Source organism: Pelobates fuscus, chromosome 7 (genome assembly GCF_036172605.1).
Source record: "Pelobates fuscus isolate aPelFus1 chromosome 7, aPelFus1.pri, whole genome shotgun sequence".
NCBI lineage: Eukaryota > Metazoa > Chordata > Amphibia > Anura > Pelobatidae > Pelobates > Pelobates fuscus.
Genome location: NC_086323.1, coordinates 118,053,375 through 118,125,463, shown reverse-complemented (window position 1 = coordinate 118,125,463; position 72,089 = coordinate 118,053,375). Strand labels below are relative to the sequence as shown.

Genomic DNA, 72,089 nt, shown 5'->3' with positions numbered 1-72,089 from the left:
GGGGGTTCCTTGTTGGTGCATGCCGACGGATCGTCCCTATCTCGGTTCCAGTTCACGAAAGTTTTTCGGTTGGGCTTGGGCAAGTTAGGGCTTCGTGCTGAACGATTTGGAACGCACTCGTTCCGTATTGGGGCGGCCACGGAGGCGGCTCGGTTGGGATTGGGGGACGAGGTGGTGAAGCGGATCGGGAGGTGGGAATCAGTAAGATTCCGTTCCTATGTCCGGTTGGGTCTGTTGGAGTAATGGACTTGGGGACCGTTTTATGCAAAAAAAAAAAAATAGACTTGTAACTGGCTATATTGAAATGGTTCACTGTGTTGTTTGGGCTGGGGTGGGGGTCTCTGTCGGACTTCCCTCATCATTTGTTTTTTCCCCCCCCAGGGCGTGAGGCATGGATCGTGGGCCATTCGTTTGTCTTCTGGGCCGAGAGGAGGGCCGCAGCTCGAGCGCGAGGCCAGCAGCTGGGTTTTCCGAGAGGCCAGTTGGCAGTTCGTTGGTTTGGGTATCGGGGATTTTGCTGGGGGGATGTTTGTGGTACGCTGTTTGGGATGCTGGCAGCAGGATACGCGCCAGACTTGCTGGTCCTACATATTGGGGGTAATGACCTGGGCCTTACGCCGCAACGCCGGCTGGTGAAGTGGATGAAGCAGGACATCAATAAGTTGAGAGGCCTGCTTCCGGGGGTCATGTTGGTCTGGTCGGAGATTGTCCCGCGGCGCCGGTGGCGGCACGCTCGGGATCCGGTGGCTATGGATAGGTGCAGAAAGAAAGTGAATAGCTTGATGGCAAGCTTTGTCCGGAAGGTAGGGGGTGTGGTGGTAAGGCACCTTGAGCTGGAGGAAGGGTTGCCAGGATACTACCGCTCAGATGGTGTTCACCTCTCGGATGTGGGTTTGGACCTGCTCAACTTGGGTTGGCAGGATGGTATACGGATGGCTCTGTTTCTTCGGGGTGGCGGAGCTCAGACAGCTTAAGGGGTCAAGGTCTGAGCTTGTGGCGGGACGGGGAGCTGAAGGAGAGGAAATAGGCTCCCCTGGATGAACGTGAGGTGGAATAAACAGATTGTGGTCATCGGTGGTTGAGAGGTTTCGAGTCCTGGAAGTGGCTCAGAACCTGGTGGGGCAGGGGTATCCGGGTATACCCCTGCCGTGGTTAATGGATGGTTGGCACTTTGGAATAATGTTGGTGTATGTTATAAATATGTATATGTGTTATTATATGGGGGTCATTGCCTTTTGTATGGTAGCCGAAGGAACAGGATGCGAGGGGGCGGAGTATGGGGGGCAATGACCCATGTTTTATCTGTTAATTTTTTATTATTATTATTATTATTATTATTATTAATACTATTATTAATTATTGGTTAATAAAGCTGTGGACAAATTTCCCCATATTACTTAGTGTCTGTGTGTTATTGGGTTAGGATATGGGGGTGGTTTGTCCTGGATTCCGACTGCCCAAATGGCGACTATACACCTGTCATGTACTTGTATGTAATGTTCGCATTTTTTGTGTTTACATGTAGTGTTCGCGTTTAAATGTGTATGTACATTTGTGTGTAGTATTGGTGTTTGAGTACAGGGATGTGTTTGTATATAATGTTGGAGTTTGACTGCAGAGGTGTATTTGTATGTAATATTTGTGCTTGAATGCAGGGGTATGTTTGCATGTTGTGCTGGTGTTTTTTATTGCTGGGATGTATGCACATATACTACCACATGGGATATACTAGGTATATTTACACAAATATACATATTAACACACAGCACAGATACACACATAAACACACACATTGACACACAGATGCACACACCTTGACACACACACACACAAAAACAGGGCCGTCTTTAATATTGATTGGACCCTGGGCAAGCATTTGCTTGGGCCACTTGAACCCGGCCCTCCTAAAATGGTACCTGTGGCAAGGTGAGTGTGCAAGGGCTAGAGGAGTGAATGACACAATGTTGGGCAGTGACACAGATACATATACACCCTAATACAAATACACAAACACATACATACAGGTACACAGACACACAGGTATGCATACACAGGTACACACACACATGTACAAGTACACATACACAGCATACACAGACACACAGGTACATATACACATAAGTACACATGCACAGACACACAGGTACACATACACTGACACACTACACACTGACACACAAGTACACATACACTGGCACAAAGGTACACAAACACAGATATACAGGTACACAGACAAAGAACACAGGTACACATACATTCTGACACATAGGTACACAGACACACAGGTATGCATACACAGACACACAGGTACACATACACAGACACACAATCTTACATACACACTGTAACGGATCGACGGGCACCCCGACTGGATACCTCCGTTGATGGATGCTCCTAGCGCTTCCTGAGGACTCCAAGCACTGCGGCAGACACCACAACCACCGAACCTTAGAAGCATAGAGAATGCTCTCAAGCATATGAATGCTGTAAACAGCTGAACAGGAAAAGCATACAATCAGCTTACACTCCTGGCAATCAGCATACAATCCAATTCCTCCAAGAACGAGACGACACTTCGTTTTGAGGTCAAGCAGAACTGACTGTACTTGCACATACATCCTCTTTTATTCACAATCCACAAACATAGTACTGCCCACAGGGTTTTGAGAAACAACCAATCAATCCGTACAATCCACACAGACACTCCCACACAAAATCCTCCCCTCTGCCTGTGATATGATTACTGAACACAATGGGTAATATAATTATCATAGGCAGATAAATACAGTTTTTACAAAATATTAATAACTTCCAAAATATACATGCCATTCACATAATCCGAATCAGCATGCTTGAAATATACACATACTCAAAAATCAGGGCAATTGGTTCAGGGGTTAAAAAGTTAAGGGAAAGTCCTATTTGACTAAATGAAGCATGGCTTTTCTGCCCAAAACCAGTTCCACAGAGTTTTCTATCCTGGAGATAATTGGGAAGTAATCCAATTATCTCCAAGGACAGAGGCAAAACTCCATTAGCCACATGGTAGCAAACTACAATAAAATACACAAAAATATATAACTGTGCAGCTATTGCATAAAACAGGTACATTCCACATATCACCAGATAGCTTAGATCTGAGCGCACATTATGACTGAATGCCGCTCAGATCACATACCTACAGTTCAATTGCCATGGAGCCAAAGTCTTTCACATAGTCTTTCGTTATACGAATGGGCTTCATGGCATAGCTATCTGGGGTAACACCGCTCACATAGGGCTTTCGGGTCTTTGCAGGGTAAAATCAAGCATTTCAACATGGGGCCATAGTCACAGGGCAGGAGGCTGGCAATCTGTCTTCTCCAATGCCCAGTGGCGAGGCTGGTTCTTCCACACACACAAACTCACTTCCTCTCAGCAGGCCAGTGGGGGAACAAAGACACAGGGGCCCGGCCGCCTGCGTTGAAACACAGAAAGAGGGGCCTGGCCATAGGGATACCTGTGACAGGGGCCCAGCAGCGTCTCTGCAGGGAAACAAAATGATAGGTGCCTGGGCGTGGCCCGCATGGAGACAAGGTTAAAGGGCCCGGTCTGGTGAAATATTAAAGGGCCGCTGTCCCCTGATTAAACTCTTGTGGGCTCAAGGGGCAGCTGCTTTGGGCCCCTTAGGAATAAAAGGGCCCAGGGGCAGCTGCCCTTTTAGCCCTGTGTTAAAGATGGCCATGCACGCCAACACAAAGATACATACATACAGATACACACACTTAAACAAACATATACATATCATTATTTTTATATTTGCAGCCACCCTCCTGTTATTATACATTTTGTCTGCTGGAGGGTGGCTTGCTTGAGGCTTATGTGTGGGGGTCATGCATTAGCTGTTCACTACTTCTATCTCTCCCCTATGCTGCCTGTGCCTCCTCCCTCCCGTGTGGCACTCTCTATAGCTTTGAGGAAGTGACAGGCTGTAACTTCCTCCCATGCTGCAGATACTACAGGAGCCCAGTCACGCTCTTAAGGACCATGGCACCTTTTCAGCAGTACCTAAGTGCATGGGCCATCTGATGACTCCCCCTGCAGCGTGTAGGCTTGGTGCATTGCACCAGCTGCACCAGCAGTAGTTCCCAGGCTATATTTTGTGCAGGTCTGATGTAAACAAAAGAACAGCTCTGTTTCCACAAAACTGTGTTTTCCAAAAAAAATTTGCAATACAGTATCCAATTAACTTTAAAGCAGCACCTCCAAGAGAAGAATAGAGGGATGGGCATCACTATAATGCTCTTTCAGCAGTAAATCTTGCAAAGCATCAAGGGAGATGAAGTCCATAATATCTGGAGTACGGAAGGTTGACTAAAGTATAATAGTGTATTTTATTGAAACACACAGCAAGCAGAAGTTAAAACCATGACTTAAAGAGATGAGCGACTCATCTCTAAGGCTCACTATCAGATACTTGGATAAGCGTTTTAAATTAATTCATATATTTTGATACATATATTTATAACGGATTTATTTTTGATATTTTAATATTTTCCAAAAACATTTTTTTTAAAGTTTATCCAAAAATGTGAAATCGTTTGAATGAAAAAGTTATCCAAAAATACTAAAATTGAGGCCCTAATTGGATACAGCGTTACTTTATTGCGAAACACTACAGTGAAACAAAGTGAATGCAAAAACCTTGTGATTTCAGCTCCTCTACAGCCTATAGTTGGTCCACGGAATGGGGGCAGGGAATTACATTAATTTTCTATATTAGTCTGGGTTAGAAGACAGTGCCCTTGACACGTATTGACGGTGCAGAGGTCATGCAGCTGCGAAGCAGCCTAGTATTGCGCTGAATGTTATCGCTCCCACTTGTTTTGACAGCATTGCATTTCTGCACAACCCTGCACAGTACCTTTTCACAGATTCTCTCATTATAGGAAAAGCCCTTCTGAAATTCTGTTAGTTCCACAATAGTGATAGAAGGCAATAGCATAAATTCTATTTATAGTGGAAAAATAAAGTATGGTTGTATATATGCTATAACTTAAATATGATGGGTGAGCAGCATTTATAAGCAAAAGGATAACATTGTCTTGCAAGATCTTGATTGAATATTTGATTCTGATGCACCAGAAACATATCTTGGAAACCAGTAAATAAAAGTATGAGGTCTGCTGGTCACTATGGAGTCACGTAGCTTGTAACGCAGTCTGTTACCGTCTTCCAAGATGCCGCTATTATCCATTTAATAAGTCAATTTCCACTGCCTAACCTTTCTTACTGGGTCTGAACCTCCTGGATTTTTGGATGGTTGGAGTTATTAAATTATACAATATTTTACTGGGAAGGATACAATGAGATTTCTCAAATGTTCCAATATGTCCTTTGGAATTAAAGTTATACTACACGTCATATAGCCTTTTATGCTCTTTTACTCAGTAATGGTGCAAGGAGCTCACAGTCTCTTCTCTTTTCATTCAATTCAATGCAACTGCAAGATGTGCAAAATATGCTGCAGCAATATACCCAGGGGCAATGTTCAATTAGCCACCCACCCGTGTGTGACCTGAGATTCAAAGGACAGCACTATTTGCTCCCTGACGTGATACTCTGCATTACCGAGCACTCATTTAACATATTCGGTTTTGCAGTATGAGGGCCGATACATAGACAGGCAGACAGGGATAAATAAAGTGGATGGGCAGTTGGACTTATCTCTAATGGGGATATTAGGCAGCGCCATGAAAATTAAAATTAGCTTCAACTCCTATTTTGTACTTAGTGTACAGGGCTGTAGTGGTTATGATGCTACTCAAAAGTAATATAATCAAGCATAGCTCGTATATCACCAGCAAAGCCCTATTTCTTTTGTTGCTTCCCAGAAATTTCTTCAGTGTCTTCAAGCATAAACTATTGCACTTACAGCATAAAAAATAAAACCCATAGTAAATCCAGGTATAGCGTATTATTGAGCATTGTACCTGCTAAATCCCTTTGCCCAATAGAGTGCAAAATCACACAGTTCACCAACCCAATGAAAAGTCCATTTCAATATACAGTTCTTCAAAATACCCATATAGGGAATACATGCATCCAATAGGTTCATTACAGTAGACTGGTGTATTTAAGGGCCACTCTGTCCAATCATCCATTAAGTCTGCCCTTAGTGTGATACAATTCCCAGATTTTACTAGTTACATGACGTAAAGTCATGATTTTATTAAAGACACGGAGGCGAGTATTATGCATAACTCTTTCTTTATTTCCTCAGCAGCAAAGATAGAGGAATATAAATATTATCAAAATGAAAGAAAAAACTGTATAGGCACAACAGGCAACCAATCACATAACAGAGGGAGTAACTATATAAGTCCTGTGTCTCCCACAATCCTCCTCTTTCTTGCGAAACCGAAGACCAGGTAAGAAGAACGATATCCCACTTGACCAGAACAGGAAAACGGGAACAAAGCGATAACTTCAAGCTAAAAAAGACAGAAAAATATGGTAATTTCCAAACTCGAAACTGTAGACTTACCAAATACAATCATTGTGAGTCATAGACAAAACTGAGCTCTGAAAAATATAAAAAACAAAATTAATAATCAGTATAAAACTGCATAAAGCCGTACTCAATGACATAAAGACAGACCAAATTGCAACATACCTGAAGAGTCCAAGAGCATCTCATATCTAAGTCCCACACCGGGAGGGTGGGAGGGAATAATACCGTGTTTCCCCGAAAATAGGACCTACCCCGAAAATAAGCCCTAGCCGAATTTTCGGGGTGGGCTGCAATATAAGCCCTACCCCGAAAATAAGACCTAGGCATTTTACCTTTGGCGGGACTTCCTTCTTCTATCAGGAGGGGGAGGAGCGTTGCGGGCCGCGGCATCGCGCAGCGTGATGACGACGTGCGCAGCGTGATGACGACGTGCGCAGCGCCGTCAGTCTGCCTTCACGGATCTTCAGCGGAAGGATCCATTCCGGGCGGTGAGGCACCCAGTGGTCGGACTCTTTGAACTGTGAGTAGATACCGGTATTTTATGCCTGGGACTTAATTAATTAAAGGGGGGGTGAATTAATTAAAGAGGGGGTGAATTAATTAAGGGGGGTGAATTAATTAAAGGGGGGGGTGAATTAATTAAAGGGGGGTGAATTAATTAAAGGGAGGGGGGATTAATTAAAGGGGTGGTGGATTAATTAAAGGGGGGTGGATTAATTAGAGGGGGTGTGGATTAATTAGAGGGGGGTGTGGATTAATTAGAGGGGGTGTGTGGATTAATTAGAGGGGGTGTGGATTAATTAGAGGGGGGTGTGGATTAGAGGGGGTGTGTGGATTAATTAGATGGGGTGGATTAATTAGATGGGGTGGATTAATTAGAGGGGTGGATTAATTAGAGGGGTGGATTAATTAAAGGGGAGTGGATTAATTAAAGGGAGGGTGGATTAATTAAAGGGGTGGTGGATTACTTAAAGGGGTGGTGGATTAATTAAAGGGGTGGTGGATTAATTAAAGGGGTGGTGGATTAATTAAAGGGGTGGTGGATTAATTAGAGGGGGTGGATTAATTAGAGGGAGGGTGAATTAATTAAAGGGGGGGTGGATTAATTAAAGGGTGGTGGATTAATTAAAGGGGTGGTGGATTAATTAAAGGGGTGGTGGATTAATTAGAGGGGGGTGTGGATTAATTAGAGGGGGTGTGGATTAATTAGAGGGGGTGTGGATTAATTAGAGGGGGTGTGGATTAATTAAAGGGGGTGGATTAATTAAAGGGGGTGGATTAATTAGAGGGGGTGGATTTATTAAAGAGGGGGGTGGATTAATTAAAGGGGGGGTGGATTAATTAAAGGGGGGTGGATTTATTAAAGGGGGGGTGGATTAATTAGAGGGGGTGGATTAATTAAAGGGGGGGTTCAATGTACATACCGGTACCGTAAATAAATAAGCCCTACCCTAAAAATAAGCCCTAGTGTGTTTTGTGTGACTAAAATTAATATAAGACCCTGTCTTATTTTCGGAGAAACACGGTACTCGCCTCCGTGTCTTTCATAAAATCATGACTTTACGTAATGTAACTAGTAAAATCTGGGAATTTTATTAAAGACACGGAGGCTCATATTATGCAAGTTTAAAGCTGTGCTATCACCCGAGATGCAATGTGTTCAATTGGTCTGAAGTAGAAGTCACGAAAGGTCGATTCTCGAGACCAATCTGCCGCTCGCATAATGTCCTCCAGACGACATCCGACTGTAGATGCTTTCGAGGCCATAGCACCGCGCACAGAATGAGGTGTAAATACAGAGGTGTCTATACCTGCTGAAGATAACAGCCAACGCACCCAACGTGCCAGGGTTGGTGTTGAAATGGGCCGGTGAGGTGATTTAAAGGAGATGAATAGGGCATGTAGATCGGACGAACGAAAGGATCGTGTAGCGTCCAGGTAAGCCTTAAGGCAGTCCACCGGACAGAGCGCCGGACACCCTGAGAATCTTGGGTACGTAAACGACTTGGATGCAGACTTAGTCCTCCTGGAAATGTTAAAAGTAACGCCTTCCGGAGTGAAGGCAATGGCATCCCAATCCAGGGCCCTGACGTCGGAGACCCTCTTACATGAAACAGAGTAACATCAGTTACACACCAGTTTGGATGACAGTTGTTTAAGAGTCAGTTCCTGGTTAGGGTACCACGATGATAGGAACTGCAACATCACGTTGACGTCCCAAAAGGCAGAAAAGTGAGGCCGAGGAGGACGAGTGAGGCGAATACCCTTAAGAAGGCGACATACGAAAGGATGCCTGCCGACAGGTGCACCGCCCAGACCCTTGTGACCGGCCGAAATAGCCGAGCGGGAAAGGTTGATTGTGCGGTATGCCTTGCCCGAGTCAAATAAAAACGTGAGGAACTCCAGGATCAGATGGAGAGGGGCAGATATGGGATCCATTGCCCGTTCCACGCACCAATCAGACCACGATCTCCATGAAGATTGATAAGCTGCTCGTGTACCCGGAGCCCAGGCGTTATCGAGAAGCAGGAGAGTTGTTCGTGGAACGTCTGGGATAACCCAGGGTCCCATGAAAGGAACCACGCTACCAGGGGCAACTGGTGCTGCAACACCAGCCCGTGCGAGTTCCCATCCGGAGATTTATCACTGGGCGGACCCCGCCCCCTTTCTTTGGCACCAGAAACAAATTGCTCATAAAGCCTCGGGCGGTGAACGGCAACTCTTCTATCGCGCCCTTGGACAACATTTCCACGACTTAAGTGGAAATCATCTCGTCCTGGTCTGGCGGGAGAGACAGCTCCCTGGGGGTATAAAACTGGACAGGCATGGAAACGAACTCCAGACGATATCCCCTTACGCATTGCAGTACCCAAGCATCTGAGGTGATATCTGCCCACCCTTGGTAAAACAAGGCTAGCCTGCCTGCTACCTGTACATGAGCGAGAGGGGAAGAAAGGGTACTCACCGTAATGACGTCTGCTGGGAGCGCCACCGCGGGGGTATCTGGAGCCCCAAGCTCGTCCCCTGGCTGGAAAGAAGGGAGGGGTTTTCGGGTCCTGAAATCCCCGGGAGGGAAAGAAGGAACCTCTGGTTGCACGGAATGCAGCTCGGAAACCACGGCCGGGTGGACGGTTCCTGCTACGCCCTGCCCCTCCGAAATCCTTGGGTGCGAACACGCGTTTCATGTTCGCCTGCGCCTTATCAATTGCCGTAAAGGTCTTGACATACGAACCCATGTCTTTAACAAAGGAGGTGCCAAATAGCAAGCCCTTATCAGTCGGAACAGGTTCCGCCACAGTCATAGCGGCCAGTTTAGGGTCGATCTTTATGAGGATCGCTTTACGCCTCTCGGCAGACATAGCCGTATTAGCGTTCCCCAGCAAGCAGATAGCCCGTTGGACCCAACCAATGGCCACGTCCACATCCAAAACTGAGTCCCCAGTTCTGGCGGCATCGAGAAGCTTGTATAGCTTCGATAGGGGCCCTAGAGTATCCAGGATCTTGTCCTGGCATCTCTTCAGGGAATGATCAAGACCCTTCTTGCGTTTCCAGCCCGACTTATTTAGGAACTGGGCAATCTGGGGATCAATGTCTGGGGTCTTACAAGCTGCGCCCGGGAGGGAAGGGCGTGGGCATTCGGCGCGCAGTTTATTGCGGCCTTCTTTAGAAAGGGGGGTGCGGATGCGCTTAGCCACATATTGGGCAATATGATCTGGAGGGACCCATTCAGCGGACCGGGGGTGACGTAGGTCGTCCGGGTCGAACAGGGGGTTACCCTGTGGGTCAAAAAGTGTTTTGGCATCCCCAGAGGGGCCTAATACTTGACCCCGGGCCTTGGCAGAAGACCCCGAGAAGGGTCATGCCCGTAAGGGGCAAATCCTCGCCAGACTCACCTTCGTCAAAGGAGTCGTACTCCATAATGTCGGATTCGACTTCCACACTCCGGTTGGTATCCGACCCATCATCTAGGGCTCTAGAACGTTTCCACGAAGTAGCCTTTTTAGCCTGGCCAGGGGCTCTTTTGCGCGTGGGGTGCGCGCTATCTGTGACCGCCTCCAGCGTGTCTGTCATGGCAGGTAACACCTGCATTGAGGAGTGGGAGCCGACATGTCTAGACTTGGCCCTTGCCTTACGGGCTCCAGGCACAGTCTGTGCAGGGGAAGGGGACCCCACACGCAGGGGGGCAGGGGTGGCCAGTGCAGGTAAAACCATAGAATGCAGGGACTGTGAAAATGAGGAAGAGACAGCTCCCATGGCTGAGGCAATAGCCTTCTGTATGGAAGAAGCCATAGTGGCCTCTAGCAGGGCCTGAAACTCTTGAGAGGCCATAGCACCCTCAGCATTATCTATGTGAAAGTCCCCAGAGGGACCTGCAGGTCCATCCTCCCTATCCTGCATATTGGGCAATAACAGTGAGGATAATGAAAAGAATAAATAACTGAAACAGAGCACTAAGGAAGCAGGGTTGATTAACCCACAGAATAACAGTGAGAGTACAAAAAAGGATCAGACCGTTAGTCTTCCCAGGAGACCCAGAGAGGCAACGAGGTGACTGACCGCACGGCAGCACAGGGAGCAGAGCGAGGTCTGTCCAAAATGGCCGCCGCACGTGAGGGAAGCGCTCGCGGCCGGGTCCCCGGCGGGGGAAGGGGCGCGTGCGGGGAGAGTAGAGCACGCAGCCGCGGCCGTGGAAGAAGAAGCGGCAGAGAGGTAGCGCCAGGTCCCGTGCGGAAGCACGTGGGAGCAGGGGAGGGCAGGGAAAGAACCTCCCGGTCGGGGAGAAAAAGACCCCCCAGGGGTCCCTGAGGCAACACTAACGATAGGGAAAACAAACAGAAGAACTACACAATAATGCACAAAAGGGCAATATAAAATCAAGTACATACAAATAAAATGCAAACAGAAAATAGAACCAAGAGCTAAGAGTAAAACACTTATCTGTCTGAGGAAGCAGCAAAGAAAGAGGGGGATTGTGGGAGACACAGAACTTATATAGTTACTCCCTCTGTTATGTGATTGGTTGCCTGTGCCTATACATTTTTTTTCTTTCATTTTGATAATATTTATATTCCTCTATCTTTGCTGCTGAGGAAATAAAGAAAGAGTTATGCATAATATGAGCCTCCGTGTCTTTAATAAAATCAAAGAGCAGATGAAGCAAATGTTAATCTCCCACCCTATAGAATCCTATATTTTTTTCAGCAAATTATACCCTATAGAACAGACATGATTGTGATATCCAGTTCTAAATAACTGCTTGGAGCTAACATTGTAATAATGTTTTTCATGAGGTTTGTTCATAAGGGATAAATGTTTACCTTTATTCCTCTAGATACCTGGTTGGGACTGGTGAGAGTAGTAGTCCCTCGTTGTTGTGATATATAATAACTTGAGGTTATTAGGAGCTCTGAGATAATCATATTACTTGGCAGAGAATTATCAATAACTCCAACAGGTTTAAATATCAATGAACTTCTGAGAGAAGGGACAGCCAGACACTGCCACCTCTAGCCAAACTAGGACTGGCCTAGGTGCCATTGATAGCATACATATAACAGTGAAACCTGGAATAGCCACCGGGCTTCTCTATCATGGACTCTTGGAGTTGGCAATGTCTTGGAGTCCATTGCTAAGATATCTTTATCTGCATCTTGACACTAATTGGACAGGATATAATATACGTTGAATGTAGCTACTGTTTATACGTGATTTAGAGTGAGCATCCTTACAGAGAAAAAAGGGACAATCCACTGCCCCAAAAAATAAATCATATATATATATATATATATATATATATATATATATATATACATATATATCACTGTTTAGTAGATTTAGCCTGAATAAAAACATGAATGAATTTATTGCTGCACTTTTCATTGGGGATATATTTATATATTTCATTAAATGGATAATAGCGTCAATACACTTATATACATACATATATAAAAAACAACTTACAAAAGCTACAGACCTCTTGTTTGCTGCCTTTGCAACCCTTCCCCCTTTCCCCTGCTGCCCCACACACCCACACTAGCCATTAGAGGTCTTAGTTACGTAACTCCATGAAACAACGCTGGATATCTTTGCATGAAGACGTCCAGATTCTTGAAAATCCCCATAGGAAAGCACTGAGTCAACACTTTCTTATGGGGAAGGCTTTATATGCGATAATGATAAAGGGAGAGTACCCCTGCAAAGAGAAAGTGGTTATAAGTGAGCTAAATCCAAGGACCATATTCCATATAAGTAAGCATTTATAAACATTCTTTTTAAATTGAGTCCACGGTTATTGTCATGAATTACTAGTACTTTCAACATTTATAACATGTATGCTAGTTTGTTCTGATAATTGCCTTCACCTTTAACATAGCACCTCCAGAGCTGAAATAAAAGAAACAAAAAACAATGCACATTTGCAGCAGCAGCAGGCATTGTGATTACTGACATTTAATTTCTTGCCTAGCCAATCTAAAATTAGAAATGATTGAAGTTTACATAATAACATCCTTCAAAATGAAGTTATCTTACTTGATGACAATCCTCCCTGGACAGTCAATCAGCAGGATGGAATACTCTCTTCCTGGCTGGTAGGATCAGTTTTGTGCAGCTTTTGCATGTGTGGTGGAATCTCGGTAAAAATAAATTTAGTAGGCCGAGGGGGGCGGAGCCTAACAGCCGAGGCAAGCAGTCGCAATATTCCGGAGCTCCGAGGCCCAAACGAGAGAAAACTGACAAAACCCCAACTTACCGACACCCGGACCAAGGCAAAAGCCCAAGACCTACATCCCAACGATATGGGACGCAAAACCGGCAAGAAAATCCCGAGGAAAAACAACCCGGGACTCACCATAGGAGACATGTGGCGGCAGGCCCGAGGCGCAAACGAAGCCAACATGGCGGCGCTCCATGGAGGCTGCTCGGACTTCTCCGATGACCTCTCAGGTGAGGAATACCTACCGACCCACACAGCAGGACGGCCCTCACCACCGACCAACGCCACTCAGGACCCCACACCAGTGACGGTAGCGATCCTTAAGCAAATGCTGGCAGACTATCACAATGGCATCCACAAAGAGATCGCTGCACTGAGGGGGATCTAAAGGGGGTGACCAGCCGACTAAATACGCTAGAAAACAGAACCGAAACGAACTCCGAAGACATAAAGGAGCTCAAACGCATGGTACAGGAGCTGCGTCTGCAACAACGCTCTCACGACTACCGCATGGCTGAAATCGAAGATGCCAGGCGGCGAAACAACCTCAAACTCAGGGGGCTCCCAGAGAGCGCCACAGATGCGGGCCTACCACAGACCATCAAACGCCTGCTCGCTATGATACTACCACCGGCGCAGGCAGAGCACATTCACCCAGAAAACAGCTTCAGAATCCCCAAGTCACCAAAAGGCACCCACTGGGTCTACCAGGGACACTATAATAGTTCTCCGGAACGGTTCCGACAAGATGGCGATACTAGATGCCCTGCGGGGCAAGACGCCTCCACAGTTTGATGGCAGGACTTTAAATTTTTACGCAGACCTCTCCAGCGGCACCTTAGCTTGGAGACGGTCCCTCCAGCCACTTACCGCCCTACTCCGCCAAAAAGGCCTCAACTACCGCTGGCGACCAGCTCACACCCTCACGGTCCAACAGGGACCTGACTCGCACCAGATCCGGGACTTAAGCGACGCAGCACCACTTCTACTATCCTTAGGCCTCTCTATGGACTCCATCCAACCAAACGGCCAGAAGAGCCAAGCTTCCCCGCAACACAGCTGGGACCCAACCAGGACCGTCCCGTTTGTCCCACAGGGCCTCACACCGGAACCCATACGCCACCATCACCACTTGAACAGTGATGGACGATCACAGGGACTATCGGTTCCAATGACAAGCACGCCTGTGGTGGTCGACTTAAACCTGTTTCTTTTTTATCCTTTACTTTTTCCTGGAAACCAACTTCAACACAGCTCACTCTCTAGATCCTTACCTATGGTTGGCATCGAGGGTACCGGGACACTTGGACAGAGCAACACCAAACCCAAGTTACGCTGGTTTAGTCACCGACCCGGTTGGACCCAATCACACAGCTCGAGCACTGTATGCTCTCACGCTGTTCCGTACGCACTTGTTTTTTCTTTTTCTTTTCCTAAGCATGCCGCACTTCGACAAATGTGACCACCCATAGACCTAAGATTCCATGCCAGATTGCTGTAAGCTACACGCATAGCCCGCCTGTACCTTTTACTCAGCCAAAATTCACAAAATGTGTTACTAATTGTTCTATTTATGTTATTCTTTGATTATTTCCCATTTACATGTAAACATCAACTCAATTCAATATCAACACGTACTAGTTTGCCTGTACTGGCATACTTTAATTATGCACCATAAATACCTTCATTAATGGAGTACTGCAAGAGTCGCCTAAACAGACTTGCTCACTTTGCTGGGTAGACTAGTGGCACTGTAACGACCAGCTCCACGGGGCTAGTGGGAACCCTGACTTACCTATCACGGCTACACTCATACCGCACTCCACCCCTACACTAGCATAATGTAGTATACACAGTCACCCCACACTTCAGTAAGCTACATCGCACCCAACAACTAACTAACCTCGGAAGATCACTCATCTCCTCTCTCAATGGCATTATACACCGTAAACCGTGCGCACCTTTATGCATTCCCACTAGGAGGGAGTACACTACAGATCTCATCTGCTCACTACCCCACTGTTGAATATAGCACACACAGGTACAGCCTCATACCCTACTTAATTTAAAGGTGTTAAGACACGCACATACCTTTATGCAGACTACAAGACGTTGAATGCCCTAGGATTGACAAGCATGTTTGGTAATGAGCATAGATATGATCTCGCAGCCGAGACGCAGTAAACGCACAGGCCGTAATTGTCTGGCAATGTAAATGTCTGTAACGTAATATGTCATAGCCCATGTATCTCTGGGCATCATACTTTATCCTACCTAACACGCACCATGAGCATTTGAACTACCTACACCTGTTCCTATATACACGTTAAACTTATAATTTAGCTAACAAATACACAACTGGGTTAACATAACCAACATATCTTGCTCAGTAACATGTTGTTATCTCTTTTGTTCGTCCGCGTATAAATGTTATAAATTTGCAATTCGTGTACCTACTAATGCTGACACTTGTGTACCGTATGACATTAGATTGGTTTTACCACGTTTAACTATGTTTAACAATATGTTTACAAGTTGTTCATAAAACAAAAAATGTGCCTGTACCTCAATGCCACGCATGTATAAATTTACGATATCGACATGATTATGTCTGCTGTTGTGGCAGCGTATATCTTTCTGTCAAACCATGCACAATAAAAAATAAAGAATTATAAAAAAAAAAATTAGTAGGCCGAGATTACCACGTGGCATGTATACGTGCATATGCTGACGTATCAATCAGTTGGTTGCACGAGGCAAGATACGATCAGTAGTGTACGGAGCATGTGCAAGAAAACAGGATATAGTATTCCCCTCCTCCATTGTGCTGGACAGGCCATGCGGTCAAGCAGGAAGTTAATTCTTATTTGTATTTGATTGGTCAAGAGAATGTGCGGGTGGAGCTTAATATGGGAGGAGTTATGTGCCTATATAAGGAGCCTGCACTATTGTCCGGGGCTCAGAACTTGCTGTATTTTGGTGACATTAGTCCCTCTGAGTCCCGATCGGTGATCCAATAAAGAATCTCTTCCTTCCTGAAGAAACCTGTGTCCATCTCTCTGTGCTTGGCTTCCGTCAGTTTCTCCGGTATCATTTGGTGCATTGGCCGGGAAGCTCATCGTTCAACGGTAGCTGAGAGGCAGAGGCGTGAGACGGCCTATCTTTGCCCACGTTCTCTACGGCTGCACCCCTGAACTTCTGCGTGGACCTCCCTTCGTCTCGGCACCACTGGTCTGTTGTCCAGGAGATCATCGGCCTCTACGTAAGAAGTGCTGGGGTGTCCCCGTCGATGAGTGTGAACTCAGGTTCAGGAACGAGGAGGTAAGACGACCGCTGTTTTAGACGGCGGACCCACTAGGGGTATACCGATTGTGCGGTAGGCCCAAAAGGGGTTTAAATCTGTGTATGGAATCTGCCCCCTCTGTCGGAGGGAAGGAGCGAAGGCGCACCGCTCAATCGAACGCTCTTTAGTAAGACCGTTTGATTTGGTTTGGAGTCAGGCGGGGTCCTGTGTAAATAGCCCTAGCCGGACACCGGTGTCTTGTCTAGACTAGCGTTCTAGGGTGTATATTACGTTCGCTAGGTCGGAGGGACCGGGAGACTAAGCGGCGCCTGTGTAAATTCGGTTCGCTAGATCTCAACCTATCTTGGCTAAGTGGGAAGGCGTGTAAATTTGGAACCCACTAGATTTTTGATAGAGTAAATAGACTAAGAGGGTTCTGTTGTAAATTCCGCCCTCTAGTTCGCTATATGTGGTGCTTGGGCAGTGTGGCTAACCAAAACGGGTGTAAATAGTTTTAGGTAGTCCATTCAAGGTACTGGCCAATAGTTTAGTTGGGATTGTATATGTGTTAAAGATTGTTAGTAAAGTGTATATCTTGTTAGATAGTGCGAGCTCAGCCGTCTAGCGAGAGTGTTAATAGTGTGTTGCTGTATCATAGTGCACGGTACCATAACCCTGTATATTTACTGACACTGTATATAAGTACTAATCATTGTCGTCTATTGCATGTTTAACACCATAACCACTAATAATTGTATTGTGACCTTAAATTGTGCTTTGACCTATGCTAACCGTACTGTAACCGCTATTTGTAAAAGACGATGTTACTGGGGTGTGTTATAGACGGGTAATTCATATATAGAGAATTATAGCGTGGGTGACTGTATAGTTTCGCCAAAGGGCATAATATTGATTATTTAGTGACTGGTGTAACAGCTGTGTGTGTACGGGAATTCCCTGAGTGTTTATTGTGTTATTGTGTACGTTTCACTTGGTAACCGTACCACGTGGTGCTGTTGCCGAAGGAAACGGGTGTGACTGTTGAATATAACGCGTGCATAGTATTCGTTGTCAACGACGTTCCATTGATAAGTATGGGCGCGTCGGAGTCAACGATTTTGGATCCCTTAGGTTGTATGGTAAAGAATTTTAAAAAGGGATTTAAAACATGTGATCTTGGGGTTAAAATGTCTCCTGTACGTTTGGTCACTTTGTGCACTAGGGAGTGGCCTACTTTGGTTGCGGCATGGCCGCCACGTGGTAGTTTGGATCCAGCTCTGGTACAGCGTGTACACGTGGCTGTATCAGGTAGGCCTGAACTTTACGGACAGTTTCCATATATTGATTGTTGGAGACAGGCCGTAAACGACTCGCCAAGATGGATTCAGATATGCCACGAGGAGCAATGTCGCCTCATGGTGGCCAGGACTTGTTTGTCCACTAGGGCTATGGTTAGGCCCATTTTGGACACGCCCCCTGAGTCCGAGATCCCTTTGCCGCCCCCTTACTTCCCTATAGGAAGAGGTGACGCGAGTGCAGGAAGTTCTATACCCCTCCCCTCATTGCCCCCATCCACTTCCGCTTCCTCCTCCAGTACAGAATCCACCCCCCCTCGTATTAAACCTTCCCTTCCGGAACCAGAACCAACCCCCGTTAGATCTGAATATCCTGATTTGGCGCCACTTCAAACTTCCGGTCAAGCTTCTTCTAGCTCGGCTGGGAGTATTCTATTTACCAACTTTTCCCAAAATCAAGCTCCCACATCCTCATGCCCTATTACCCCCCGACTGGAACCTCTAACCGACGCCTCTTTACGTAGCCCTATACTAACCCGACAACTGACCGGTACCCAACAACTCAAACATTACCAGATGCCTCTTCGTCTGAATCCTGGGTCAGCCTATCTCGATGCCGCAGGGCAAATGGCATATGCTGACCCAGTCTTCGTATATGTCCCGTTCACGACTACCGATCTCTTGAATTGGAAGACCCACAACTCCTCGTACACTGAGAAACCACAAGCTATGACCGATCTGTTCACCTCGATAGTTCAGACACATAATCCGACATGGGCTGATTGCCAGCAGTTATTAATGACATTGTTCAATAATGAGGAAAGGACTAGGATTAACCAAGCGGCCATTAAAGCGCTAGAGGATGAAGCCCGTGCTTTAAACCAAGCCAATCCAGCAGCATGGGCCGCAACACATTATCCTAATACCGTTCCCGACTGGAATGTTAATGGCGCAGATATGGTTCAACTAAAAGCCTATAGAGACGCTATAATTGCTGGCATGAAAGCCGGAGGGAAGAAAGCTATTAATATGTCGAAGACAGTTGAGGTGATTCAGAAAAGTGATGAAGCGCCCAGTGTCTTTTATGACCGATTATTGGAGGCATACCGTTTGTATACCCCCTTTAATCCGGAAGACGCTGATAATTCCCGAATGGTAAACTCCGCCTTTGTCAGCCAAGCTTACGGAGACATTAAGCGCAAGCTGCAGAAGTTAGAAGGGTTTGCAGGTATGTCTATCACCCAACTAATGGAGGTAGCGAATAAAGTGTACATGAACAGGGAAACAGAAAGTAAGAAAGAGGAAGAGCGCAAGATGCGTAGAAAGGCAGATATGCTAGCGGTAGCGATCGCAGGCGTAGATAGACGGGGAACAGATAGAGGCGATAGTAGATGGAATAGGGAGCCTTTGAGTAGGAATCAGTGTGCGTATTGTAAGGAAGAAGGGCATTGGAGAAACGAGTGTCCGCAAAGAGAGCAGTACGAGAGAGACCTACCCAGGGCAGGTTACGGAAACTTTAGAGGCAGAGCGAGAGGTAGAGGAGGCCCCGGAGGGAGCAATGGTAATAGAGGAAGTAATGGGAACAGAGGAAGTGTAAGGGAAGATAGGTACTATCCAGCAGCGCAAAGGTCCCGCGATAGAGAAGGTAGGGACTTTGTAGGATTGGCTGATACGGTCATGGAGGACTATTGATACCGACCGGGCTCCATCCCCCTTGGTCGAGCGGAGCCTATGGTCGATGTATCAATAGGGGGAAAAAGGAGTGCGTTCATGATCGACACTGGTGCTGAACATTCGGTGGTGACTAACCTAGTTGCTCCTCCATCTGGAAGAACTATTACTGTAATAGGAGCAACTGGAAGAAGTGCTGCAAAACCGGTTCTTAAAAGTCGACTCTGTACATTGGGAGGCCACGTAGTAAAACATCAATTCCTTTACATGCCTGAATGTCCAGTCCAATTGCTGGGACGTGATATGCTATCCAAATTACAAGCGCAGATTACGTTCCTACCAAATGGAACAACATCCTTAAAGTTTAGTGGACCTTCAGGTATTATGACATTATCCGTACCAAAGGAAGAAGAGTGGCGACTTTATACAGCGTTGACTAGCCAAAACCCTAGGAGTGATGAATCCTTTTTCAACATACCAGGAGTTTGGGCAGAGAACAACCCACCAGGACTAGCCCGCAATATTCCACCTATTAAAATTGAACTAAAACTTGGGGTTTATCCAGTGAGCCTAAGACAATATCACATCCCGCAGAAGGCTAAGAAGAACATCCAATCTTATCTGGATAAGTTCATACGGTATGGTATCCTAAAATTCTGTACTTCCCCCTGGAACACCCCATTGCTGCCTGTTCAAAAGCCCGGTACAGATGAGTATCGACCTGTGCAGGACTTGAGAGCAGTCAATGATGCGGTTGTTAGCATACATCCAGTTGTACCCAATCCATATAACCTGCTTGCTTTAATTCCGGGCGGGGCTACTTACTTTACAGTCTTAGACCTCAAAGATGCCTTCTTTTGCCTTCGAATTGCCGCAGAAAGCCAATGTATCTTCGCTTTCCAATGGGAAAACGCTGTGACGGGCTCAAAACGCCAAATGACCTGGACAAGACTGCCCCAAGGGTTTAAAAATTCGCCTACCCTATTTGGGTCAGCTCTAAGTCAAGACCTACTGGATTTCGAGTCCATCCCAGGAGAGTGTGTATTGTTACAATATGTAGATGACTTGTTGATAGCAGCAGTTACAAAGGAAATATGTCAGCAAGCAACGCACGATCTACTACACATTCTCTGGAAGGCAGGATACAAGGTGTCTAGAAAGAAGGCTCAGTTGTGTTTGCCAACTGTCAAATATCTGGGATTCCATATCTCTGAAGGTCAAAGAATTATGGGGCCAGAGAGAAAAGAAGCTGTATGTCAAATACCGATACCCAAGAATAGAAGACAAGTGCGAGAATTCTTGGGGGCAGCAGGCTTCTGTAGGATATGGATTCCCAGCTACGCGATACTGGCAAAACCTCTGTATGCAGCTATCAAGGGTACAGAGCACGACCCCCTTCTTATGGACTCAAGAACAGCAAACGGCATTTGAAGATGTGAAGAAGGCTTTGATGAGTGCCCCAGCATTAGGTCTGCCTGATCACACACGACCATTCTACCTGTATGTACACGAGCAAAGAAGAATGGCTGTGGGAGTATTGACACAGTACTTGGGATCATGGCAAAGACCTGTTGCCTACATGTCTAAGCAACTGGATGCAGTGGCCAGCGGACTTCCACCTTGTCTAAGAGCCGTAGCTGCTGCCGCCCTGCTAGTAGCTTAAGCCGATAAACTCACTCTGGGTCAAGAACTTTATGTACGAGTCCCACATGCGGTACAGACGTTGTTGGATTACAAAGGAAATCATTGGTTTAGTAACAGCCGTATGACCAAGTATCAAGCAATGTTGTGTGAAAACCCAAGAGTGCATTTAGAGACTGTAAATACCTTAAATCCAGCTACCCTTTTGCCACAACCTACTGAAAGTCAACATGATTGTTTGGAAGTGATGGATGAAGTATTTTCAAGTAGACCAGATCTTCGTGATTTTCCCATCCAGAACCCCGATGTTCAATATTACACCGACGGCAGTAGTTATGTGAAAGAAGGGATCCGCTATGCAGGATATGCAGTAACAACGATAGACAAGGTGATAGAAGCTCGGCCACTGGCAAAAGGAACATCAGCACAAAAGGCAGAATTGATAGCACTGACACGAGCGTTACAATTGGCTGAAGGTTTAAGAGTGAACATCTATACGGACTCCAAGTATGCGTTTTTAACCACTCATGCCCACGGAGCTTTGTATAAAGAAAGAGGACTATTGAATTCAGAAGGCAAAGAAATCAAGTACGCAGCTGAAATCCTACAACTATTGGAAGCAGTGTGGGAGCCGAAAGAAGTCGGTATTATACATTGTCGAGCGCATCTGAGAGGAGATGGTGATGTAACCAAAGGAAATCGGATGGCAGATAGTGCAGCTAAGCGTGCCGCTGAATCAGGAAGACAGGAATATGTGGAGCATATAGCTGCTCTTATACCAACTCCACTGTCTCAATGGACTCCAGTTTATACAGCTCAAGAAGAGGAGTGGTTAAAGACTGAACCTGGAAAGTATTTGGAGAACAGATGGTATCAGTTAGAAGATGGAAGAATAGTCATTCCAGCATCACTAGCGGTAGAAATTGTCCAAAACTATCACAACGGGACACATTCTGGGAGAGATAATACAGAAGAATCTCTCAGAAAACATTTCTACATACCAAGATTGTCCAACTTGAATCAGGCCATTGTACGAAGATGTGTAACGTGTGCTAAAAATAATGCAAGGCAAGGACCAGTAAAGCCACCAGGAGTCCAGTTTATGGGGGGACTCCCCATGTCCGATCTACAAATTGACTATACAGTAATGCCTAAATCTGGTGGACATCGCTACCTACTGGTAGTTGTGTGCACCTATTCAGGCTGGGTAGAAGCATGTCCTACTCGTACGGAGAAAGCAGGAGAAGTTGTGAGATTCCTGCTACGAGAAATAATATCCCGATATGGACTACCCTGCTCTATAGGATCGGACAATGGTCCAGCTTTTGTTCATCAGTGCCTACAACAACTGACTCATATGCTTGGTATAAAGTGGAGGCTTCATACGGCATATAGACCCCAGAGTTCTGGTAAGGTAGAGAGAATGAATAGAACTATTAAGAATCAGTTGGCTAAAATGTGTCAGGAAACCCAACTTAAGTGGAACGTTCTCTTGTCCATAGCTCTATTGCGAATCCGCAGTACACCTACCAGAAGGATGGGCCTCTCTCCTTTTGAAATCATGTATGGGCGACCACCTCCCGTACTTGGTAACTTAAGGGGGGATTTGAGTCAGTTGGGAGAAGGAATTACCCGGCAGCAGGTTGTAGAGTTGGGTAAGACTATGGAGGAGGTACAGAAATGGGTACAAGATAGATTACCTGTGAATATTTATCCCCCAGTTCATAGTTACCACCCAGGAGACCAAGTGTGGATTAAAGAGTGGAATAATGTACCGTTAGGGCCCAAGTGGAGAGGTCCTTATGTTGTTCTTTTGTCTACCCCTACAGCGATAAAAGTAGCCGAAGTGACTCCGTGGATACATCACTCCAGGGTTAAACCAGCAGCAGTCGATTCTTGGCAAGCTACAGCAGATCCAGAGAATCCCTGCAAGATCCGGTTAAAGCGCACGACTCAGTCGGAGTGACGAGGAACCTTGTGGATTACAAATTTTATTGTTACAGAGATTTGGTAAGTGAGTGAGAAGGCCATAATAAAGCCTGTCCGCTCACCAACGAGTGTATAAGTCAGGAAAAGTCTCGAAGGGACCCCTGTGAAGACGAGCAGAACTCCATTACCTGCAGCCCTTACATCCTGGAAGCTGAGGTGCCTTCGCACGGACGAAGACTGAGGATGACGACGAAAGATGTGTTTCTGATAATGTTTTTATATGTGTATTTTTATATTCAGGAAGGTAGAGGTACCGACATTCCTAGCTGTGAGGTATGCATTAAGACTACAAGAACAGGTAACCACATTTCCCAGACCCTAATTTGGCATTCGCAATACGAGTGTAAAGGAGATGTATCAAGATGTAGATACTTAAATATAGAATATAGTGTGTGCCATTTAGGAGTAGGAGAACCTAAGTGCTTCAGTCCAGAGTATCAACCGCGTACGATTTGGTTGACTCTCAGGAATGGAGATCCTCAGGGGACCCTAATTAATAAAACGGTATTAGAATCCGTATATTCTTCAGGTGTTCTGCTATTTGATGCGTGTAAAGCAATATCAAGTGGTAGAAAGCCGTGGAATGTATGTGGGGATCTTAGATGGGAGAGAACGTATGGGTCTAACGATAAATATATTTGTCCCAGTAGTAAAAATAAGTATGTGAGCCCTAGATGCCCAAATAGAGATTATAACTTTTGCCCATATTGGTCTTGTGTGGGGTGGGCAACTTGGGGACAGACCGCAGACAAGGACATGATTGTGACTAAGTTGCCTACCAGTCCATATTGTAAGTCTATGGAATGCAATCCAGTCCATATACTTATAAATAACCCCAACAAGTTCTTAGATAAATATGGTAATTTATTTGGGTTCCAAATATATGGGACGGGTTTAGATCCTGGGACAGTATTGCTTATAGGGATAGAGACTGATACGGTATCCTCCCAAACTCATCAGGTATACCATTCCTTTTATGAAGAGATGAGTATAGATAATAAGATCCCCCATAACGCTAAAAACCTGTTCATTGATTTAGCCGAAAGTATTGCCGGTAGTCTTAATGTTACCAACTGCTATGTGTGTGGAGGTACTAACATGGGAGACCAATGGACTTGGGAAGCAAAGGAGGTAATGTCCGGTTCTGAGGCAGTTGAACAATTGATATCTTCACAAGCCGATTATCAGATGAGTGTTAGAGGTAAATCTGAGTGGAGATTAAAGACCTCCATCATAGGTTATGTTTGCATAGCAAGGAAAGGAATGATGTATAATACTTCTGTAGGAGAGTTAACTTGTCTAGGGCAAAAAGCTTATGATGATGATACAAAGAATACAACTTGGTGGTCGGCTTCAAATGTCTCAGAACCATCTAACCCGTTTGCAAGATACGCTAATTTAAAGGATGTGTGGTTTGATCTATCCATCACATCTAACTGGAGAGCCCCAGCAAATTTGTACTGGATCTGTGGTAAGAAAGCCTATTCGGAGTTGCCACAGGACTGGGAAGGGGCATGTGTGTTGGGTATGCTCAAACCATCCTTCTTCTTGTTACCTATTGAAACAGGTGAGACTTTAGGTGTTAAAGTGTATGATGTGAATCATAGGAAGAAAAGGGGGCCCATAGAGATAGGTACCTGGGAAGATAATGAGTGGCCTCCCCAGCGTATTATAGATTACTATGGGCCAGCCACGTGGGCAGAGGATGGTACCTTTGGTTATAGAACCCCAATTTATATGCTCAACCGTATTATAAGATTACAGGCAGTGGTTGAGATCATTACTAACGAGACATCACAAGCGCTCAATCTTCTAGCGAAGCATAATACCAGGATGAGGACAGCAGTATACCAAAATAGATTAGCTTTGAATTACCTTTTGGCAGTAGAGGGAGGTGTATGTGGGAAGTTTAACCTGAGCAATTGCTGTCTTCAAATAGATGACGAAGGGCAAGCAATAGCTGAGCTTACTAGCCATATGGTTAAACTAGCGCATGTGCCTACTCAGGTATGGAAAGGGTACAATCCAAGTAGTTGGTTTGGTAGCTGGTATGAGTGGTTTGGAGGGCTTAAGGCAGTGGTAGGTGGAGTCCTACTGATTTTAATGTTGTGTCTACTCTTGCCATGTCTTATACCCTTAGTAGTTAGGTCTGTGCAAAGCCTGATAGAAAATATAGCAGAGAGGAAGGCTGCTGCACAGATAATGGCAATTTATAAATATAAGGCTCTAGATCAGGGAGAACCAATGCAGGAAGATGAGTGTTGAAGATTCACATCATAGATAAGTCTGGTCTGGTTCATGGTAACTTGCGGTGTATGCAAACCAAGGTTAAGTGATGCCTCAAGTAATTGTGAAATATCAAGAGGCATCAAAGGGGGGAATGTGGTGGAATCTCGGTAAAAATAAATTTAGTAGGCCGAGATTACCACGTGGCATGTATACGTGCATATGCTGACGTATCGATCAGTTGGTTGCACGAGGCAAGATACGATCAGTAGTGTACGGAGCATGTGCAAGAAAACAGGGTATAGTATTCCCCTCCTCCATTGTGCTGGACAGGCCATGCGGTCAAGCAGGAAGTTAATTCTTATTTGTATTTGATTGGTCAAGAGAATGTGCGGGTGGAGCTTAATATGGGAGGAGTTATGTGCCTATATAAGGAGCCTGCACTATTGTCCGGGGCTCAGAACTTGCTGTATTTTGGTGACATTAGTCCCTCTGAGTCCCGATCGGTGATCCAATAAAGAATCTCTTCCTTCCTGAAGAAACCTGTGTCCATCTCTATGTGCTTGGCTTCCGTCAGTTTCTCCGGTATCACATGTAGTGTCTACACACACAGCATCCTAACCCCAGAATCTTTGGACAGGCTACCCATGGCTACACACAATGTCAAAGTTCCTGCTGAATGGGTTGCTCCCTGATAAAGAAAAAACAAACTATTCTACTCTTTTACCTTTTCCCTTCTGAGGTTCATGGGCCAAAGAACAAATACACTCTGTTGGGAATTTAAAGTGAACCTTTTATAAATAATTTAACTTACCTTAAAGGACCACTCTAGGCACCCAGACGACTTCAGCTTAATGAAGTGGTCTGGGTGCCAGGTACCTCTAGGATTAACCCTTTTTTTTATAAACATAGCAGTTTCAGAGAAACTGCTATGTTTATAATGAGGGTTAATCCAGCCTCCAAATCCTCTAGTGGCTGTCTCACTGACAGCCGCTAGAGGCGCTTGCGTGATTCTCACTGTGAAAATCACAGTGAGAGCCCGCAAGCGTCCATAGGAAAGCATTGTAAATGCTTTCCTATGCGACCGGCTGAATGCGAGCGCGGCTCCTGCCGCGCATGCGCATTCAGCCGATGACGTCGCGATCAAGATGGAGAGGAGGAGGAAAGCTCCCCGCCCGGCGCTGGAAAAAGAGGTAAGTTTAACCCCTTCCTCTCTCCAGAGCCCGGCGGGAGGGGGTCCCTGAGGGTGGGGGCACCCTCAGGGTACTCTAGTGCCAGGAAAACGAGTATGTTTTCCTGGCACTAGAGTGGTCCTTTAAGTCGCTCTCATACACATTGAATACACCATATACCACAAAGATACATGGGGTATGCAATGTAAAATATAAACATTTTCTCACTTTTTCTCTGTTCAAAGGCCACCATGCTTTGTGGGTCTTACTCTTTGAGTAACACCCACCTCCGTACCATTTTTCACTACTCCTCCGCTCTGCCTCTGTTCATCTTCAAGCAGAGCAAATCTCATAATGCCGGCAAGTTGGTTTTGTTGCCTGTGTCGGAACGAAGTGCTGTCACGTGACTCCATTCTTGTCACGTTTAAACATTTGTTATGAAGGAACACAACTGCAGATGTCATATAGTTTGGGTATTTATTATAAAAAGTAAAAGGTATTGACTTTAAGTCCAATTTACAGGTACTGTAGCTTTAATTAGTAAACGATAACTGAAGTTTCACAATTACAGGCACTGTAGCTTTAAGTAATAAACGATAACTGAAGTCCACAATTACAGGCACTGTAGCTTTAAGTAGTAAACGATAACTGAAGTCCACAATTACAGGCACTGTAGCTTTAAGTAGTAAACGATAACTGAAGTCCACAATTATAGGCACTGTAGCTTTAAGTAGTAAACGATAACTGAAGTCCACAATTATAGGCACTGTAGCTTTAAGTAGTAAACGATAACTGAAGTCCACAATTACAGGCACTGTAGCTTTAAGTAGTAAACGATAACTGAAGTCCACAATTATAGGCACTGTAGCTTTAAGTAGTAAACGGTAGTAATTAGCAGACACTGAATCAGAAAGAGTCTCTTAGTAGTATTAATGAATTAGGTGATAAGAAGTTACAATAGCTGTTCCATAGACTTTAACTGAAGCAAGACAGATGCAGCTAACTGAGATAAAGTATGAGTTGAAGTTAGCTGTAACGGGTTTGTTTTATCGAAGGACTTTGGAGACAGGAAATAACAGCTTTGAGATGCAACGCTTATCACAGAGGTTTTACTTAGCTTCCGGCACATAGAACACTGGTTCCCGAGATCTCCTCAGAGGCGGTTATCCTGGAAGGAGAGAGTTCAGCTTTAGTCGTGGAAGAGGAGAGGTGAAGGGAACTTGAAGTCTTCTAGTCCGGTCTGGTAACAGAGGGCTTTCACAACGATGTTGCAGCCGGTTCGTGAGTACGGAACGTAGTTCAATAATCCAGCGTCGATCAGCTGGTGCAGTCGGATTAAATAGGGAGACCGTGTCATAAAGGGGTGTGGCTAAGCTCCGTGGAACCAGGAAGTAAGAGGATACCATAGTTAAGGCATGACAATTCTTATACTCCCTAGCAGGTGCTAACAGTGCTTGCTAGGGAGTTTTCATAGCAAAGTCCCTTGTGAGGTCTTTTCTGCTCTCACTCATCAGCCAATGCATTGGACTGACAGCTGAGAGAAAAATAGATTTTTATCCCAACCTATATTTTTGCTACCAAAACTTCTAGCACAATTTAGAGATAAAATCGTATGCTAAATCCAATGAGCATAGGGTGTTTGGTACATGACAGGTACCCATTAAATCCCATTTAATTGAATACAAGAGGTTACCTGTTTCTGCTGGACTACTACTCCGATCATGCTTAGTAGGATACCACCTGTGGCTGTTGACATTTAATACAAGGTCTGTCCGTAAAAAGTCCAGCCATTGTTAACCCCTTCAGGACGGAGTCAATAGTGCACGTTCTGATCAAAACAAAACGTAAACAAAAACTGGAATTTGCGCTATGTGTCTGTTCACCCGTAGTTCCCCTCTTTCAAATTATATGCACCCACACTTATTATATATCATTTTGTTCAGGAGAAACAGGGCTTTAATCTATCATTAACTATTCATATATGGAACATCATTTATTATGAATAAAAGTAAAAAAAATGTGAGAAAATAAGATTTTTTTTAAAATTTGCATTTCCGTCTGACATTTTAACTGTGAATGTCATAACACTGTTAGGTTTTACTGCAAAAAAAATGCACATATTTGTAATCAGCGATGTCTCACGAGTACAACAGTACCCCCCATTAACAGGTTTTATGTTGTTTTGGAAAGTTACAGGGTCAAATATAGAACATTACATTTTCAAATTGAAATTTGCCAGATTGGTAATGTTACCTTTGAGACGGTGTGGTAGCCCAGGAATGAGAATTACCCCCATAATGGCATACCATTTGAAAAAGTAGACAAGCCAAGGTATTGAAAGTGGGGTATGTTTAGTCTTTTTTAGTAGCCACTTAGTCACAAACACTGGCCAAAGTTAGCGTTCATATTTGTTTTTGTGTGAAAAAAGCAAAAAACGAATATTTGGCCAGTGTTTGTGACTAAGTGGCTACTAAGAAAGACTGGACATACCCCACTTGCAATACCTCGGGTTGTCTACTTTTGCAAATGGTATGCCATCATGGGGGTAATTCTCATTCCTGGGCTACCATACGCTCTCAAAGGCAACATAACCAATCTGGCAAATTTCAATGTGAAAAAAATGAAATGCAAGCCTTATATGTGACTCTCTAACGTTCCAAAACACCATAAAACCTGTACATGGGGGGTACTGTTATTCTCGGGAGACTTCACTAAACACAAATATTAGTGTTTTAAAACAGTAAAACATATTACAACAATAATATAGACCATAAAAGTGCAGTTCGCTTGTAAAAAATGCAAAAAACGTCACTTTTACTTAAAATATCATCGTTGTAATACAATTTACCAGTTTGAAACACGAATATTTGAGTTCAGCGAAGTCTCCCGGGTAAAACAGTACCCCCTATGTACAGGTTTTATGGTGTCTTGGAGAGTTACAGGGTCAAATATAGTGCTTGCAAATTAAATTCTCTGCACTTTCTCCCTGTGTTGTCATGCATGTCAATCAAATTTTAATTAATCAAATCACATAATTACGTTAAAAGATTATTTAAATATGCATGTAGAATTTTAATATATATGCATTTATAGGTATTTAAATTCTACGTGTATACTGATGTAATCTTTTATGTAATTATATGTATTTATCTATATATATATATTTGCGGTTATTTGCATTTTATATATAGATAGATATATATAGAATGTCATTCTAAGTGTATTTTGTTACCGATATATATATATTAATAACAAAATACAGTTAGAATGAAATTACATATGCATATATAATTTATATTAAATTTTGTTTCAATATTTTATTTATTTATTTTATTATTTAATTTATTTATTATTTTAATTATACGTATTTATATATAATATATATATGTACATCTATTATATATATAATATATATACATATTATATATATGTAATGTCATTCTAAGTGTATTTTAATATTAATATATATACTTATATTAATATTAAAATACACTTTGTATGACGTTACATATATATAATATGTATATATATTATATATATAATATATATACATATTATATATATATAAAAATGCATTTATTTTATTTTTACACATGTCTAATTATTTTTTTTAATTCTTCCCACCAGCAGGGGGACTGTCTGATATTTCAAACAGTCCCCCTGCTGGCATATCCACAGCCAGCTATAGGGGGCCATGTGATCGCTCTTTGAGAGCGATCACATGGCCCCCGGGGGCCTGATTTGCCGTGGGAGGGCTGCCTGGGCTGTGAGGCAGTCCTCCCGAAGCGGATCGCGGCGGAGGTAAGTATAACTTATCTCCTGGGGCTGCAAGCCGTTACGGCGTGCTATGCCGTCATAACGGCGTTAAAGCCCACTTAACCCGTGACGGCATAGCACGCCGTAACGGCGTTAAGGGGTTAATATAACGAGAACGGTTTGTGTGACATTGATGTAATCTGGCAGCCAAGGCGAGTGGAGTGGAATGCGCATGTGTGAACAATGACAACTTCACTGTACTAGTCAGTGGGGACACTAGACTCTGTTGAGTGTACATGTATTGTGGATCAAACCAAGTGTTTGTTTATTTGAGTATCTGCTCCCCTCCAAATTGGTAAAATAAAGGCGTGCACACTCTGAAGTAAATCACACTGACACACATGTATGAAAAACTTTGGAATGTTTTAATCAGGGCGGAGCCCCTTATAAAGGCAGAAATACATCATATGCAAAAATGTAGATAACAGAAAGAATACATCTTCAATTGGTTAGGTGTTAAGTGTCTTATCTAGTGCACATCCTACGAGGCGTGATGTCTCCATCATCCCGGGATTTTACTCCGGATGTGGCCGCTATCTTGTTACACAAGGTAGTTAGTCGGTGGGAGGGGGTGCTGTAGCAGCCATTTTGAGTAGATATTGAATACAGGTGTACACAGTAAATAGACATTTTACTATCACTAATTTACATCCATAACACATATGTACGGTGTGGCTGTCACATTCAAACTGACTGAGCGAGTAGAGCAGCGAATCTGCATCAATTTTTAAGTAAAACTTGAACATTCCTCCACGGACACTATTCGGATGATCCAAAAGGCTTTCGGGAATGATGCATTGAGTGCAGTGCAAAAAAAGTGTGGCACAAACGCTTCAAAGATTGTTAAGAATCTGTTGAAAGATTTGACGCCCCGAGATTTTCTGGCTATTCCCAAAACAAAAAACACCTTGAAAGGGGAAGAACTTTCAGACCGTTGATGAGATTCAGGTCATTACGATGAGGCAACTGATGGCAACTCCAACAAAGGATTTTGCAGAGTGTTTCGAATCAGTGGAAGAGATGCTGGGAGAACTGTGTGAGGCCCCAAGGTGCCTACTTTAAATGGGGACTAAGGTGTCATTGTCCCATGTGCAATGTTTCTTGTATCTTTTTCAATAAATGTCTCCATTTTTCATATTACATGGCTGGATACTGTCCAGACAGACCTCGTATATATCTGCTGTAATGGGATAGAAAACCACTTGCTAAACAGTTTTAGAATAGTACACCAATCAACCTCATCCAGTGGTTGGCTGTGCCTAATAGGTATTTATTGCTTTATATAACAGGTCACCATTTTAATGGACACAATCAATAAAGTAAATCAGTAAATCCACTCCTATGAGAAGCTTTTTCTTGTAATGCCCAGAACTAATATGCTCTTCAGTAGGTGTTACAGCAAATTCTACTGTTAATTAAAGTTGAAGGAAATATTTTATTGCAAATTTTAGAAAATGCATTTCTTTTGTTTTTTTGTTCCACAAATTATGAACGTTAAAAATATTTATAAATTGTTGGGCATAAAGTTTATCTTGGCACATTTTTATTTTTATTTTTTTTTTTAACAAACCAACACGTTTTTACAGTTTTTTACATACCGGAAAAAAAAAATACCAGAAAACATACAAAAAAATCCTCTGACAAGACTTGCATTTTAAATTTATATTAGATCTTGTACATTTTCCCTCATTTGTTCCATGACTGTGTGATGTACCAAACAGGCACGTGTTCTCTATTATAAGCCAGCGCTACTAAAGCGCTGGGGGGGGGTGTATTTAATTGCGCATGCGCGCCGCGGACTACGGAGATTCGTGCGTACCTTTAACAGAACTCTGCGCATGCGTATTATGGGACGTGGAGACAACGCATGTGTCAGTTGCTGTGTTCCGCGCATGCGCTGTGTTGTATGGCAGCTGTAACTCGGGGTTCGGCGTAAACAGGGGCAACCGTTCATTTTGCTCTAAAGCTGTGCGGTGTTATCGTATCGGGGTTTTGGACTGTCATTGCGGTAGGACCTCTCCTCCATGCTGGGCGTCCCAGGGCTGTGGTTGCTGTAGCTGCGTTGCTGGGCTGAGTGTGCTGTAGTTGCTGTGCGTTGCTAAGGAGCTATCTGCTAACATGGTGAAGCTGTCAGCCAAGTGTATAGTAGCAGGTGAGTGGGAGAGCTATCCTTCTGTGCTGACCTGCTCAGCCTGGGCAGAGACTGGGGCTGCAAAGTGTGGACTGGGGTGTATTGGCAAACTCAGCAAATACTTCCTTTAGGAGGCATCTGGAGTGTTAAAATATATATATATATATATATATATATATATTAAAAAAAAAAAAAAAAGGAATGTTTACTAAACGGTGAATTAAAAAGCAAATTTGAAATGGTTGAAATAGCCAAGCTGTGGCCATCGCTGAGCTAGCTTTGTTTTCATTCACATCTCATACTTTAACTTAAACTTTGTAACTCGGTTTTCAGTAGGTTCGAATCTGGAATCTGGCCGATAAGCCACGCTTGAGCTTTATTCATTGTACTTTGAATTATAGCAACTTTAAATAGAAAATTTTAAATGGGAAATTGCAGACACGCCTACCCAAGCTGTGTCTGTAGCTGGGTTGGAGTTGGAGAATTTATATAAATCAGCTGTTTTTGCCCAAATCTTGCTTTTCATATTTTAATTTGCTACAATTCCGAGGTTAGTGAATAAGCCTCTGTGTCCTGTGATGTCTTGCTTACCCATACAAACAGTAAGTACAAAGGGAATGATTCTGTTCATTACTAATGGCATGATTGTATATAGAATTCTCACTGACTGGGTAGATCTACAAAGCATTGTTTATGATTACCATGGACATATTTTTCATTGCCCCAAGTTTTTACGTCTTTCTAGGAGAAACAAATCTAAATATACACTAATGCCCTTTCTTTAGTAGTTTAGCGACCTATTGCACAGCAGTTTCATAGTTTATGGGTGTTACATAGAACTCACTTATTATAAGCAGATTTAGCAAAGTAAAACCGATTCCTACTGACATGAGTATGCAGTCTGTTAGATTATATTATATTTTTTTATTTGTTTTTCTTTTCTCATTATAAATATTTCCTATACAAGTATTTCCATGACAACCATAAACAGAGTTTCAGAGCACCAACCTATGGGTGTGCAGCTCTCTATAGCAAGTTTGAGTCATGGTAGTGCAAAAGACAAATATACAAAAGGATTTATTCACTAAAGCAGGACATTTGGAGAACTATGTGGGAATTTGTATGTTTAAAGGACCACTATAGTGTCAGGAAAACAAACTCGTTTTCCCAGCACTATAGTGCCCTGAGGGTGCCCCCACCCTCAGGGTCCCACTTCCGGGCTGAAGGGGGTGGAAGGGGTTAAATTCTTACCTTTCTCCAGCACTGGGCTCCCTCGGCGCTGGGGACTTTCCTCCTCCTTCGGTCGTCATTGGCTGAATGCATATGCGCGGCAAGAGCCACGCGCACATTCAGTCAATCCATAGGAAAGCATTCTCAATGCTTTCCTATGGACGCAAGCGTCTTCTCACTGAAAATCACAGTGAGAAGTGCGGAAGCGCCTCTAGCGGCTGTCAGTGAGACAGCCACTAGAGGCTGGATTAACCCATATGTAAACATAGCAGTTTCTATGAAACTGCTATGTTTACAGTAGAAAGGGTTAATCCTAGATGGACCTGGCACCCAGACCATTTTATTAAGCTGAAGTGGTCTGGGTGCCCATAGTGGTCCTTTAAGGCCTAAACAGACAAACTCAAGAATTATTTTTTTTCCCCAAGCTTGTCCATTCTGGTTTGATAATTTATTCTTCACTCTTATCAGTTTCATGAATAAATCACAATTACATAGGCAAAAGGGTCCCATGTGGTCAGAGTGGTATTACATCGACATTGTGAGAGATATTTTCCCTGATGTAGGTTGCCTCGATTTACTATTGTTCGTTAAGCTTTTGAAAGGATCAATCTGTTAGAAAAATAATTTATGTACACAAATTCCCATAGTTTTTAATAGTGGCTAATGTGGATAAATTATTTGAAAAGGTTTTTTTCTCTAACAGATCGTGATTATTTGAAAAGCTTGTCCAAAAATGTTAAATCAAGGTCATGGTTAGAAAGCAAATGTATTTCAAATTTTATGCTAAAATACCCAAATTAAAGGTCACTGTGTTTTCAGGTTGTCTTAAAATTTTAAATTCATTTTGTATGCCTGACCACTCAAACTTTGCCGAACATCACCTTTGTTAATGGTTTTTATAAACTTTAGTAATCAAATAGTTCCACATATTGCTGTATCTTTGATATTTAAGATAGATTAAGCTTTAAAATCAATAGCAAGTAAAATGATTTGCTTAATTTTTTAATTTTAATAAAACTATTTTTCCAAAATTAGCTGCAAGTGTTTTGTTTTTTGCTCTATTGTCCAGTCCACAAATCCAGTAGAAGCAGGTAACTTTATAGGATTATTCAAATGGTTTTCAGCTAATCCGTAAAAATGTTTGGAGTAATGGTAGCTTCATGTTAGGTACATTGCTGCATAGTAACACCTCTAGTGGCTGTCACTCAGACAGCCACTAAAGGTGCTGCATAATGTGCCACACTGGCGTTCAGAGTCTCCACGCTCTGTATGGAAATGCTGAACGATCCCCATAGAGATGCATTGATGCAAGGGGAAGCTGATTGGCGTAGTGCAGCGTTTTGCCATGCATGAGCAATAGCACCAAAATGATTTCCTATGGGAAAGCATTGAATTTGCTGATATCATCAAGATTGATCATTCCAGTCATGGAGGCGGAGCCAGACATGGAGAGACCAGCACTGCGTGGGAGAAAATGTGAGTAAAATCACCCTTTTTACTGCGCTCTGAAGGGGGCTGGTTTCCTAAACAGTCACTTCAGGCTACATTTTTAAGAAAACATGTTTGTATTCCTGACACTATAGTGTTATTTTAAAGTACACTACCTAACATGAAAAATGTTGAGTAAATGGTTATTTAACTAAATATTTTAAACAAATAAGTGGGTGACGGTGAGTCACAATAAATCAAAGAAAATATTTCAATAAATAAACACATTTTTAAAACTAGTTTTCCTTTAATGGGATCCTAATATACAAATATACTCTAGGCAGCATTTGATTAAGAATAGAGTATGAAAGTGCATCTAGTGGCTGTCAGGAAGACCACCACTATATATGTGTTTAACCCAGCAAAGAAAACATTGCACAGTTGAAACTATAGGGCCACTGCCCTCTGACCACTTTTTTGAGGTGATGTGGTCTGGTACGTTTAGTGGTCCTTTAACCCACAGTTTTTAAAGACACATTGCAGGCTGGACTCTTCAATACAATGTGTATATAACAATTCTCATTAGCATGGCTCAGACTTTCAAGTTCTCTGTTCTTAGCCAGTCCTAAAATCCTAGCTTCCACCTCAAAAGTTTTAAATTGAATTGATGGTGCTCGTACAGAGGCAGTGGATGAATGTATGGCTTGACCATATGCCAATAGAGATAGGAATGTATCTGCAACCCTTTCCCTCCTCATGTTACTACACTGCTGCTAATTTCACCCTATGCCATTAGCTCACCCAGTTCATTAGCCAACCCTACTTTCCTTGTTACTTCTAACCAATCACCATTTATTTAAGACTTTTCTTACTTTCAAACTTACTGAGTGTGAGCCTTCACCTTTGATGTACAGCGGAGTGAGAGACTTGCACGGAGCTGTTTTAAATTACTATTAATTAGTACAAGCCGCAAAGAAAGTGATGAGAGCAAGATGAAACATGGCATTGTGCTGCTTTAATCTATTTTTTCCTTCTTGTCTGAGCTCTGGTCCAGGAGCATTCAGGAACCAGGAAACAACTGCCTGCATCCTCTCCCTGCCAACGTAAGCCATCAATCCAGGTCTCTTCATCATGATTCATTTTCACTTGCCCATGCGAATGTCCAATTGGAAATGTTGAGACCTATCACAAGTATCGCAGATCAGAAGGGGTAGTTCCACTTAAAGACTGTACATTCCAACTTTCTGAGTTGAAAGCAGATAATACAAAGAGATGAGGTAGAGCTGCGCCAGCGGAAAAGTAAAATAGTCCAAAAGAGTCTCACTAGAGCAACAATGCTTGATGGGATATAGATGAGTAGTTGTTTCAGTAGGGGGTGCATCCTAGTGTCTCAGGCTATTCACATATGTGAAAGACAGAGATACAGGAACAACCAGTAGTGTGATACGTTTAAAATCCAAAGGGTAAAATAGTAGTAGAAGGTAGAAAACTCACATTTAACCCCTTAAGGACCAAACTTCTGGAATAAAAGGGAATCATGACATGTCACACATGTCATGTGTCCTTAAGGGGTTAAAAGAGCTATGGCCAGCTCTGGTGTGAAGAGCGTACAACGGTATAATCCCCGCTGCTGGGATGTGTAAAGGAAATGCGTCTATCAGCTCCGTCTGGTCATCCAAAGCTCCAGGGGAACCAAGAAGAGGTGACAATAGTGCTCTCAATTTGATAAAAGTAACTAGAATAATACTTGCAGGTATAGAGCAGAAAATACTGCTCCTTTAATAAAGCGTTGGTGGTATGATCCCCACCTGGGATTTCTTTAAGTGCAGGAACAATAATAAAAAGCCAGGAAAGTAAAAAATAGTAGAAGTGCATAAACATACAATAAAAAGAGAATTGGCACAGTAAAGTAACCAAAAACCTTTTAATAGATCTAAAATACACAATTTAAAATAACCATTACGCGTTTCACCAAAAATGCTTTCTCAAATGGCATAAAAGTTACTTTACTGTGCCAATTCTCTTTTTAGTGTAGCTTTATGCACTTCTACTATGTTTACTTTCCTGACTTTTTATTATTGTTCCTGCACTTAAAGAAATCCCAGGTGGGGATCATACCACCGAACCCTTATACAGAGGAATCAATATGCTGAGGTTTCTGGTACCACAAACTGTTCAGAATACCACTTCCCTGCCATATTTATCCTACCAAATTACTTTAAGGCAGACATTTCCTAATCTTATTACATCTGCAGAAATTTGTATTCTCCGTTACATCGATGGGCAACCTTTGAATTTGTTTTGGTTGTCGGACTACAACTTCCTTCATCTGAAGCTTGTGACTGTTTAATATTGTTAGAAGTTCTAGTCCCACAACAGCCACAGGTTTCTTACCCTGTGTTTATTTTTATACATATATTGACAAACTGTCGTGTTTTTAGCTCTCTTCCTGAATCACAATCATGTAGTCTTTTAGCTGAAAGATGAATTGTACCAACTCAACATGATTTGTGATCCTGAGGAGAATAGAGGCCAACTTGAGGCACTCCAATAGTCAGGGCATTCTGTTTTTTATGACAAAAAAAATCATTTACTTGTCTAAAGTGGTCATGAAAATAGCAATGTTGTGTAGCAATGCTTTGATTATACACATTATAATGTTGTGTATAAAGCACACAATACCACACCACAGGGTACGTGATTACACTGCTAGAGAAATTGCAAGTTTTGAGTGTGTGAGCTCTGAATGTCTTTAAACAGACAAGAGAGCGGCAGAATTACTCTTCATAATTGCAGACCCCCGAAGAGTTTATTGTGCTTGTATTAAGGAATGAGAGAGACCTTTATTGGCAAAGAAAATGCCGCATGGAGTTGCAGTTTCAGAGTGTAAGCTTGTAGACTGAAGCCGTTTCCAAAGCCAAACCACGCAATGATGAATTTTGTTTAAGGAAATGACATCAAATTTTATTTTTGTTTTATATTTTTTGGTGATTCTTAACATTCGTATCTGTAAAAGTAAATTTACATTTGCCTACTTTTTTTTTTTTTTTTTTTTACATTTTTTTTGTATTTTATTGAACATTACTTTGGCAGAAGTTTGCATTTTCAAATTTTTTAAATGCTTTTTTTTGTTTGTTTTTTAACATTCTTTATTTATTGTAATTTAAAAAAAAAAAAGGTCAGAAAACAAAGATACAAAGTATGGTGAATACACAATGAGTCCAATACTAGCCAAACATGATCCAGGTACAAACAAATTTCTCGTATAAGGAGCATATACAGTAATAACATTACAGCGAGCATATCTACCCATACATGGTTTTTAAGCTATGATAGCTGTTTTGGATCGAGACTAAATCATGAATGTGTGCCAATAATACTACTGTGAACAGGAGTGGGAAAGGCAAATGTTGCATGTTTTACAGTGAAAAAGCGATGTAAAATATGTTTGTAAATGTGTTTTGTTTATATATCCAAAGGTGTCTGTTAACAATGGTTACCCAGACATGGCACAGAAACATTGTCTTTGTATCAGTCAGGATAGTTTGAGATCTTTCCTTATAGCTTCCAAAGCCTGCAGCAAAAACTGCTTTCCCAGCTCCCATTACACTCCGACATGACCTCTTGATTTGTAGCACTAGGAGTATGGACTACTCCTGAAAGCAAGGGAAAATTCAAAGTTATCTCTCCCAATGAATAATACTGTTAAAGGGACATCTAATGGTGAATGGGTGTTCTGGCACAAAAGGGTCTAACCATTAACCTTGAGCAACAGTATTTCAGCCAATGATCGGGTAAGGTGATCCACACACAAAGACCCTTTTCCAGTGATGGACATCTTCCATAATATGGAAGTAGAAAGACTGACATTGGGGTGGGATGAGAGACGAGTATCGATTTTTAGGGAATAAAACCTTGCACTGACATTCTGTAAGTGGGTAATTGGACATGAGTAAGATTGATAGTCAGTGAATCATACCGTAGTAATGAAGGGGGGGGGGGGGGGGGTAATATCTGTTTGTGGATGGTATGTTTAAGAAAGTCATCAAAACAGAGGCAGAGATCGAGTGAAGAGAGGTATAGGCCCTAGAGCAGCAATCTCAAACTCAGTCCCTAGTCTGATGTTGCTGAACTACAACTTCTATGATTATCGGGCCATCTATACATCTATTGCGTTCAAAGAATTTTGCTAGTTGCAGACCATCAACATCTGGTCATTCACTAAAATGAGAATTCAAAGTGCCGTTCAAATTTAAGGACAAATTAGAAAACCTTGGCTATACTGTTAGTTTGGCAACACTGCCCTAATATTTGAAATTCCCTTAAAATGTTTACTTTAGTTAATAACCCTCCATAGAGTCCTCAGTGGTTCTTGAATTCCTGCTAATGGGAGGCATTATACAGTGAAAACAAACCTGATTGGACTACATGTACAACTATGCCATATGTTATGGCATATTTCACTAATTTGCCATCTTTACTAATTGCATCTCCAGTAATTCCATTGAATAGGCCAGATGTTGAAACTTCTTTCAAATCTATATAAGAGATAGATATGTTTATACACCATGCGCATCAAATTTGAATATTACAATACATGAACATTTTTGTTTTATACAAAGCAAACCTGTGTGCTTTTCCCATGAGCGTATGCATGTTGTGTGCTAGGGCCAGATACCATGTGTGTCCTGATGCTGATCAGTCTGCCTATCAAGAAGGGTATCTATTTCATGCTTCATTCTACACCCACAGGTGATTCTACAGTGGGCAAAAGCACTTTGGTCCAGCTGTTACGCAGCAATGGCAGCCATTTCCTGAAGAATTACAGCATGGTACGTGAAATGAAGGGTTTTTTGTTTGTTTTTAGACATTTTGTGTTGATTTCATCAGTAGAATGGGTGGGTTAGCTTTTTATACTTCTCTAAAAGGGAGCTCGGGATCCACACAGTTTATGGACAGGTCCGATGTAATCAGAATATACTGGTTTTAGTTGTGTTTCCTTTTTGATACTATTTACGTATGTTGTTAGTAATACAATTTGCACTCTTGACTTCCCATTGCTTATTATGTGGCCTTCAATGATTATAAAACCTTTCTTCTGCAGACAACAAACGTGGATGTTGTGATGAAAATGGTGCCGCTTTCTGATACTGGGGACAGTGTTGTAAGTAATCATGATATTTATGTGCTCTACAAACATTTGGCCCTTTGATACTCCTCCATCACGTGCGGAGTATTCTAAAATCTCTACTCTACTCCCACCGCTTACATTATGGAATCCTCTCATTGTACCATAATCCTTCACTCTATTTTTGCAGCTCATCCACTTCACATACCCAATTTCTTACAGGTGGATGCCTTTGTTTGCAGAGGGTGAAAATGTTTTTTTTTGTTTGTTTGTTTGTTTTTTTGAGTGCATTGAGACTCGGGTGCTGAGTTTTCATATGAAACAGTGAATGCAACAGTTTTAGAGAATATGCTCTATTTACCTCTGATACCCCTTTTCTTAAATTGTAAACTGATGCTATATAAAAATAATAATGTGATACCTTTTGCAAACTGATTCACTCACCTGTTCTGAACTTATCTTTTTTTTTTTTTTTCTCTTTATCATTCCTGAAGCTGCTGGAACATTTCAGTTTCTGCTAATGGGGGTGGGATAATCACAGAGATCTGATAAAGATTGATGTTCTGTCTGAGGCAGTTGTTTGCAAATGTGTAATATCCAATTGTACGCTTATTACAGGCAGATTTCTTCTTAAACCCCCTGCTATGGGTTACTCGAACCTCCTGGCATGAATGAAATATTACTTTTATGTCTGTACCATGGTCCTCTGTACGCCCCATCACTGATCAAATTCTAATTTTCATGGGCCAATAGAATTGGGAGTAAAGTATTAATTTAATAACCCTTACTGATATAGTACCCAATGCAGTTTTGTATCTAGAAACCCAATATTGTAAATGTCTCATATTTTTGCCTGGATATTGGACTTCCCTTGTTCACTATATGTTTTGTTTATATAGGAACTCTTCCTCTGTGACAGTCCTGGCAAAGCAGTGTTTTGTGATATGACAGAGACACTGGTAAGATTCCTTCCTCACATTCTAAGCAAGAATAATGTCAAATAAACAGTATTTTTTAAACATCAGTAATGATAATCTCAGTCAGGGGAGGAGCGGCAGCAGAGACTCCAGCATGGTGGGGGACTAAAGGTAAGTAATTAAGCTTTGTTTTAATTAAGGGGGCCCTGAATATAAATCATTATTATAACACTCAAACGGTAGGAATATTTGTTTGTCAGAGGGAAGAGTAAAATGAATTCCCTTGTAATGGTGTGATATAATTTTTTTTTATGTTAAAATAAGTACCCGTTCTATGACAAAATCATCTTCTGCTTGCCTTGGTAAGGATGGAGAGGAGAAATAGCAGATTTGTTTTGTGGTCTTCCTGAAGAATTGTGTGCAAGGAAAGCCAGCACGATGATGAATTAGAATAACTATCTCAAAGGAAATCACCAAAAAAAGCAACGTCTAATATAGTGAGAACATTTTATGGAGAAACCCCATAATAGACATTTTATGGAAAAATCTAAAAATTAACCTTCACCGCAGAGAACGCTATAAGGTCCGGCATAGACTATTATTATAGCAGGGTATATTTTCACTCCCTCTCTTTCCCTCCGTTCACTGATTAGCCACAACATTAAAACCACTGACAGGTGAAGTGAATAACATTGATTATTGTTACAATAGATTAGTGTTCAAACTCAAGGAAATCAGTCTAGATGAAAATGCTTGTTCTTGGGTAGAAAACAGAGCACAAAGAGTTATTAATGGTAAATTTTCAAGCTGGACAGAGGTGGCAAGTGGTGTCCCTCAGGGGTCTGTTCTGGGACCCCTTCTATTTAACATGTTTATAAATGATCTTGAAGACCGCATTGAAGGTCATGTTTCAGTGTTTGCAGATGACACAAAACTCTGTAAAATAATACAATGTGAGCAAGATATTACTTTGCTGCAGAGGGATTTAGATAGACTGGGGGACTGGGCACTCAAATGGCAGATGAAATGTAATGTTGAAAAATGCAAAGTTATGCACTTTGGCGTAAAGAATACACAAGCAGCGTATACCCTTAATGGAAGCGAATTAGGGATAACCACACACGAAAAGGACTTGGGAATTGTTATAGACAACAAATTATGCAACAATGTGCAATGTCAATCAGCAGTGGCCAAGGCCAGTAAGGTATTGTCGTGCATGAAAAAGGCATTCATTCTCGGAACGAGAATATCATTTTGCCTCTTTATAAATCACTGGTAAGATCACATATTGAATATGCTGTGCAATTTTGGGCACCTGTTCTAAAGAAAGATATTATGGCACTAGAAAAAGTGCAGAGGCGGGCTTCAAAATTAATAAAAGGAATGGAACATTTCAGCTATGAAGAAAGGTTAACAAATTTAAACCTATTTAGTTTAGATTTGATAACATTATACAAATCTATTCGGGCCAATACAAACCATTGTGTGGAAATCTATTCACAAACCGGACTTTACATAGGACACAAGGTCATGCGTTTAGACTGGAAGAAAGATGATTTCGTCTAAGGCAAAAGAAAGGTTTTTTTTTTTTTTACTGTAAGAACAATAAGCATGTGGAATTGTCTGCCTGAAGTGGTTTTATCAGAGTCCATACAGATGTTCAAACAGCTACTAGATGCATACTTGCAAAAACAGAATATTCAAGGATATAATCTTTCAATGTAGGGTAATAACTGCTTGAGCCAAGGATAAATCTGACTGCCATTCTGGGGTCAAGAAGGATTTTTTTTTTCCTAGCTTGTTGCAAAATTGTGCTTCAAACTGGGTTTTTGCCTTCTTTTTGGATCAACAGCAAAAAACAAATGTGAGGAAGGCTGAACTTGATGGACGCAAGTCTCTTTTCAACTATGTAACTATGTAACAATGGCACCTGTCAAGGGATGGGATATATTAGGGAGCAAGTGAACAGACAGTTCTTGAATTTCATGTGTTGGAAGCAGGAAAAATGGGCAGAAGAGATCTGAGTGACTTTGACAAGGGCCAAATATTGATGGTTGGACCACTGAGTCTTCAAAACAGCAAGTCTTGTAGAGTGTTCCCGGTATGCAGTGGTTAGTACCTACCAAAACTGGTGCAAGGAAGGACAACTGGTGAACCGGAAAAACAAATTCTCCGCATTAGGCCTCCCCATAGGAAAGCATCAGTAGCATCATTGAATCAATGCTTTCCTACAGGGAAAAATCTGACCCTGGGTGTCCTCTTGCAGAGCGTGAGGATGTCCAGCATCAGATACCGGAACAAAGGTCCGTTTCAATCCAGGAAGCCCTCTAGTTTCTCTGAACTGCAATGTTTAACATTTGCAGCAGTAAGTGCAAAAGGAACACTGCACCAAGTCCACTTCAATGAGCTGAAGTGGTCTGGGTGCCTACAATGTCCATTTAACATGTTACCTAGATGTGCAGCTTTCCCAATTTGCTCTAAAAGCTGTTTGTCCTCATCAATATTAACCTTAGGTGGTTTATAACATATCCCAACCAATATGATTTTCCTTATTTTGCCCCAAGCAGATATCTATCCGTAATGCTTCCTCGTCACATGCCACTTGCTAAAAGGGGCACTATAGTCACCAAAACAACTTTAGCATAATAAAGCAGTTTTGGTGTATAGATCAAGTCCCTGCAGTCTCATTGCTCAATTTTCTTAAATCTTTGTTTATGCAGCCCTAAGCACATATGTAACTTTTATTACGATTACATACCCTCCTCTGTTCTGATCCTCAACCTTGCTTCATCTCTACTCCCTTTGTGCTGAGCTAAAGCCCATCCATTCTGTCCTATCTTTCTCCTTTCTGTCCTATCTTCATTTTGTAGATGTATGTGTCCCTCCACCCCTACCACTAGTTTAAAATCTCCTCCAACCTTCTAGCCATCCTGGCCCCCGTTACAGCAGACACTGTTTTGGTGCAATCCATCACAGCTATAAATATTCTTCCCAAGCGCAAAATCAGCCCAGTGCTCTAAAATCCCCAAACCCTCGTTCCTACACAATGACTAGCCACACATAAATCTACCTTATCCCCCGCTGCCTTTCTACTGTTCTATTAGGGGTGGCACAGGCAATATCAGTCTTGGAGGTACCTTGAAAATACTACCTTGGAGGTCCTTTTTACGAGTTTCCTTTGAATTCCCTTAATAATCCATCCGCTCTGTCAGAGACACCCTAACGCCCGGCGGCAGAGTACAAACTGTTCGGTTGAGATGATCAGAGTGGGAGATTACCCTGTCTACTCTTAAAAATAGAGTCCCCCTACGAACAGAGACTAATAAACATGCTATACCTAGCAGCCCGTAGAGCCCTGGCTCAACAATGGATACAGCCGGAGACACCACCTTTATCCCTAGTAATGGCTAAAGTTAAAGACAACTATTTAATGGACAAAATGACAGCCCAGGTCCGCAACACCTTGACAGCCTTTAACCGGGTATGGGCACCATGGGAACAATATAACGAATGACTCCACTACAGAGCTAAGGGGTAGGGAGTAGACGCTCACCCCCACCACCGAACAACTAAAGGGCTCCTACACCCCTAAAGGAGAGGACGACTCATTCTCAAACAAGGCCAGACTGACGCAAACCAGGAATAACTCTACAAAAAAAAAGAAGAAAATAAAACCTCACTTGTACCCATCTTTGTACACATATTGTTACAATTGTAACATAATCCAATCACACATGTACATTATGTTATATCGTTAAAGTTGAAAAGAAAAAAAAAAACAGACAAACAAAAATATATAAGCTTACACCTCAGGCTTCTGCGAACACATAATTGATATGTCAATGTACTGCTATACTGTCTGTTTGACAATAAATAAAGAATTGGGGGAAAAAAAATAGAGTCCCCCTACCACCACAACCTGTCTAACTTTTCTTATCCCACCCGAACCAGTGGGCCTGTTCCCTCGGCAGTTAGAAGGAACAGCTTCCTCCAGTACAACGACTCCTGAGCTGATGCTCCAAACATCTTCACTCAAACCAGCAAATCTTTTCGGCAGCACAAAATCAAGACTGGCCAAACCTTTACCACGTGTAACTGTAACCCAGCTACGTTCCACTATTCCAGCTGTCTTATCTCCTCACCCTCCCCCCCCAACTCCACTAAACTCTAAACTCAGTGAGCAGCAGAAACTTTTCAAGATTGTCTTGTTGTGACTACTTGTTTGTTAGTCCACCTATTATATAGTGCTGATGAATTTGTTGCCGCTTTATAGATTAAAATAATGTATGTATAATATATACTGTCATAAATAGCTCAAATTACTACTTCTATTTATACATAAATGTATTCTATGTACATTCTATCTGTACATCATGCTAGCAGAATTGCCGTTAAAACGTATTGTATGGCAGAAAAACCTATTTAATAAGAGGTCTTTTTTTTATTTGTCAGTCAACTCTACGGCATAGAAGAGCCGAGTCATAGGGAGAGTAGGAGAATCTCCGTACAGGAAGTCGTTCTGCTCTTCAAGCAAAGCAAACACAGCGCATGAACTGTGGCTGCTATGGATCCTCCCTAGCCAGTGCTGCCAGCGCTGGTTAGGAAGTAAAGGTTCAAACACCAGTGTGTTGGTGGAAATGTGCTGTGCTTGGGGAAGCACACTGTTGGTGGACGGGAGTTGACTGTTATAGAAGTGGAGCACCTACAAAGCTGTGGCCCCTGTCTTTTGCAAACTTATACCAGTTTACACATAGTCACAATTTATTACCAGATAACAGTCCAGCTGGAGCATACCTGACTTGCTATGATGAGTAGGGATACGTGTCCATTAACGGGGTGTTCATGTTCCTGCTTTCTGTGATGCTCATGCTCGATTGTGCTCATGCTTGGAGGTCTTAACATTTAACAGGCAGGGGGATGTTGGAATACCAGTTTAGGTTATGGCATCCTCTGCCTGCAACATGAATAGATGTTTGTATGGGCGCTAGGGTTACATGGCGGTAACCCTGCACACCTAGCAGCTAAAACTCTTTGCCGGGTTGCATATTTTTTGCAGTGCAGAGGGAGGGGGACATAGTGGAGGTAGCGCTGTGGTAGGGGGAGGCTGGGGAGCCACTAATCGGTACTGACCCTGGACAAGAGCGACTCTCTGGTAAATTTCCAGTGGGCCAGTCTGGTTTTGCCTGTGACTTACACAGACTCCCTACACACTTCCAGTAAAGAGATTGAGTTTTTACGCTACCTTTATTGCACAATGTGTTTAATTTATAATTTACTTTGTTAATAGTCCAGAGCCTGTAGGAGCCTCATGTGTGATTTATAGTTCAATTAACAGGGCAGGAGATAAGAACTTTTAAAGTAAGCAAACTGTGCTGTTAGATCTGATAACTAAATTATTTTTTTCATGTTGGCTGTGTATGTCACAGCCTCGCAAGGCGTGCTTAGGGCTGCATAAACATAAGCAAAAGTTATTTAAAGAGGCACTGCAACCATTAACCTTGTGTTTTAAGAACCTCCCTCTAGTTAAAGTAAAAAAAATAAAGCATAAACTTACCTCTGATCCAGTGTGAATTAAAGTTCACCCGCAGCCTGACCATCCTGTGCCGATGTCTCTCCCCATAGTGGGAATGGATGTAAGGAAAGGGTGTGCTTAAGGGAGGACTCTCATGTTTACACTACCCAATTCACAAGTCTTGGGTCAGAAACAGCAAAAATAGGAAATGTGTTACAAGACCTGATTGGCCAGGCTTATAAGAAAAATAGCACAAAACTGTAATTCTAGCTTAGGCATTCTAGATCAGGATAAAATAAATACTGAAGATACAATTGATGATAAGACTTTATGTAAATTCTTTGGGGCACTCTAATTAGTCCATGTCACCCCTACCCCAAAAAAGTCTGGGGATGTGGTTGCAGTGATCACCTGAATCCCATGGAACCGGAAATGACGCTAGGTGTCGTATTGGCATAAGTAGGGGGTCGCCATAAACCTGCAGCGCTCCTTCCAAACTGGAGTCACATAAGTGTCTTTCTCCTGATCGGCTTGGTTGGGAAGTCAAAGTTTAAGGGATAATTGGGATGGCAGATGAGGACTGCCGGACCAGTGTATCGAGTGGGTAAAACGCAACAAGGACATGGGTGGCACAGAGGGATGTGCCGCCATTTGATGCTTGTCACCAGCATGGTGCACCTGCTGATGTCAGACGTCCAATATACACAATATTGACAAAATATGCTCCAGTGACAATGCCAGCGATGTAAATATACCAGAGGGGTTAAACGCTGCATGTGCTACTTTTCATAGTGTGATGTTGCACATAGAGGCTCCAGGAACCACAACCACTTCAAATCACTGAAGTGACCATGGTGCTTGGAGTATTAATATGACTTCATCTAGAACCAAACACATGTTGGCCGTTACCAGTCTACTTCCAAAGGACTAATTACCTAAAGTGATTGCAAGGATAATTAGGACCCACAAGCTATTGAATTACTAGAAACATAACCTGCCTCTCCCAGGATGGCCAGAGTATATTTAAAGATCTTGTGAGATATCGGCAGATGCTATCTTTGCAATTATGGCAATTTCTTGACAATGATGTCTGTTGACCTAGACTCACAAACTATGTCTTGCAGATGTTCTTGCTGCTACGTTTGCCAATTCCATGGCTGCATCAAATATTTTTAAAATCTCTGTATCTCCAGACTAATTAGCTCTTTTGTGCCTTTACTACTGCATTCTCATCATAAAAACCTATAATTTTTTTTAAAAACTGGTCCAGAGATGGGAAATCAGATCTCACATGTATTTTACTTCATTTATGTGTGTTTGTGTGAAAATATTGTAGCAGAATGAACCTCGGGACATCACCTTTATTCCTGCTATAGGCTGTCCGTATCTTTTTGTCTGCTATGTTTTGTGCTTATAGTCCATGTGTTGGACAGATTCCCCCTGTCTTAGGATTACCTTGCTTTTTACCCTGTTCGTCTGGCTGTTCGGGAAATACTATTCACCTTGCATGCTAACACTGTCTTGTTCGACAACCGAACAAATTACCGAACGCCAGACCATCCAAAAGTGGAGGGTGCCGCTCATTAACCCAAGTAACCCTTGTTCACACCTCCACAAACCGCAACAACACGAACATTCTAAGCAGTCGGCTGCGTGGCCGTTCATATGTGCGAATAGAGACAGTGGTGTTTGGTCATCGAGTCTATGGAACTAAAATCGGACACTCGACAGCACGAACACCGCTGGGACTTCCACCTTTGGTTATGTTCGAGGGGATTCAGACGAACAGAGGAGTGTTCGGGGAGCAAACTCCTGAACAAGATACAAAGAACGAATGTACGCATGAACAGTTTATGCATTGGTTTTCTTATATTTGATGCTCCCGAAAGAGACCCACCACACAGCCTGATTTCATGGAACCTTTTTGGGCAGGCGCCTCGTGTTCAGTCGGTCTAAACTATACCCCGGTGACGTTTCGCCTGCGTTCGTGGAATCTGAGCGCTTTTTGGATATGTTGGGCACTCAGATGCATTCTATCCAGGGATATAGGACTTAAGGGGGTATGTTGTGGGTAAATGTATATTTTCGGGTGATTATTATGGTACATGTCCTGGACCTGAGAGTTAATGTAATTATGTTGTGTATTTAGTCTGTCTACTCTCAGGTCCAGTGGGGAATGCCCCTGGAATGTGTAATTGGAAACCCCTTGCATGGGGATTCACATAAAAGGCTGTGTGTGGCCCCATTTAAACCAGTTATACCCCCAGAGCGGAGTGTCGTCCAGTTGCTGGGGAGGAGGTGGGAGATTCCTGGATTATTGAGCCGTGCTTGGCTGTCCCTTTGAGTATTCTATTTGTTCCTCAGTGTATGTTGGAGAAACCAGCGGAGGAGAGTCCCTGCTAGGACTAGGGCTCCGCTACAAGTATGTAGGCACCCCTTGTTGTCATTAAAAGTAAATTAAAGATTTCTATATTATTTATATATATATATATATATAATATATATTTAGTGTGTGTTTATGTAAATGTATATATACATACATACACACACACACACATACCCCCTTCACTAATCACTCATTCAATGAATGCTCAAGATCTCCTGACCTGTGTGCATTATTTTGGTGTCTCAAGAATCCTAAAAGTTCAAAACACCCCACCATGACAAGTCTATATTTGAAGTTGTAGTTAAAAATTGAGATTCCCTTATGCAGATAGGATTAAAAATCCACTGCTCAAAATCTCCATGTATTCGTATATGAATTGGTTCCCCCGTATGGACAATCCCAGCACCTTTAATGTATAAATCAAGTAGGAACTGCCAGTTATTTGAAATAAAATCCAAAAGTGTAGGGTTGTACTGTATGTTGTGTCCGTTCATTTAGTTAATTGACAATGCATTTTCCATAAACCTACACTTGCAGTTGCCAGGATACATTGTGCAATACTCAATGTAATATTACTATGCATGTTCTAAATCGGGTGTCTTCAAGTAATCACCTGTCAGCCTAACTTTTATTTTATTTTATTTTTTTTATTATTTTTCTACGTAATCTGCTGCATCGTTCTATCACACATAGGCTTGCTTCATAGGCTGTTTGACTTAGACCATTCCTGAATAGAGAAGTATTTTTAGAAGTCCTGGACATACTTCTACATATCACCAATTTCTGATGGCCGCAATAAGCCCTTATTTACTGTCATTGAGGATGCTGGCCAGCTTTAGCAGTTTTTGCATGTACTGTGTGCTCCCGCCAGCCTTATTAATAAAGTAAGATTACATTCTGTAGTCACGTGTCAAAACTTCAGTTGTGAGGCTCTCCAGTGAAGAGAAGCCGTCTCTGTGCAGATTTCAGCCATGTTACAGTTGATGGGAGGGTAAAGTGTATACGGTAACTTTAGCTAATGGAATGTATGTCATTGGCAGTGTATATGATGGTATGTTTGTGTGCAGGGTTAATGCATAAGGCTTAGCAACGTGTGGTAGGGTTAATATTCTGGGTAAAGGTTTAACTCTGCACATTTAATTAGTGCTGCAGTTGTGTGTTTGTGTGTGAGTTTGGACCTGTCTGTGTGAGAGCATATATCGCAATATGGATTTGTTTGTGCGTGTGTGTCAAGAAGCATGAAACTGCTGCTGCCATGGGAGAAGATGACTTGGTCAGTTCCCCCTAGATGAATTAAGTTTGAAATTCCTTCCAGAATTGTGCCACAGTAGTGTTGATTTTGGCCAAAGGGAAAAGGAAAAACAAGAACAAATGTACTACCTTGACATGGTAAAGTGTCTTGGATATTTGCCAGAGACTCTGGTGGACATGTGTACCTACAGTTAAGTGGAAGGACATATTATTGTTCACAATGAGGTGTAGCAAGTGTCTGGCAATTAGTCCTTACTGTTTCTTATGTATAAGAAAAAAAAAACAAAGGTGAATTAAAAAAAAGACAAGAAGAATAGAGGGATAAAATGGATTACTGGTAATTTAAGTAAAACCTGCAAAATAGCATGTAAAGCGAATCGCTTTACCTGGGGAATTTCATGTGGGAGTTGGTGTCATCAAGGCTTCTTGTTTTTTGTTTAATTTTTTCTAACTTTTCAATTGTGTTATTTAGTATTCCTTAGTAATGGATTGCTGTAAACCGTGACCACACACGTTAAAATTCAATTATTGGTAAGCATAAATTTTAGTTTTTTATATAGAATCAATTAATCCGTTTTTCTGCCTGCTGAGAAATGGTATGGGCCACCCATTTGGAAGCCGTATATTTCTGTCCTTTAACAAATAGCTCTTGTATCCTATAAGGCATGTGTTGTTTACTCCGCCACATACGGAAAACATTTTGTCCTTCCAAGAACTAACACGCACTCCCTTTCTCTCTTGTATATCTATATAGAGTTATATATACACAGATCAGCCACAGCATTAAAACCACTTGCCTAATAACGTGTTGGTCCCCCTCGTGCTGCCAAAACAGCTGTGATGTGTTCAGGCATGGACTGCTCAAGACCTTTGAACATGTCATGTGGTATCTGGCACCAAGACATTAGCAGTAGATCTATTGAGTCCTAAGTTTTTTGTTTTTTTTTTTAATTCTTAATTTTTTTTGCGCAGGTGAGTACAAATATATCAATAAAACGCCACAACAGCGTACATGTGTGAATAAACAAGTGAAACTGTGGTAGAGACAATTGCGCATTTTACATTTTGTGAGTAAAGGCTTAACAATAGGAGAAATGAAATATGGTACATCTTTGAGAAGTGGCATAACATTATTATGTCTGTTACAGCAAGCATGCCATATGGTACAGCTAGAGGTCGCTTATAGATTCTGGTTGTGTTGTGGGCACCGTATACCAAAATTTACAAAAAAGAGAGGTGGAGCCAGCATTCCTGCCTTGCATTTAGCGGTCTCCCTAGACAAATGCTTTCATTGCTTTAGTAATATACACAACAGTAACAACGATATAAGGCTAGAAACAGTATTATCAGTAATATGACGATCATAGTCAGCACATTTTTTTAAAATAAGAGTCAGGTTAGGCAGGACAATCCAAATATAAGGACACCACAAAAACAATTCTATCTTTTGCACTCTGTTTTGGCTACGTAATTAGCATGCAAGGGTAACATGAGCGGTTCATGCAATAGATTGTTAATTCAGAGCATCATACGTAGACAAAATTATAAATATGAAAACAAATAACATAAGATGAACATTTTCCCCTATCGGGGTGATAATTCCTAACCTAAGTTTCATACAGGCAATGTTTGAGGATTAATGTCTGTATGGTGAGTGATGTTTAGCTAAGTTGTTCCAACAGGTGTGTTCAAGGCACCGTGAGTCCTGGGTAGTAGTGTGTAGTGGTACCTTGCAGGGGGTATCAAAGCTAGGGTAAACTCTGGTTAATTGTTAATGGGATCGTTGGACTCCGGGGCACCCCCCTAGTTTGTCAACAGCCCCCGTTATGTGTGGAGCAGGATAGAAAAAATATGTGTGAAGAGAGTCCGGCTAATAATCGGGTTCCGTCGGCAATATTGAATGAATGAAGTCACCATTCTCGGGTTGTTTCCTGGGGACCGAGGGGTAGTGATATGTGCGGGCATAGAAATGTCCCTGTGTTTAAGTTCAGGTCGTAATTGTCGCGTAGGGTGCCGCTGGTGGGCGAAGTGGCACGAACTCTGGGGCTCTGAGTCCTAAGTTTTGAAGTGGGCCCTCCATGGATCAGATTTGTCCCAGTACATCCCACAAATGCTCAATTGGTTCAGAACTGGGGAATTTGGAGGCCAAGTCAACACCATGAAATCTTATGTTCCTCAAACCATCCCTGAACAATTTTAGCAGTGTGGCAGGGTGCATTATTCTGCTAAAAGTGGTCACTGCAATCAGGGAACACCATTGCTATGAATGGGTGTAGATGGTCTGCAGTAATCTCAAGGTAGCTGGCACAAATCAAAGTAACATCCACGTGAATGCCAGGACCCAAGGTTTCCCAACAGACATTTGCCCAGAGCACAACACTGCCTTCACCAGCTTGCCTTCTTTCCTTAGTGCATCCTGCTGCCATCTCTTCCCCAGGTAAACTGTTATGGGCAAATGCAAATATTACAAGTTTTAGAATGAAATGTTGTATTTCTTAAACTGTGTACTTTGTCTTTAAGAGATATTGCAAATTGACAAGGAGTTAGAAATGGAACATATTGTTTTTCATAGATGTTTCTTTAAGCAATAACCTCAGTGCATAATATGTTTGCGCCATTTTGTCCCAGATGAATTACAATAACAATAATGCATAAACAAGCTTCAAGGCTATACTACGACTCTTTCAGTACATAATATACTTTGTTAACCCCAAGTTAATGGAACTTCGCCAAATCCGGGAATCTCTCACGACTGTGCAATTCCTTGGAATGTTTACATGTCTCCTATCTCCACAACCTTGGCTGGAAACTCCAGACTCCAAAAATAGTTGTGCTGTTATAATTCCTGATTTTCAATCAACAGCTAGCGTAACTGACAATATGGAAATTCACTGTTTTATAATACTTTTCTTATATAGTGGATGTTAAAATCCTGTCTGTCTGTTGCTTATGTGGCATGAATGTTTTCATTAAGCCATAATGCAATTTTCTTTGCATTCTTGGAATTAGACTTCAAATTTCATTGCTCTGTCTTATCACTTTTCTTTTGACAACATTTTGCATTAATCTTTTTCCTGCGCATGCATACCAAGCAGCTACAAAGAGAACATATCCCCCTGCCTGCAATCCTCTGTCCTGGAACTAATGGGCCATGCTGTGCTGGTGTATTAGGCATATCAGGGAGTTTACCAAATATGTATTTTTGTTCTCTTATGATATTTATTAAGATCCACAAAATTTCAGCATTGTATGCTAATTACAATGTACCTGGCACCTGAACTTAAAGTGCCTTGTACAAGTTCACATTAAAATCATCTCTAATGATGAAGATCTCTCTCTGAGTCTGGGCTACAAATAGCTCATTAGATTCTTGATATTTCAAGATTTGTGCCATGACAAAGTATTGTGTCTTCTCTTACGTATAAGAGGTTACCTAGGTATTTATTATTTTATAGTTAAAGCTTCCAAGTACAAGTCCCTTCGTGGTCGCCAATTTTAAACGCAGGCAGTTCCCTTATTTACTATAATGTCTTAAAGCATAGAACTTAGTAGGGCTAACCATACAGATATTTTAGCCATAATTTTATATAGTGTAAGAGATCCTCTATTTAACATATATAAATAATTGGGAATACAATATAAAATAAGGATTGTCTTGGAAGCAATAGTTTTGTCTTTTAGATATTTATTATATAAAAATATAAATATAGACATATAAAATCCATTATAGCAGAGTTTATAAGATTAAACTAAATGCTTGCAAATATCATTAATAGGTTAACATACCCTTATGAACATGTCATCATATCAGCCTCTCTGTCATTTTAAGATGGAGCAGCGTCTGTCTCTAAGTCTCTCCTCTGTTTCTTAACATTTAAAAGTACACCTATTTATACCTTAGGTGTCTCCATTTTAGGGTTACCGTAGTTCATATATGAAAAAGTAACACTTCTTTTACTTTATTCTTAACATCTATGAAAAACAATATGTTCCATTTCTAACACCTTGTCAATTTGCAATATCTCTTAAAGACAAAGTACACAGTTTAAGAAATACAACATTTCATTCTAAAACTTGTAATATTTGCATTTGCCCATAACAAAACGACGCACTTGCACCGAACCATCCAGCTGATCTAAAAAAAAGTGATTCATCAGATGAGGAAACCTTCTTATATTGATCCATGGTCCAGTTCTGACACTCACATCCACATTGAAGGCACTTACAGCAGTGGTCATCATAGGAACTCTGACCAGTCTGTGTCTACGCATCCCCATATGCAGAAAACTGCAGTGCATTGTTTGTTCTGACACCTTTCTATCATGGCCAACATTAAGTTTTTCAGCAATTTAAGCTACAATAACTCTTCTGTGTGACTAGACTAGACTGGCTAGATCTTTCTTCCTTTGTGCATCGATAAGCCTTGGGCACCCGTGACACTGACGCCGGTTCACTGATAGTCCTTTCTTGCACCACTTTTTGAAGGTGCTTACCAATCTATACTGACCTCTAGCTAGACCTGCCTTTTGTAAATGCTCTCACCCAGTCGTTTAGCCATCACTATTTGGCCCTTGTCAAAAGTCTTTCGCTTGCCTATTTTTCCTGCTTCCAACGCATGAAATTCATAAACTAACTTTTTACTTGCTGCCACCCCTTAACAAGTTCCATCCATGGTAACATTCTAATCAATGTTATTCACTTGTCGGAGTTTTTAATGTTGTGGCTGATCAGTGTATATAGAGCCTGTATACGACTGTCATGTACTGGTTCAGATTATTGGCCTGTATGCTATGCGTAATGTTAAATTTTACACTGACATTTTTATAACCCTTGCTGTGCACATGTAGCCAGGATCTGCAGTAAAAATAGATAAGCATCTCTGAATCTTAGAGGAACCCCACCTCTGGACCAAAGAGATAAGTCCACATCCGTAACCTAAATAACTCTGGCATGATAAACTGATCATCGGGAGCTGGCTTTGCTGGAAACCATAAAGAACGACTGTATAACTCAATGCCAGCTCGGGTCAAACTGAACTTTCCTTGGACCTAAATAGGAGTTCCTATTGGCCTTCTGTAAGAGTCTCAATAATATTTGTACTAGTGTAGGTTCTGTATTCAAGTGTAATTTACTCCTGTCCTTATGTGTTTTACACCCCACCTCCTATAGAATGTAAGCTCGTTTGAGCAGGGTCCTCTTCAACCTATTGTTCCTGTAAGTTTATTTGTAATTGTCCTATTTATAGTTAAATCCCCCTCTAATAATATTGTAAAGCGCTACGGAATCTGTTGGCACTATATAAATGGCAATAATAAATAATAAATAATAATTTTATTTTAACAACTAGACGTGGTGGAAAAAGTCGTTAATGATTAACAGCCGCATCCCAAACATCAGTCGAAACTTGATGAAGGGGGAAAACTTTTATACACAGACCCCCAGCATAAAGCCTTTAACTTCACAATAGAGATCCCACCTAGGTGCCTCTGTGTCTGGGAGATGATCAGATCAAGTACTGCTAATTTTACCAACCTCCAGACAAGCATGGAGATACAATAATGGCCCCTACACATTTGGTATCCTCAAATACTCAGTCTCTGAGGCAAAATAGCGTCTTGATCCCATGTTGTGGTAGAAACGCAACCCGGTAAATAATTTGACCATCCAAAGCTGAGATTCAATCCGAGGATCAGTACCACCATGTGATTGGCCTGAGGTTGCGCTTTTCTCTCGGAGTACTATCCTGCAGTTTAAGGTGACCAGGGATAGTACAGTTCTTTTGGCTGTGTTTGTAGCATTTCTTCACACTATAGTTTTTGCATTTGCCTGTTTTGAATTTTGTATGTCCTTTTTCTATGTAACTTTGGCACTGTATAACATTGTTGTCTTTTTGTTATTAAAATATTAATAATCTAATTATGTCTTTAGGATCTAGTATCTGAATTCACAAATCTATAGAGATTGGGTTTGTAATTCACTTTGCATAAAGCATTTTTTTTCCCTTTTAAGTAAAAATATAGATTTTCTCCTTGATTCCCCCACAACCATAATATAAACCACACACACACTGCACACCTCACACACCACACACATTGCACCCCACACACACACAGACACTCTACCATTCACACAGACATTCCTGGACTGCCAATTATTTTATACAGCTTGGCTTAAACTACCAGTACTTCATAAGCGCAGTTTAAGTTTCTTTGCAAAGGGCATTTTTTAAGTACATGTTCTTACATGTTTTAAATACTGCACCGGGAATCTGGTGCACTGAGCATATGGGAGAATGTTCCATGCATTTTTTGAAAGGTGGCTTATTTCTGAATATGTGTACACGTACATTATATAGGAGGCTGTGCATGTGTGTAGCAATAATACACAGTCAGCAAATGTAACTTCAGACATACTCTTTATTGTGTGAACGTGATTCTTGTAGGTGACACTCCCTCATCCTGTGGTCAGCCCAACGATTGTGCTTAAAAGATCCTGTACAACATACCTGGATTATCTGCAGTTTGTGTACATAATACAGAGCCATAAAACTTTATTATTATCTCCTGTGCTTCAACAGTGCGAATGTAATAAATGATGCACTTAGAATAGAGGGGTCGCAATGAGAGGATAATTGGAGGGTGGGAGAGTATTCGAATAGAAGAGTGAAGGTAGAGGGAATGCAGTGTTATGGTATTCAGTAGGCACTGGGCTATACTGAACCTCATATCGGGTTCTGTGTTTCCCATTCTAAGGGTCTGTAGGGATTGGGTAATGAACACCATGAGTGTCTAGGGATGTAGTAAGATAATCCGAGTTTCTGCTAATGTGACTGCAGAAAAGGCCTGGCCACATGCCTTTAAAGGGTTAATATGTCCTTTACAGGAAAAAAGTCAATCTTTTGTTTTAGGGGTTATAATTGCTATAATTGTGTGTATTGCATTGTGCCATGCATCAATGTACCCGTGAATATCCCTTTTGAATTGAATACAATGTAGCTCTTGACTCCGTCCAGATGGAGATACATTTTGGTGATACATGCAGCTTGCTTATGTGAGCACTGGATGTGCCGGATGAATTTATATTGAGGAGATAATTGCTCATTTGCATGACAAACGCATAACTGATGATATGTTTAAGTCTACATGAATATGTAATCTGCTCATTTCCGTACTCGGAAAGGAGGTAAAAAGATGTTTCCTAATTTTTTCAATTCTTCTCCTAGAAGCTGAGATATCTGTGTTGGATTAATCTCTGCATCTTCTGTAAAGTGATACTACAGTTTTGCAGTTGGTAGCAATTAACTCCTAGTTCACATCACCCTTTGTGTCAGCGATCCTTCTATTGTCTGTGAATTCCTTTATCCAATATATTAAAGGAACATTCCAGCCGCCATAGCAACTTCATCAAAATTATGTTTTTATGGTACCAGGAGGCCCCTGGGCACTTTCTTACCTTAAGGGGTTAAACTGTGCTGGAACTGAAACTGACTTCTAAGACTGTCAGGAAGCATGGAGTGCCGCCTGGCAGGAGTACCGCTGATCGGCTTAGAGCATCAGCGGACCACTCTAGCCAGTCAATAGCTTCCCATTCATTAAAAAGAAAGTATATTTTTTTTGAACGGAGAGCTACTGATTGGCTTAGAGTGTCAGCTGACTGCTCTAGCCAATTAGCGGTACTCCTGCCTAGTGGCACTCAGCGCTTCCTGCCAGCTAGTTTCAGAAGTCGGTTGCTACTGGGGGAACTGCAGATCCTGCACTGGAGGCATCCTTTGGGTTTAAACCATGTGTGAATGGTTTACCCATTAAGATGAGAGGGTGCCTGTGGGCCTCCTAGTACCATAACATCTTCATTTTAAATAAGTTGTTAGAGTGGTCGGAGTTCCTTTAAATTCCATGCTACAGATAACGCTTTCTATTTTGTCTCTTTCAGTGGGACCAGCCTGGTTGCTTTTGCCTAGTATATGATATCACAAATGAGGCATCTTTCAATAGCTGTGCCAAATGGCTACAGAAAGTGCGATCCAAGACATCCTGTCCTCAGCTGCCGGGTTTGTGACAAAAAAAATACTTTCATTGTTGTGACAAGTCCAGCATGACATCTGCCATTTCCCATTCATGACCTTGTGTCAACAGCCATCCTTTATTTTATTATTTTGGCTACCTATACCTCGCATGACTGTATTAGATGTACTATTTTATGCTGCTGTTTGTTGGTTTATTTCTTTCTTGTGCCTTGCCTTTCCATCTGTTGTTTGACATTGTTCCGCTGTTGTAAAAGCTTGTGCTTTATTCTGATAACAGGTAAAATACAATGCGCACAGTTCAAGGAAACCACTTCACACTTCTGTCTCTTTATATCTGGCTCAGATTTCCTTTTGTTCCTTTTTAAACGTTTTATGTATTTCTGTGTCTGCCAATATTTTATGTTGAGTTGCATATTCTTTCTTTTATCACACTTTTGTTGATTCTTTGTTGATGCTTTCTTTGCTTTTACTTCTATAGAAGCTGTTTCCTCTTGATGCATTCTTTGTGTTGATAGTTTAATATTCATTCTATTTCTAATGATATTCCTTAATATATTTTTTTCTGCAACACCGTTCATTTTGGTTTCTAAATTCGAATATTTATTTATTTATTTTTGTCATGTCTTTACAATTACACTTATAGGAGCGTTGGTCGGTAACAAAACAGATCTGTTGGATCGCAGAGCAGTGGACAAGATGGAAGCTCAGGAATGGGCTGTGAGAAACGGTTTGGAGTATTTTGAGACGTCTGGGGTAATTGCTTTGGATTATATTTTTGTACAGATTAGATCAAATCCCCAACAACACTCCTAACGCTACTTTTCAGAATAATGTTAAGCCCCATGAAAGTTGTCTCAAATTAGTTTTTCTTTTTGGTTAAATAAAGTGTTATTTTTGGGATTGCATACCAAAGCCATTTTTTAAATGAATTTGTTATTTGGAGTGCAGAAGATCAAAGTAGCATAATAAGAATACTTTACTATCAAGGTAAGTATTCAGCGTGGGTGAGATGCTGGTCAGGTATTTTGTGGTTTATTCACTAAATTGTTTATTTTGATGACATGTCAACATACTAGTTTTTTTTTTTTTTTTTTTTTTTCCATTTCAGAATATAGACCAAAATTGGTATCAGGGGGCACACCCATAACGTCTGTAATGGTAAATTAAGTAATTTCTTTATATTTATGAAGTTCTGAATTTCATAAATATGAAATAATACCACAAATAAAATAATAAAAGGTATACTGGTCAATCACATAAATATTAGTGAATATCTTGAATGAACAGACAAGAGGCAAAGTTTTTTGATGAAAGTATAAACAAAACTTTACTGGGAATACAATTATCAAGCACACAAAAAAACAAATACTTTAAAAAAACACACACTGCTATAAACAATACATTCAGGTAAGAAATCTACTTGGCTCTATTCATGGAGATTCAGCAGCTTACACAGGATAATTGAATCAGCATAACACACAGAACAATGAGGTGAGTTCCTTGCCACATGTTAAATGGATTTACATGGGCACCTCTAAAGACACCTGGCTTCTTCCGACCCAGTCATGAAACTGCTCTCAGGTTTCTGGTAACCCCTTGAATAACCTCCCATCTAGTATCCGCCCACAGAGGTAACATAACCAATACCTAATGGTCATCTCTAGGAGGCGGATACTACATGTGGTCATTTGTGAAAGGAAGTGACTTAAGAATTCTCAATACCTTCCTAAAGCACATGTCTCATTGACTATGCGGCAGCCATCTTTATTCACTCGACGTCACAGTGCTCACTAGGCCACCTATAGGTCACTTCCTCCCTAAAGCACATGTCTCATTGACTATGCGGCAGCCATCTTTATTCACTCGACGTCACAGTGCTCACTACACCCCCTATAGGTATCATAAGTTATTGCACATGAATGGGAACACAATAATAGAACATTTATCATTGCCCATAACCAATACAACGTCCATTTCTTAATAGTGGTGCTTTTGTAAGGACCAAAATACACATCCAGGGAACAGCACACACCCACAATTATAGTTTTAAATTTTGAAGGCTAAATAACATCACCAGTTTTCGCAAATAAATACCTGTATTTAATCACACCATGTAGCCATATTGTGTTTAAGTCCACCACTGCTTCAGAATACCCCAGTATCAGGGGGTCTTACAGTAATCTCAACATGGGAGAAACTATGCAAACTGCTAAATATACTACATAAACTACTTCAAGAGGCTTTCCTCAAATTAATGCTTCCTTGTGATTACTTCCAAAAGATCTCCTGGAATGGAGGGGTGGAATGACTTGCCCAAAAGGAATCTGGTCATTTTGCTAATAAACTATCATCAGGTATTGTCTACCAACCCATTAGAAGGCCTGGCCTCAGACAGGGGCCCAGAGCACTGTCTTGGAGCCTCATTGAGCTGTCAGGGAGATCAGAAGATTTTCCTGCTAGATCCTGTTGCAGGACTAGACTGGTCCAATGGAAAATTGTCCTGTGAGCTGTTCTAGCTTGGGGCAGAGATATTTTTAAAAATGAAATTCCATAGCTGGGCACTTACTGGTGTAAGCCAGAAAAATCGCGAAGTAGCAGAGTTCCCTCACAATGCGCTATATGCTGAGGTTGCTGGGATATGTGATGTCCCACCACAGGGGCTGAGACTGAGGATTCGTTTAAGCAACTGAAGAGAAAAATTGAGAAACAGGCCAAATAAATCGTACACTGAAATGTTCAACAGACTCCATAAGACTAGCTGGAAATAAAGCATTTACAAATATGAATCTTCAGTGTGTATGTACTGTATAAGTGAGTATGGGTGCGTACATGTGTGACAGTGTGTACAATTTATTGTCTATATAAGTAGTATGACATACATTATATAACATATATATAATACAGTCCGCTTTGAGATTCATCACCGGCTGCCCTGCCTATGCCCCCTCACTTTGGTGAGGAAGCTTTGTGGTTTGCACTTCTATCAGGTGCATAACACTCAGCCACACTCAGACGCCCCTCCACACAGACCCCACCTACAGCTCTTACACACACACACAACACTTGCACCTACATACACAAAGCACTTACAGAAACACGAGGGCTCACAGAACCCTAATCTAGCACCCTGCCTAGGGCCGTGGGCAATCTTAATCTGACACTACAATACATATGTATGATGGGAGATGTGGTCCAATAGCTGAATGACTTTAATTGTCATTAAAATCTGCACGTGCTTTTCAATAGCTTTCACAAATCCACTTAATGTTCTTGTCACATATGTTTATAGCTCTGTTTTTATTTATTTGGTCATTTTAAAGGTTATTAATACAGCAATAACATTTACCTTATATGCATTCTTAATAAATATGATCATTCCAATTGTTGGTTTCCAGTGCTTAAAGGGTTACTTTAAGAACTGTGACCACTTAATTGATTTCAAGTGGTCATGATGCCAGGATTCTGTATGTGCAGCTTTTCGCTTTGAAATGATGCACATACAGAGATTAACAACTTCACCTCTGACAGCATTACTAGATAGTCCAGAACAAAGTTCCCGGCTAGCTAATGTCCTTTCTGTGCAAAATTGGCACATGTCCCCCAACACTCACAATATGCCACACCTGTCATCACTCCACATCATGTGCCACCCTGACCTCCGTTCACCCTATTTGACCACCCTCCAGCGAGAGTGAGTGACGCCCGGCAAAGAGGATTAGCCTGAGGGGAGAACTTGGACTCAGTGATGGAATGGAGGTGAGTTTTAGCGTTTTGGTTTGGTTTTAGTTTTTTTAACTTTTGGAGGGATGGAGTTATGAATAGGGTACATGGCATTTTCTGCCATCAATTGAGTTACACATCTGGAGAAGACAGTTGAAATGGTTTAAATTCCTATCTTGTCCCTGCATACATTGTCTTCTAACTGTAGCAATTTTGTAAAATTTTTGCAGCTATTGTCCCGCTCCCTCATTAATTGACATTATAGTGCTTAATGCTTCCTCTGGCACATCGAAGTGTTTGTACAGTGCATGCATGCTATAAATACCCCACCCTCCTTGAGACTTTTTCAAAACTTTCTGCTTATGTGCAATCCATTTTAATTGTTTTGGGGTTTTGTTGTGTTCTTTATTTTATTTACGTATTCTACAAGTTGGCTATATTCAAAGTAGAGGTCGCCTACAGCTTTGAGTGTCCCTTTACATCAAGAATGCCAAACTCATGGGCCGCATGCGGCCCACAAGGACCATCTTTGCGGCCCGGCGAGACGCAAGTACATGCTAATGTTATAGCAGAGTAGGAACCTGCTTTCCCCACATTGCAGGTGCCTACTCTTCTAAAACTTACCTGGCCGGGGAGGATGGCCAGCGAGGGAGCTCAGACTTCCTACTCCTCACTGCTCCCTTGCGTGCGCCATCTGTAATGAAGCCGGGCGCCAGAATATGACGTCATATTCTGGCATCACTAAACCGCGCAAGGGAGCAGATAGGAGGACCCCAGGGAGATGCCCCACATCAGCTTTAAAAGGACGGAGCAATAAAGTAAAGTGTGTGTGTCTGTGAGTCTGTGTCTGTCTGTGAGTCTGTGTCTGTCTGTGAGTCTGTGTCTGTCTGTGAGTCTGTGTCTGTCTGTGAGTCTTTGTGTGTGTGTGTGTGTCTTTCAGTGAGTGTTTGTCGGTCTGTCAATGAGCATGTGGGTCTGTCAGCTGGAGGATTAGATTTGGTAGAGGGGGGTGCTGGGATTTAGTAGAGGGGTTGCTGTGGTTTTGTAGAGGGGGTGCTGGTTTTTGTTTTTTTTTATATATACTGTACTTTTTTTAAAATAAACCTATGTTTCTATGAAAATTTAAGGTTTTATTTTTGCGGCCCACAAAAACGTAAACCTTATGTGGCCCGAGCTTGCTTTACATTGAGAATAACAAAAGCATAATTGGCTTTTTGGGGGGGTATTTTTGTGTTTTTATTGAGGGGGTGGCGCGAAGTTGTTGGCATGGGTAGAAATGTTGATTTCAGTTTTCCAGTGACAAACAGATTAATAAAAAGGAACACCTGAAAAGGAAGATGCAGTTCTGTTTGCAAGGAATTTTCCTAAACTCTCCTGTTCCCACATTATTCTGTAGGGCCTTATTTTACTGCTGAGATTGCACACCATTTAGCACATAGCCTCGGAAGACTAGACCCCGAGCAGGCTTCTCTTCAATGAAACCATGCTGACTAATCTCATGTTAGTTGATCACTCTTAGCAGTCCTTTTTCTTTGTTAGCTTCAATGCTTTCGGGAAAGGCATTTGAATATTACTTGTGAAATCTTTCTAGATTATAGCTGTATTATACCAGACTGAATAATTTTTTATTTTTTTTTCTATTTAGATCTACCAAGCAACAAGCTCAATACCATGTTTTATCAGTTTCTAATAAGAAACATGATATATATATATTTTTTTTAATTATTATTTTTTTATTTAATATCCATAGCCCATATATTTGTCTGTCATTGCTTCCAACAATGCACTATTTCATTAATGGTCATTTTATATATGTGTATAATAATGTATCATTTTTTTTCTTTTTACTAGTTTTGAATGTGAATATCTAAAATGTATGAAGTTGCTTTAGTGAACTTTGTTCTATTATTATTATTATTATTATTAAAGATGCAGTTGTATGAACGAAATGTCTGAACTCCATAAAGAGCCAAATAATGTCATGGATAATAGCATAATATTGTATTGCTCTTAAAGGGGCATTCTAAGCAATATGACCTTACACTTAGCTGTAGTGGTTACGCCTCCTAGAGGCACACTTTCTTTGGTTTAATGTCAAACTGTTCAGTTTTGAAAACCTTATCAAGATTAGTAGGATGAAATTGGTTGGCTGTGCTGCAAGATGGTACAGATGTACTCCTTTTATACTGCTTAGCGCTCCTCTTTAAAGGGGTAGTACAGACACCAAAAATACAGCGAATCATCTGAAAGACCATCTTCCAATACTGGATCATATGGATTGTTTACCTTATGCCAGATGTCTGTGTTTTTGTTTAATTTGCTTTTGGCACTTTTTATCCTCTTTTTAAGAGGGCTTATGAAGAGAGAAATGGAGGAATATAAAGTACTACCGTACTTTGCTCTCGCAAGTCGCTGCTTATTATGTTTATGTGCAATGGTTACTTTATTTTATTGATTAAAGAAAACAAAAACCTAAAACATTTCACAAGACTTGGTTGATTGCATATACACCCAGCTCTTGTTTAGCATCCAGTAGAAAGTCGTGGAACAGGATGCATCCCAAAAATACCTGCACATTTGCAGGAGCGTTAATGTGTCTGAAAAAGGCCTAGTCTAAAAGTGCATGGTTTGCAAATAACAATATTACCTATTATCCTGCTTTTTGAACAATGTACACTTTTTTACTTAATTTCTCTTAAATCAGTATTATTTTTCTAACAAACAAATAAATTCAAGTAACAGTGATGCTAAAGAGCAGACCAAAGAAAATAATGTAGTTGGAGCTGCACCTCACACAGTGTACAAACCCCCAAAAAACACTCAAAATACAATATTAACACTTAAGGTGCGCTGTCTTTAAGACGTTTCAATAAAAATATACAAAATCGTTGTGTAAATATAACACGAAAGGTGCTTATACCATAAAGTGCAATAATAATTGTACAACTGTGCAATAGATAAATCACAATAAATGTCCTTAAGCGTATTTTGCAATATTGCCCTATGAGTTTTATGTCTTTCTTTTCTTTACATTTTCATCCTTAACGTGGAGTCAACTCATACCAATCTATACTGTGCGTAAGTGAAGTGTGGCACTTTACACTGTTGCTTTGCACAGAAATCGTAGCACTTTATTGTGATTTATTTATTGTACTATTGCACTTTATTGTGATGTATCTATTGCACAGTTACACAATTATTATTGCACTTTAGCACCTTTAGTGTTATGTTTATACAAATATTTTTTATATTTTTATTGAGGCACCTTAATTGTTTTAGTATTATTTTTCTATTGGTATTCATATTATTAAATACACTTTGGCAGTTTTTTGAGGATGTGTTTTCCTGATGTATGGATTCTTATATTTTATTTACTAATTTATTTTGCAGAAGGATCTTGAAAACTTTGAGCAACCGTTTCAGTCACTGGCAAAAGCTGTGCACCATATGTACCAAGAAAGAATGGAGAACTTCAAATCCTTGGTGTAACATTCTGAGAAACTGATAACGAACAGAAAGAATCTTTGGCTGTGGCAGTGCAATACATATTTCTCACATCGCAGTGCTGCTGCCGCACTTAGTTTTTTATTAAAATAACATATTTTGCAGTTTGTATTATAGTACCTCATGGAGTAAATATTTAATTTTCCACACTTAGGATCAAATAAACAAGATGTTATTTTTACACAACCTTACCAGTCTTCATTTCATGTGTGGTTTTATAGAACTGTTCAGGTGCGATCTGCAAAATTATATATTTTCACAGGTGGTGTCTGCCTACAGTGTATCTGTCAGTCCTAATGACTGAAGAAATCGTATGTAAGAAGGTACGTACCAAGAGAGAATTATATTGGGCACAAGCTAGATAGATAATTTCAAGTGTACTATAGTTTAATAAAAAAAAAAAAAAAAAGTTTACTTAAAATGCCTGCTGGTTCACTCGTCTGTAAATAATCTAGTCACTCTTTGGAGCTTTTTCAATAATAATGGCACAATTTGATAGCATTATAGGGGCATGTAGAAATTGCTGGTTCATATGTCTCCTAATAAATGAGAATTGGAATATATGTGCTGCATATTTTTACTAAGACCGAATAAAAGATTTCTGGCTAATTGTCTTGGCCATAGATGGCACACTGCATCATCAGGTTAAAAATAAAAAACTCTTCACTCTTTCAAGCACAGCCGGACGCTTGAAGTTATTCAACATATAAAGTCTGATTGATTGTGGTCTCTGTTCTCTGCAGCCCAGTGTTACTCCGTAACTATCCAATTCCAAAATGGCTACCTCCACACAACGAAACTGCAAGATCTTTAAGTGGGAATTATTGCTAAATTTACTATAGCGTGGTTACATAAAAATACTTTGTTTGTTGGAATTATTGTTTTAAACTGATTTATGGAGAGAAAATGTAAGTGACAGTGACACTATAAAAAAATAGTGTATGTAATTACAGTTCACATGTGAATGGGGGTATACAGGTTTGTGAGACAGACAGTGCTTAGGAAGAAAATAGATATATAAAAATATAACATACAAACCTAGGTAATTTTTTTTTTTTTTTAATAACATCTTCGACTATTTTGGCCTTCAGTTTAAAATGTATCCACAATTCCTGCTTTCATATCAATGAAAGTCTATTTTAGATGTTCCACATGTGTTACTAGGTTGTGTCCTGTCTCCATCTTATGCAGATTAAGGAGCATCACACTCTGTCCCTGACGAGAGCAATGTGTGACATGCGTTAATTGTAATGCATGCCGGGTCTGGGATATTAGGCTGCAGCCTCTTCAGCCAGAACCTCCTGGAATTGTTTCCTGACAAGGCCCATTCATCCTGTAATGTACTGACTAGGTTGTGGGGGAAGGGAGTGGAAAATATAACAAGGGAATAGTGTCAGCAATAAAGAGCGAGAGAAACAGAGGAGGGTGAAAAACAGACTATATTAAACATTCTGTTGCATATTTTAAGTACAATTACTTTTACCACTAAAAATGATTTACATTTAACAGTAATTTCCTTCTAACTTTCAAGAAACATTAATTTACTTCCTTGTTCAGTACTTGTCAATGAAAGATGACAATGTAACATGCAAACATGGATATGTATGAAAATAGAATATCTTGTGAAACTTTCCGAAATGTGTAGCGTCTATCTAGCATAGGGGTGCCCAAAGGGTAGGTCCCCCAGATGTATTAAAACCAACAACTTCTAAAGGCACACAAAGCATCATGGGAGTTGTAGTTCTACAACATATTGGGACATACCTTTTGGGCACCCCTGATCTAGTATATAAATATAGAAGTGTACATTTATTTTATGGACCCAGTTCTATCTAGTTATTGACACGTTTTGTGAGCATTGTCCAGTGTAGACAATTAGTAAGAAATGTCATAAGGGACCCGTGATTCTTCAACCCATTTTGGATTCTATCAAAGCGCAACAATTAAGGTGTTAAGAACTATTTTTTTTTTATTATTATTTTAAACGTTGGCTACTTAAGACTAAAGGTGGCAATTCTCTACAAGTTCTTTTCCTTTTATTGTCCCAGGCTGTCCGCACATGAAGGCCTGTTGCTTATTTATTGCCAGAAATCCAGATTTTAAATGTGGATGGTTGAAGCAAATCCCCTAACTTATGTATATTTATACGACTTTGAACATGGCCCTGTTGTTTGGAAGTGCCAAAGCAGGTGCATTAACCAAATGAGCTATCTTACCCACTGCAGAGCTATATCTATATATATTTCCATTGTATCAATCGTAGACTACACTACATATTTACATTTTTCTGTGCCATCCTAAACTACACTATATCTGATATACAATATTATGGCACTTGTCCATTTTAATCTTCACTTGTTTGATTTATACCACTTTATCATAGCATCAAGCCTAACGCAAAGGCATTTAATTTATGGTACTATGGTTTATCATGGGCCCAGGCCTAAATCTAATTTTTCTTTTTTAAATGCTGTATCACTGTATCTGTGCTTATCTATGTGACATCTGATATTTTATCACAATACCCTTTATAATCAGATTCATATTACCTTTTTAACCCACATCTAATTTGTAATATATTTTCCTGGTCTCTGGTCTAATATATTATCTGGGCTGATATTCTATTTTGTCATGGTATCAAGCCTAATGCAACCTACATCAGTTTTATAATATCTGTGCATAAATTCTGGACTCCATCTGTTAAGGTGTCAGTTTAATACATGATTTGTAATAGTGTCAGTTCTAGTCGAAATCACATCTGATTTATAATACTTTGGCTAGTTATCAGTACTAACATATACTGTATCTAGTTTTTACAATGATTCCTCCTGATAATTGTCGTAAGTGTTAAAAATAAAGTTGTTTATTATTTTTATTGTCCATCCTGATATAACCTGCATTTGATATATCTCTTAAGTGGGTCCTAACTCTAACCATTCACCTTACTTCCTTGAGCTTCTGGCAAAAATATCTCTGAGATAGAAAGGGGTATTTTTTATATACATCCCTACATGCTTATTAACCCTAATAGGGTACACATGGGATGGGCAGCAGCATTGTAACCTAGCTGTGTGATACAAAAGTGAATAAAAATGCAAAGAAACAAGTCCTGCGCTCAAACTCCCATTACTCCTGGGCGGCAGCAACGACCATAGTACACCAGCCAAAATACGTATAGTAAAAACCAAAGAGAAAAAAAAAAAAGTTACCTGCGCCCTTTCCACATCCCTATGTATTTTTAAACAAATAGAGGTTTTTAGTTACATCCAATGGCCATGATAGGGTATGCCCACCTGCCACGTCAAGGCAGACCTCCTAGGTGGGTCCTAACTCTAACCATTCGCCTTGCTTCCTTGAGCTTCTGGCAAAAATATCTCTAATGAGACAGAGAGGAGTATTTTTTATATACATCCCTACATGCTTATTAACCCTTAATAGGGAACGCTTGGGATGGGCAACAGCATTGTAACCTTTCTGTCTTATTTGAGATATTTTTGCCAGAAGCGCAAGGAAGCAAGGTGAATGGTTAGCGTTAGGACCCACCTAAGAGGTGGCAGGTGGGCATACACTAAAAACCTCAATTTGTTTAAAAATATGCAGGTAACTTTTTTCCTTTGATTTTTACTATATGTATTTTGGCTGATGTGTACTATGGTCGTTGCTGCCGCCCAGGAGTAATGGGAGTTTGAGCGCAGGACTTGTTTCTTTGTATTTGCATTTGATATATATCATATGTTTTCCCTGAACTACACCTGATTATTTTCTATGATTATTTCTTCCCTTCATTTGGGATGTATCTCATAAAGCAAGGATTTCGTCTGTGTGTTTATTCTATTACCATTTGCTGCTGACTTGATAAAGGTGGGAAAATCTCAGCCGTACAGTTTTTGAAATTGAATTTCTGTACCATAATTTGTATTGCCTAAGGGGGGGGGGGAGGGTAATCCAAGATATTAGGTCCTTTTTGACAGCCCACCTGAAAAGAGGCAAATCAGACCGAAAATGCAACATTTAAAAAAATTATGGAATAGAGCAGAATGAACCACAACAGCACTTGTCCAAAACGCTGTGACATTAACACTGTGGACTAAGTTCACCTTTGGATTCTTTGCCTTAGCTACCTATTACACAAGATGAGCTCTTGGACTATTGCTGGCCAACTGGGACTTTGCTACCAGCTAGTGTGGACAAAAGTAGTCATAGAAGACTAGATAGTCAGTTTAAATCTGGAATTCAGAGAGAATAGGTCCGTAACAAGGCCAGGCAATCCGATTTTGATAAACAAACCGCATAGGTTAGAAGCATAAGAATACGTCTGAAACCGTGGGAACTCTGAGAACTATCTCACACCTGTATGCCTCAAATCACAATGTACCATTAACAAATCAACCTTTACAGTAACAGCCTGAATACAGTCTGTAAGTGTGTGTTTTTAATAAGCGACTGCACTCAAATTTCAAATCCCAAATGGTAAAAATGATAACTATTAAATCAAAAGTACACTTGAGAAACTGTGAGCTACATGACTGCCTGGGTGTCTTATTCTAATGCAAGCTCCTTTGCTTCTAATATAGTCATACTATTCAAAAAATAAACACAATAGTGTTAAGAATCCAAACATAGTCTTAGCCTCATACATCTGGGATCTAAATTGATTTTTAGCAATTAATGTTAATACCTTAACAACCCTCACCTAATGCTATACCAACTCTAACCCCGTGCTTACACTAATACCAATCCTAACCTTAAAGGAGCACTATAGGGTCAGGAACAAAAACGTATTCCTGATCCCATAGTGTTAAAACTATTATCTAGTCCCCTTTGCCTCCTTAACCCCTTAAGGACCAAACTTCTGGAATAAAAGGGAATCATGACATGTCACACACGTCATGTGTCCTTAAGGGGTTAAAGATAGTAAACTCTTACTTGTATTCAAGTCTGAAGCTGCTGCATCTGCCTGTGAACTTCCTCTGACATCATTAGAAGTGGTGGCCTGATCCAATTACAATGCTTCCCCATTGAATTGGCTGAGGCTGACAAGGAGCCAGCACAATTCAAACACAGCCCTGGCCAATCAGCATCTCCTCATAGAGATGAATTGAATCAATGAATCTCTATGAGGAAAGTTCAGTGTCTGCATGCAAAGGGAGGAGATACTGAATGTTTGGATTTTAGGCAGCCATGACCCAGGAAGGATCTCTAACAGCCATCTAAGGAGTGGTGAGTGGAGTTATCACTAGGCTGTAATGTAAACACTGCATTTTCTCTGAAAAGACAATGTTTACAGCAAAAAGCCTGAAGGTAATGATTCTACTCATACAATAAACTGTAGTTGTTCTGGTGACTATAATGTCCCTTTAACCCTACACTATCCCTAACCCTAAAACAGCATTAACCCAAACCTTAACCCAACACTCTACACTAGCTAACCCTACCCTAACTCTAACCCAACCATACCCTTACCCTAAATATAACTCTACCTTAACCCCATCACTAACCCTAACACTAAGGAAACCCTCTGGTAATATAAATTCTGATATCAGAATTAAAACAGTAGAGCATGCTGTGTGACTGCCCTCTGCTGGCTGTTTTCATAACTACATTCTATGTCATTCTAAATGGAGACTGCTTTCCAACTGATTACACTGTGATTGTTGCTGGGCAGCTTACAAAGCCCAGCACAGATCATAATCAACTTTTGGACAGGCAGATAGACCCTGGAGGGATCTTCTTTGAGGAGCCTGCAGTCCAGAAATACCGTGGCTGAGCACATTCTCTATTCCTTTCCAGGTTCCCCCAAGTGCAATTTACTTACCTTTTTTCAGCCGAGGTTCCCTCTGCTCTGTTTAGTTCTGGTACCCTAGCGACGTCACGAAGGAGGTATGATCTCCTTCACAATAGACCAATCCAATGCTCCTCAAAGGAAAACATTGAGTCATTGCTATTATGATTGATTTTTACACAGTCAGTGTAGCGAAAGTGCCTCTAGTTGCTGTCATACTGACAGCCCATAGAGGCAGACTTTACCCTGCAAAGTAAACATTGCAGTTTCTCAAAAACTGCTATGCTTTACATTGAAGGGTTAAGGGGACAGGGACACTGCACCTAGAGCACTTTATTGCCAAAAGTGTACCTTTAAAGGTTTCCTCGTCCAGTGCTGCATAGAGTTCATCGGTCAGTCTGCGGCCACTAAATAGCCCTAGCTGACAGACAGGAGCCCCAGGAATCCATTCCAATAATATCTGGGTTTCCTGGTGTAAGCAGAAATCTAAACCTGCTTAAACCACAAGCTTTTTGTAGGCATTTAAAACTACATTTCCTCTGATGCCTTGCTGGCATTACGGCTGTTAGAGCATTATGGGAGATGTCCACAAAATCAGGAGTGCCAAGGGTTGCCTACCCCTGCTTTAGTGACTGTCCAGGTGACAACCACTTGTGGACAAAAGCAAGTAGTCATAGAAGACTAGATAGTCCGTTTAGCTCTGGAATTCAGAGAGAATAGGTCCGTAACAAGGCCAGGCAATCAGATTCTGATAAACAAACCTGTCAGAGGCAGGA

General features: G+C 41.3%; 1 protein-coding gene and 1 long non-coding RNA gene across 2 annotated transcripts; one reads left to right on the top strand and one right to left on the bottom strand.

Moving 5' to 3' along the window:
- Positions 1 to 32,161: 32,161 nt before the first annotated feature.
- On the top strand, positions 32,162 to 65,535 carry IFT27 (intraflagellar transport 27). Its single transcript, XM_063427448.1, has 7 exons — positions 32,162 to 32,453; positions 39,843 to 39,922; positions 40,195 to 40,254; positions 41,118 to 41,177; positions 58,214 to 58,331; positions 58,951 to 59,060; positions 65,418 to 65,535. Exons 1-7 carry the CDS (start codon positions 32,420 to 32,422, stop codon positions 65,514 to 65,516), a joined length of 561 nt encoding a protein of 186 aa, XP_063283518.1. The 5' UTR covers positions 32,162 to 32,419; the 3' UTR covers positions 65,517 to 65,535.
- A 1,040-nt stretch (positions 65,536 to 66,575) lies between these two features.
- On the bottom strand, positions 66,576 to 71,466 carry LOC134568785 (uncharacterized). Its single transcript, XR_010084061.1, has 2 exons — positions 71,347 to 71,466; positions 66,576 to 66,878 (listed from the first exon to the last, which is right to left on the bottom strand). It is a non-coding gene; the product is annotated as an uncharacterized LOC134568785 (long non-coding RNA).
- Positions 71,467 to 72,089: the final 623 nt, after the last annotated feature.

Bases quoted from the DNA above. Each gene is read 5' to 3' on its own strand.
- IFT27 (XM_063427448.1), top strand. From the start codon at position 32,420: ATGGTGAAGCTGTCAGCCAAGTGTATAGTAGCAG. The intron at 39,923-40,194 runs GTACGTGAAATG...TTTCTTCTGCAG, and splicing joins TCCTGAAGAATTACAGCATG to ACAACAAACGTGGATGTTGT. The intron at 59,061-65,417 runs GTAATTGCTTTG...TTTATTTTGCAG, and splicing joins AGTATTTTGAGACGTCTGGG to AAGGATCTTGAAAACTTTGA.